General features: G+C 48.3%; 1 protein-coding gene across 1 annotated transcript; it reads left to right on the plus strand.

Moving 5' to 3' along the window:
* Positions 1 to 18917: 18917 nt before the first annotated feature.
* KY (kyphoscoliosis peptidase) lies at positions 18918 to 60366 on the plus strand. The gene is made up of 10 exons (XM_007521792.3): positions 18918 to 19201; positions 23333 to 23398; positions 42275 to 42349; positions 43269 to 43331; positions 43673 to 43755; positions 48344 to 48452; positions 50090 to 50207; positions 54515 to 54703; positions 55651 to 55841; positions 59063 to 60366. The coding sequence occupies exons 1-10, from the start codon at positions 19072 to 19074 to the stop codon at positions 59956 to 59958; spliced, it is 1920 nt and encodes a 639-aa protein (XP_007521854.1). The 5' UTR covers positions 18918 to 19071; the 3' UTR covers positions 59959 to 60366.
* Positions 60367 to 60948: the final 582 nt, after the last annotated feature.

Consider the following 60948-nt stretch of genomic DNA (forward strand, 5'->3'; position numbering starts at 1 on the left):
GGAAAGAAAGAAAGAAAGAAAGAAAGAAAGAAAGAAAGAAAGAAAGAAAGAATAGGAACACACTGCTGATCTTACTTGTGGGTCTTCATTTCTTTGACTACACCAGGACTTCTATGCTTAGTGGCCATGTTTCTTTGAAGGCTGGAGGGTTTCTGAGACATCAGATAAAACCTTTAGGTAGTGAGGGTAGGAGTGAAGGGGTAGAGGGGGTGGAACAGTGACACTAGTGGTGGAGGAAGAGAGAGTTGGGGTGGCAGAAATGACATTGTCAGAGGTGAGAGAACAGCTGGGGTGGTGGAGGTGACAGATGTGAAAGTGGTGGATGAGGTGGAGCTGGCAGAGACTGGCAGAGGTGGTACAGATGAAGGGCAAGGTGACCTCGTGGAGCCGGAAGTAGAGATAGTGGTGAGTGTGGAAGTGAAGGTGATGGAATGGTAGAGAGTGACAGGAAAGAAGATGAAGGAAGTGATGATCATGGTGGAGGTGTGGACATTAAGATGAAAAAGTGACAATGGCCAGGTTACCCCCAGAGTTATCAGGGTGCTTACGTGGATCTTCACATTTCACAGCTCTCCCAAAGCCTTTTCCCAGGGTGACATTACAGGGAGCGCCTCCTTACAACTTCTACTTCCAGCGGGAGGGTCTGGGCAGAGGCCTAAGGCCCAATGTGAGGTTACTCTCCATGAGTCCATCCTCAGTGACTGGAGGGTAAAGTCATGTGATCACCACATTTGGAGCCAGGAAGCCCCCATCCAGAACATGTCACTAAGCAGCAGTGTCTATGATTAGACACATGGGTGTTGTCAGGTCATAAAACTAAAAGTCTAGAATAGAAGATAGTTGATAATTGATATGATTACATACAATGGGCTAGTAGTAGATCATATCACATATGTGCTGGTTCAGTTCTGATGCTCACTGATATTTGGCCCCTGAGCCTACTTCCAGTACTGCAGCGTACATTCCTCTCTTTAACTGTCTCCAGGAAGTTTTGGACCGCTCACTTTGTTTTTTTTTTGTCTCCAGGGTTATTGCTGGGGCTCAGTACCTGCACTATGAATCCACTGCTCCTGGAGGCTTTTTCCCTTTTGTTGCCCTTGTTGTTTATCATTGTGCTGTTATTATTGTTGTTATTGCTATTGTTGTTGCTAGATAGGACAGAGAGAAATGAAGAGGAGGGAAGACAGAGAGGGGGAGAGAAAGATAGACACCTGCAGACCTGCTTCACCACCTGTGAAGCGACCCCACACACACACACAGGGGGGGAGCCGAAGGACTCGAACTGGGATCTTATGTCAGTCCCTGCACTTTGTGCCATGTGTGCTTAACCCACTGTGGCACTGCCTAGCCCCCAGACCTCTCACTTTCTAATAGCCTCTCTGTGTTCTTCTCCTATGTCTCCAATTCTGCTTCTATTATTTCCCTGTCTCTCTCTTTTTAAAAATAAAGTCAGAAGGAGAGAGAGAGAGAGATCACAAAGCCAAAGCTTCCTCTAATACAGTAGCAGCCATGCTTGAGCCTGGGGGTTACACACATGGCAAAGCAATGCACTATCCAAGTGAGCTATTTTTCCAGAACCCCTATCTGTCTTTCTGTCTCCTTCTCTGCTCATGACTCTACATTGTATCAATGTCTCTCTGTCTCTTTCACTTTGTGTGTACCTTAATGGTACCTTTGCTTATCTGTTCATTTCTCTCTACCTACCTTCCTTCCTTCTTTCCTTCCTTCTTTCTTTCCTTCCTTCCTAAGCACTGTTAAATTCTGGTTTTTGGTGGTGCCAAATGTGGAGCCTGGGACCTCAAAGCATCAGTCATGAAAGTCTGTTGCATAAACCACTGTGCTGTCTCCTCAGCTCACTCTAGTTTCTATTATCTCCTTTTCCCTCTTTCTATTTCTTTACCTGTGTTGCTTGTTTTTCTGTCCCTCTGTTTCTCTCATTCTCTTTTTTCCTGTCTCTCGCTGCTGTTCTGTGGCTCTCTGCACCCTGCTTGTCTCCCTGTTTCTCTCTGTGTCTTCCTCTCTGGAGGCCTCCAGGCTGGTGACCCAGAGCAGATGGCTGTCAGGCATTGGCCCCAAGCTCTCCTCATCACAGAGGCTGCTCCTCCCTCAGTGGCAGCTTCTCAGAGACCACCTGGGGAGTGCAAACTGTTCTGCTTCAAACAGGTCCCTGTCATCACTGACATCAGGACCTGGCCAGCCTGGGGTACAGCTGGCCCTTAAGTAACCCTGGGTGAGGTCAACCTCCCAGCTTGCCTTGACAGCCTCTCCATGGGCCAGAGGCCTGGTCTCAAGGGAACTTGGTGGGGGCACTCTTCCTGGGCCCATGCCAGCCCTGACCTCTCTAAGAGGTGGTTCTTTGCCCCCTCCCATACCAAGAACTGGTGAAGGAAGCCTGCCTAGTTGGGGTGCCCTAAATTCCTGACAGATTGCTCACACACCTATAGGACAGGGCTGGAAGTAGTCTCAGGCAGCTGCCCAGAAGTCAGCCCTGCCCAGACAGCCCACCCCCCCCCCAGTTCACAGAGGGCATCTGGCTTTGGTGAGAAGCCAGGGCCCCCCATGTCCTGTGTCCCTCCATTGCTCAGACCCCAAGGCAGGCTGAAGCACATCTTCACACTGGAAGGGAGTGAGTGGGGATCTGTGACTCCTTCCCATCCTAGTTGGTCCATGCAGCAGGCCAGCTAAGGGCTCAAAGCCCTCACATGGGATGGCTCAAACATGGGACACCTACTCCAACTGTTACTTCAGTGATCGAAAATGTGGAAATAGCTGACATGCCCATTGTTAGATGAATAGATAATAAGGTGTACAAAGGGGACTGGGTAGGGGTGTGTGTACGAGAAGAGCTCACATACTACTGTGTGTAAGAATCTGAGTTCAAGTCCTCTGCATCCACCTGCAGGAGTAGGCTTCAAGAGTGGTGAACCGTGCTGCTGGCATCTCTCCATCAATCTCTCTTTCCTCCTCCCACCTCTCTCTCTACCTCTCTCTCTTCTTCCCTTTCCTTCTCTATTTCTCTTTTTTCTCTCAGTACACAACACACACACACACACACACACACACACACACACACACACACACACAGCAGGAATGGGGGAAGCTATACAGGCACCCAGTCCCAGTGATGACCCTAGTAACAAAAATAAATGCATAAATAAATACATAAATAAATACATAAATAAATACATAAATAAATAAATATTTGGTGTATATACACACAGCAGGGCTTGTTCTTAGATGGTGGCATTTTGCAATTTTCAGCAAAACAGAAGGAACTCAAGCAGATTATGGGGATCAAAAATAAGTCAGAAAGAAAGAGACAAATCCTGGCTGACAGTGCCTCTGTATACAATTCAAGAAAGGGGGCAGGCAGTGGCTCACCAGGGTAAGCACACATAGTAGAATACAAGAAAATAAAACTGGCAAGTGAATAGGACAAAATAAAAATAAGTGAACAGGCCTAGAGAAGATAGATTAGCAGAGGCAGAAAGTGGGAGAAAGTATGGAGGGGTAGGGGTCCTTGCACCAGCCCCTGCACAGTGTGCCCCTTCCAGGACTGTTGCCACCTGATGGCCTGAGGTTCCCCCCAGTGTCAGCCTGGCACTCCTGCTGAGGCCACTTTATGCACTACTTCCTATTGCCCCCACTGAGGCAGTGGGCATGTTGCTGCTGGGCCTCACAGCAGCCAACTGCTGCTCTGGCTTGCCTGTTAAGACCTGAACTCCAGGCTGGGAAGAAAGCATGATAGTTCAGCAAAAGATTTTCCTGCCTGAGGCTCCGAGGTCCCAGTTTCAATTCCCAGCACCACCATCAGCCAGAGCTGAGCTCTGTTCTCTTGGTCCTCTCTCTCTTTCTGGCTCTCTGTCTCCTCCTTCTCATTAAAAGCAAACAAATAAATAAATAATATATTTTTTAAAAATTCTGAACTCCCTGGGCAACCTTTGGGGATGGTCATAATGCCCTCAACATGCTTCCCTTGCCCCCAACTCCAAGACCATGGGAAGGCATGGGAAAGGCAAGGCTCCAGGGAGGCCTGAGAGAAGCTCAGCTGCACTGAGCAGGCAATGACTGGTGTGCTAGTGCACAAGGAGAGGGGGCAGGCTGTGTGTGTAGATCCAAACTACAGGCCTCAGGAGGGGGGGTTCTTAAGCACGCAGCAGCCCACAGTGCAGCCCAGAGGACACTGAGCTTGGACAGTCTCCCAGACCCTGCCCTTCCTTGTCCCTGGCCCCCTCTCTTGTCCTCCCACTGGAGTGAGGACAGGAGGGCAGGATGCAGTGGGAGAGAGCCCAGCTCAGGTTTCCCCCCTCTTCCTGGCAGGGATTACATGCAGCACAGCTGAGCTGGCAGGTGAGAGCCCTGGCCTCAACAGCAGGGGGAGAGCTGAAGTGGAAGGACAGCCAAGGTAACAGGGGCCTAGAGCAGCCCCTCTCCTCTCACAGGGCTCTTTTATCCACCCTGAGGTCCTGCCAGGGGAGACCCACTGCTCCCAGCACCAAGACTGCTATACTCCCCAGCACCTGTACCTCCATTCCTCTGGATAGGCGAGGCCTAGGCCAAAGGGTTTCTCAGTAGAGAATAGGGATAAACGTGGCTATGAGGAAGAGCAGGGCTCACTTGAATGGGAGCTGTGTGCTTCTAGAATCTCTAATCAGCCACCACCCACACCAGCCAGTCTCCTACCCCCTTGCCCAACAAAAATCTGCCTGGTGGACTGTAGATTTATTTTACTTTTTATTTGAGAGAGAGGAGAGAGGGAGTGAAGGAGGGAGGGAAGAAGGGAGAGAAAGAGAGAGAGAAGGAAAATAGGGCTAGAGCATCACTTTGGACATTTGATTCTGGGAATGGAATGGGGACCTCATGCTTGAGAGTCCAACACATTATTCACTGCACTGCATCGTGCTAAGTCATCCCTGGAACCCTTGGTCACTCAGGCCACACCTGTAGCCATTTGAGAACAGCCCAGCTAGGGGACAAGAAGTGTGAGCCAATGGTCCTCATAGATATATCACCATCAGGCAAGAGTTTGGTGCCTTCCGACAGTGAGAGTTGCCTGTGGATGCAGAAGGTTCTAGGGGTGATGTGTCAGCAGAATGCTAGATGTGTTTTTGGGGTAGGCAGTGCAGAAAGGTCTGGGCCCCAGCCTCTTGGATCTCTGGCTGACTAAGTTCTCCTCCCAAGAGCTCGACTGTGTCTTCACAAGCCACAGTGATAGTCTTAAAATAAAAACGCAATGCTGAGGGTGCCAGGTGGTGCGCACCTGGTTGAATGCATATGTTACAGTGCTTAAGGACCCAGGTTCAAGCCACCATTCCTCAGGTGCAGGGGGAAAGTTTTGCAAGTGGCAAAGCAGTGCTGCAGGTGTCTCTCTTTCTCTCTCCCTCTCTATCTCCAATATCATCTTGATTTCTGGCTATCTCTACTCAATAAATAAAGATAATTAAAAAAATTTTTTAAAGAGTATCATCAAGAAAAATGAAAAATAAAAGCAATGCCAGTCATTGTACAGAGTGGTGGGATGCCAGTGTGTTTGGCCAGGGTGTTTGGTTCATCTTGGACCCAAAGTCCAGGACCAGGAGTCTTCTAGGAGACCTTTGTGTCTGGTGTGGCCACAAAGGGGTGCCCCCATTTCAGCACCAACATCTGTGACCTGGCATTGGGCCTCTAGAAGCCGTGTAGGACCCATGACCTCCCCCTCCCCAGGCACCACAGATGCCCACCTGCTCTATGGCTGCTGTGCACACAGTCTTTCAGGCCATGCAGTTGGGATTAGACAGCAGTGTGGTTAGCCAGCAGCTGTGCTGCTGTATTTCCACACCTGTTGGCTTCAGGCCTTTGTTCTCTAGCATATTAATACTCCACCTTTCTCAAAGTATTTGATGATAACCACCCACTAAGAGCCCTTTCTACAAGTACAGTCACTTCAGAAAGTAAGATTTCATCATATATAGTGGGGAGCCTATGATGCAATCCATCTTAGCTATCCTATTAGCTCTCTTTCTTTATTTACCTTTTATTGATTTAATAATGATCCACTAGACCATAGGAAAAGAGGGATACAATTTCACAGACTACCTATCATCAGAGTTCCTCATCACCGCCCCACCACCACCGCAGACAGCAAAAACATTAATAAGGAAAAGAGGAGAAATGATGTGGTATGGAGGGATGGTTTGAAAAAGTGGGATACATTGGGATGGTTTGGTCTTTGTGGAGATGTGGTGTTGAAATTGAAGAAAGAGGGGCAGAGTGAGAGAGAGAAAGGACAACATCTGAAAGCTGTGATTGGAAGCTGGAAGTGGGTGTCTACAGGTTTTCATGATTATGGCTAGAAGCTAAGATTACTAGAAACCTTCTCCCAGCATGGCTGGTGGCTGTGGATGAGAGGTTAAGTCAGTGGATATGAAGGTAGAGGCCTGTGATCAAATCCCTGGAGTCTGATGTCTCTACTCAAAGGCAAGTCAAGAAGGAGAAGGGGACAGGGACTGAGAAGAAGGCTTCTGGCCTCTCTCTCTCTCTCTCCCGCTCTCTCTCTCTCTCTCATATTTCTTTTAATAAGAGAGATACAGAAGAAAAGATACAGAGAGAGGGACCAGAGAATTGCTCAGCTCTGACTTATGGTGGCGCTGGGATTGAACTTGGGACTTCTTGCAGAACCATTATGCTATCTCCTCAGCCCACATCAATCCTTCTCTGTGAGTTATGAGAAGAGGGTTCTCTGAACAGAAGATGTGTGTGGCCACATCATCATGCTCCTGCCCCCCCCCCCCCCCCCGGCCCATCCACCATTTTATAGGGACCAGAGCTCATTAGCTGTTCGCAGCAGGTTTGCCTTGTCCTGGGCCTGCACACGTGAGGCTAAAAATACCCCAGCTCCTTTCAGCAGTTCTGCCCCAGGGACAGGCAAGCCTGGAGCCTGTGCTGACACTCCAGCCTGGCTCCTTGTAGCCCTAGGAGCTTGGCCACTGGCTTGTCCTGCTGGGGACAGAGGGACATCAGCCTCCCCCACCCCTTCCTATTCCCAAGAGCCCGCAGCCATAATGAGCCTTCATTCATCTCTCCTTGAGACCCTTCAAATCTTCTTCTGGAAGGGTCCTCTGGAGGTCTTCTCACCCCCTGATGAGTCAGGCAACCAAGAGAGAGCTCTAATGGGGACAGACACTGATCTCAGGCCCAACTCCCCTCTGTCCTAAAGCACGAAGGACAGCCTGTGTGTCCCACATGGCGGGTGCCCCTCCTCAAAGGCAATGAAGGCTCACTGGGTGGAACAGGTGAGCTGGCTTGCGATGCACTGTTTCCTATCAATAAAATGACCATGGGCCCAGCAGCTCGAGGAATATTCTAGGGGCATTTCCACCACCGGGCAGTACACACTTGGCCAGGCCACGGAGGGGATCCCTACATGGACTTCCATATGCCACTAGATACCGTGCTTGGCCAGGCCAGGTTGTTCTGGAAGGGGTGCTGAGAGACAAATTGATTTCCACTAGCCCCTCCCACTGCAAGAAGCCAAGCGTTCTTCTAGAGTATGGACTCCGGAATTCAGACTCCCTGGAATTTGGAGCTGAGTGCTTCTCACATTTGCACATCATGATATGCGGGGAGGGAGGGCGGCCATAAGTAACAAGTATGGCAGAAGTTAGTGTTGGGGTCTTGGGCAGACAGGGTGAAGCAGGGAGTGACTGCAGGGCAAAGCAGGGAGAGGCAGAATGAGCAGGCAGGCTAAGGAAGGAACCAGTGCTGGACAGAAGGAGCCTTGGCTTCTGGCTCCCTGTGGGGATGGCATGGGGGTGGCACTGCACCAAGCAGCACTGTCACAAACTAGCTGTCCCCAAATTTGTGCTCCAGATGGCCCTGTCAACATCAGGAAGAGTGCCTTCAGAGCTGAGTGTCCTCAGCTGACCTCCTTCGCCTCCATTCCCTGAAGGTGCCAGGGAAAGACAGAAGCACGGAGGCTACAAATCTCTGGAAAGTTCCTGTGCCTCCAGGCTAACAGGAGTCTTTGTTGGGACTATCAGTTCACTCTGACTTTTAAAAGATATATTAAATTTCTTTCTTTTTTCTTTTTTGAAAGGAGAGATTAACTCTTGTTTATGTTAATTCTAGGGATTGAACCTAGGATCTCTGATGACTCAAGCATGAACATGCTAGGCTCTGAGACAAGAAAGAGTTAACTTTTTAGTTAAAGAAAAATGCAGTTGGTGGCAATTTTCCTCCACCTCCCAACTTAGACAGGGTTTTCGACTGCTGTCATCTAAGTGACCTTAGAATCTGCTTTTTCTGCCCAAGACCAAGTCTGCTGATAACCCAAACAAAATGTATTCTCTGTATACACAAAAGGAAAAGGCACTTGTTAAGCTTGTTGCAATGAGTTACTGTGAGAAAGTTGATAACTGTGTAAAAAGGCCAGCACCTTGTGCCTGAGGCCCAGTCTCTTGTGGACATAGGTCCAGCCGACATAATCAACACTGCTTCCTGCACACAAGTCTACAGGGTGTCCTGTCTCTCTAGCTTAGGACCTGATAACATAACCATTGAGCTATTTCCTCAGCTTCTCTCCAACTTGGTTTGTTTTATTCATTTATTTATTTATTTTTATCAGAACACTACTAAATTCTGGCTTCTGGTAGTACTAGGGATTGCCTGAGACCTCTGGTGCTGGTGCCTCAGGCAGGAAAGCCTATTTGCATAACTGCTACAATCCTTCCCAAGCCCTCCAATTTGGTTCAAAGAGTAATCTTTGCATGCCACACACATTGGAAGTACGCTAGGGTGGGGCATGAGATGGAGGTCTTGGACAAGAGACCACCATCTGGTCTTTAAAGGGCTTTAGCAAGGTCTTGAGTACAGTACTGACTTTGGTACAGACATTTCTCTAGAGCAGAAAAACTCTGAGGAAGTTTTTTTGTTTGTTTGTTTTTGGTGGAGGGGGGACAGGCATCTACTTTTTATACTTTTAGTAGTAATATTTAAATAGCTACAACATTCCAGCAGGGAAAAAAGAATTCTACAGCCCCTTCTAAACACACATGCACACATACACACACAGTTAAAAAAAAATGCAATCTCAGACGTAATAAAAAAGTAAAAATTAGAGAAAAGTCATCCTCTATCGATTCTATTATGGCCAAGGGCTGCTTAATGAGGGTATTCAGTGTGTGTGTGTGTGTGTGTGTGTGTGTGTGTGTGTGTGTGTGTGAGAGAGAGAGAGAGAGAGAGAGAGAGAGAGAGAGAGATGGTGTGCGAGCAAGTTGATACACACTGCTAGCGAGGTTGTAATAGGCGCAATCTTTCTGGAAGGTAATTTGACATTTTATATATCGCCTGCCTTAAAATAGTTGCAACCTTTGACTCAGTAATTCCACTTCCAGGAATCTATTCTAAGGAAATCGCCAGAGAAGTGGTCAAAGGTATAAGCACACAGATACTTATCCCTGCATTATTTATAAAGGGGAAAATGCAAAAACAAACGATTAGTCCAGCCACAAGAAAATGGAAAAAACAAATCATGGCACATAAATATAACAGGTGGCGAGGCAGCCTTTTATATTGGGTTTGGACACATCTTCAGAAAACTATTCATTACTTGCGTTGAGCGGGAAGAATCAAGATACTGATATGTATTTGGTGTGATCCCAATTTTATTTAAATATATGCCTACATATATTGAAACACATTTATTATCTATACTGTCATATAAATGGAGGCAAATGCTCTAAAGCAGCGTATCTTAAAGTGAATAACTCTAGAGGGTGGGCTGTATGTGTCTTATTCTCTTTTCTAACTGTGGCTGCATTTTCTAAATGCTTGATAATGAGCAGGAGTTGGACCAGGTGGGTGGTGGTGGTTGTTGTTGTTATTGGGATCAAAGGCTAGGGGTATACTCTACCCTTAAAAAATGTACTCTTATTAGTGATTTAATATTGATTTACAAACCTATAAGATAACAGGGATATAATTCCCACATAGTTCCCACCAGAGAGATCTGTGTCACCATCCCCTCCATTGGAAACTGCTGTAGTTAGTTCTCCCAAGGTCAAATATGGGTTGACTTTATACCTACCACTATCTGTCTATGTCTATATATGTATATATTTGCACATTTTTCCTCTGGTCCTGCCTTCACTTCTTTTGTAAGTCACACCTACACCTATTGCTACTTCTGAGGATCCTCCCTTTTTCTTCCCTCTCTCTTCTCTCAGATAAGAGAAAGAGTATCTGACTTCCTCTAGTATTTTCCAGATTCACCTATCTTTCAGTGATGATATAAAAACAAGATTCCTGGTGACAGATACTTTGGGTCTTGGTAGAAATGGAGTTCAGAGCCCTTTGGTCATCTTTTCCTAACATTTCTCCCCCTCTGGGAGGATGGGCCAGAAAATGTGGGGGGGGGGGGCGGGGGGGTTGCGGAAGGTGGGAAATCTGGCGTCTATGATTGTTTCTCCACTGGACATGGGCACTGGCAGCTTAATCCTTACCAGGCCAGGGGGTTAACAATAACCCCTAGAGCAGGAGTTCTATGACCCTGCTCCCCTCAGCAACACCTGCCTTCTCCAAGGACTCTGGTTGGAAGGTAGTTCCATAGTGTCACCTGCCCTCTCTCTGAGCCCAATGCCCACATTAGCCAGGCACCTCAGGCACAGTCTTCATTCTCTTCTCCTTCCATCACGGTTTGCCGGGCCCCCTCTCCAGAGTGCAGTCTTGCAGGAAGTGGTTTTGACTGTGCCTGTGGTGACCATGATGGACCCACTCCTCAACCTCTGGCTCAGGTTGCTAGCAGGAGCCCCACTCATGGTTGTTCCCTTGTGGATATGCCTGGCTGCCCCACCCCCAGCTCTGCCCTAACCCTGTGGCTCTGAGGTCAGGCCTGTAAGAGAGTGATCTTGTGGTTCCTTGAGTTCCTCTGTGATGGCAGCACAGGGACACAGGAAGGAAAGTGACTTTTGGCTCAGATAAAGGCCCAGTCAGAACATCAGCAGGAGCTATAAGCTTGGAAGTGACTCAGATGTTCAACAACACAGGAGTGGCTAAGAAAGTCATGGTATAGATATACAACGGAATACTACTTGGGTATTAAAAATGATTGCCTTATCTACTTGACCTCACCATGGATGGAACTTGAAGACATCATGTTAAGTGAGATAAGCCAAAAAGAGAAGGGCAAATACCAGATAGTCTCAGTCACAGATGAAACTTGGGAAACAAAGAGAAAAAAGGGAAAACACAAACTGAAACCTGGACTGTGTTTGGGGATATGGCATCAAAGCAAAGGACTCTGGGGAAGGAGAGAAAGGGATGAAACTGTGGGATGTCTGGGTCCTGGTAGATGATGGTGGAAAAAGAACCTAAGTTATGCAGATACCTGTCATTAAGAGATAAGAGAATGAACCCATGTATCAGCAACTGTATTGAATTCCATAAAACATCCCTTGCCCCCAATAAAAATTTAAGAAGGAGGGGGAGTCACAGCCATCAATGAGCACTAACTTAAGGATTTACCCTGCTTAACCCTAGAAATACCAATTGGGCAGATTAAGAAAACTGAGGTTCAGAGAGGTGAGGTGCATTGCCAAGGTCCGCCTGCTTGGAGGTGAAGACTGGAGACATAAGCTTGACTGGAACACCTGCTTCCATGTGAACTAACAAGTTTTCTAGATTCAATCAATGCGGGGCCAGTACCGGGCCAACCATCAAATCCTGTGATCTATTTGTTTTAAATAAACACAGAGAAGCAGAGACAGAGTGAAAGAGATCATAGCAATGAAATTTCCTTCAACGTGGTGGAAGTCAGGCTTGAACCTGCATATAGTCAATGATCCAGGTGAGCTATTTCATGTATCTTCCCTATGAACTATTAGAATGGTCAAAAAAGTGATTCCACAGAGACATGGTATTCCCCCAGGGTATTCCAATACTAGGGTGGAAGTGAGGGCTGGTGTCAGGTCCTGAAGAGTGACTAGACTGGACTTTCCAGGCAGGTCCAAAGAGGTCTTCTAGAAAGAGTCAACAGCCATCAGAATGACTTGGAAGTGAGAGTGAGCCAGGGCTGGGCCACGAGATACCACAAGGAGTCTACACAGCTGTCAGCAAGGCTCCTGGAAAGGTTGTCTGATCCCCCAGGAACAATCTGTCACAGGAGGAAGAGACTGAGGCTGAGCTGTTAGCTGTCCCTAAGTAGCAGCATTCTCTGCCCCACTGCCCTCTGTACTGAGGAGGAAACACATGTGGTGGCTGCACATTCCCTACCTTTTGTGCATGACCTTGCCTACTTTGTCTCTGTAGCAAAGAGAGAATGTTGGGAACTGCCAGTCAAGACAGATAAGAGATTCATCTTTGGGGCCAGGTGGTCCCCACCTGCAGGGGGGACCTGAGTGGTGAAGTAGAGCTGCTGGTGTCTCTCTGTCTCTCTCCCTTTCTACCTCTCCCTCCTACCTCAATTTCTTTCTGTCTCTATTCAGTAATAATAAATAAAATGTAAAAAAGAGAGAGAGTTTCATCACTGGGGATCTCTGGTGATATCAATCAGAGGAGAAACAGTTTATGTGCATCAGAACATATCCCTCTATGCTGAGGCTTCCCCTGCAGGGGACATGCCTCCTCCTGCCCTCACCTCCAAGGTCAAGCCAGCTAAGGGCTCACAGTGTCTCGGCAGCTGCCAATTCCCGCCTCTGGACAAAGGAGTGATATGTGGGTGACAGCTGGGTATTACACATGATGGAGGGTCAAGGGGACCATTCCACCTTTGGACAATTCTTTGCCTTTTGATATCCTGAAATTTCCAACTCATTAGAATAAAGTGACAAAGATAGGGGATGGATGGTGATGCAACTGGTTGAGTGGGCATATTACAATGTGCAAGGAGCCAGGTTCAATCCCCTACTCCCCACCTGCAGTGGGAGAAACTCAACAAGCTGTAGAGCAGTGCTGCGGGTGTCTCCCTGTCTTTCTATCTCTTCCTTTTCTATGGTTTTCTCTCGTTTTGTCCCTAACCAATAAATAAATAAAATATCTCTTTAAAAGTGATGGAGATAATTCAAGTCTCCCTACAACACAGATTGCCTCTGATTTGTCAGCTTCTGAGTCAAGGATGGAGGTTAACTACAAGGGCGAAGTCAGGTGTCCTTGGATCTGTAGTGTCCGTGATGGCACCAGAACAGAGGGCTGACCTCAAAGCAGGAAGTTCTGCCTGTATTCTGAGAGTACCAGACATGCCAGTGGCAACATAAGAGGAAAATCACTGCCCCTGAGTGTGAATAATAGGCCCAGGGTCTTTTTTTTTTTTGGTCCCACTGACTGTGGGGACAGCAAAGAGAGTTGAGCAAGAAGGGCCAGACCCCTTGCATGCTATCTCCCTATCTTAGTCTTCTCTCCTGTTCCCTCCCCCTTCTAGAATCATCCATTTGCTCTCTGCCACACCCCACTCCACAGCTTGTATTCCCTTTCCATCCAAACTAAGCAGCAAGGATGAAGGGCTGGGCAAACAGTGAGCATGGGTAAGTGATAGAAGTGTCTCATCACCCACCCTACTAGGGAAAGAGAGAGGCAGACTGGGAGTATGGATTGACCAGTCAACACCCATGTTCAGCTGGGAAGCAATTACAGAAGCCAGACCTTCCACCTTCTGCAACCCACAATGACCTTGGGTGTTAGTATGTTTCTGGATTCTGCTTGTGAAGCCTTCTGTTTTTATCATCACATTGGGTTCGCTTGAGATGTGTTCTGTTTGCATGTCCACTGTTGGCTAGGCACCCCCCTGCCTCTGGGACATTTGGTTTAGTCCTCGCTGGTTCGGGCTTTTTCCTTCTCTCTATCATAGTATTTCCTTTGTTCCTGACTCTTCCGCCAGAGGACAGAGATGCAGGGCAGAATTGTGTTGTGATTAGAAGAGATTAGTTTTTTGAACTACATCCCTGTTCGTGAATAAAGATTGAACTGTGTTCTCAGCTCAGTTATGAGCTCTCTGTCTCCCACCCATGAAGCAAGTCCATACTCCCAGAGGGTAAAGAATGGGAAAGCTATCAGGGGAGGGCATGGGATACAGAGATCTGGTGGTGGGAATTGTGTGGAGTTGTACCTCTCCTATCCTACAGTTTTGTTAATGTCTCCTTTTTAAAATAAATAAATAAATAAATAAATAAATAAATAAATAAATAAATAAATGAAGTGTCTCATCACAGGGCTGGGAGTATGGATCGACCTGTCAACACCCATGTTCAGCGGGGAAGCAATTACAGAAGCCAGACCTCCCACCTTCTGTACCCCATAATGATTCTGGGTCCATGCTCCCAGAGGGATAAAGAGCAGGAAAAATGTCAAGGGAGGGGATGGGCTACAGAGTTCTGGTGGTGGGAATTGTGTGAAATTGTACCCCTCGTACCCTATGGTCTTGTAAATATTTTCATTTTATAAATAAATTAATTAAGTAAGTGTCTCAGCAAGGGACCAGGTTGTGGTGCACCTGGTTAAACATTCACATTACAAGGACGCGGGTTCAAGCCCCTGATCCCCACCTGCAGGGGGAAGCTTCATGAGTGGTGAAGCAGGGCTTCAGGTGTTTCTCTGTGTCTCTCCCACTTCCCTCTTAGTTTCTGTCTGTCTCTATGCAATAAATAAATAAAGATAATTTTAAAAGTTATATCAGTATATAAAAAATAAGTATCTCATCTTTGACAGGGAGCAGCTCTACAGGACCTCAGAAACCAGACACTGGGGTTTGGGCCAAGATGGGGAACCCTGAGGTGCGCCATCAGTTCCAAGAGCAGCAGAACTCTCCGGGGGTGTCTGGGAGACACAGTCCCCCTTACTGGGCTGTGCTGAAGCAATGTTCTTCTCCCTGTGGCAGGGCCCCCAGGAATCATATGTCAGCACCTTGAGATTCTGGGTTATTATAGCTGGGAGGCCAATGCTCTGTCACAAAGAAGGAGAATGCCCTTCTATGCATAGGTGTCGTTCTCCAGCAAAGAATTCTCTAGAGGTTCTTAGAGAGAGCTGTATCCTCCAAGGAATGAAGTCACCCTGTCCCAGATCAGATGGGGGTGGACAGAGTGTCTCTGGGAGTAGAGAGATGCCTGGACAATTTCCAGGACCCCAAGGACTTCCAATAATCGTGGTTCTTGAAGGCTGGGTGGTGGCACATCTGGTTAAATGCACATGTCACAATGTACAAGGACCCAGGTTCAAGCCCCCAGTCCCCACCTGCAAGGGGGGTTGCTTCATAGGCGGTGAAGCAGGTCTGCAGGTGTCTATCTTTCTCTCCTCCTCTCTGTCTTCCTCTCTGCTCTTGATTTCTCTCTGTCCTATTCAACAACAACAATAGCAACAACAACAACAACAACAAGGGAAACAAAATGGAAAAATGGCCTCCAGGAGCAATGAATTCATAGTGCAGGCACTGAGTCCCTAGTGATAACCCTGGAGCCACTGCAGAATACTGTGCCCCAGTATGGTTCCGTAGCCCCCATGGCCACTTGGGCGATTCCAAATTATATTCCTCCATGAGGATAATTTCTGGAACCATCCGTTCCACCCCGGTTCCATGGCTGCCAGTTCTTAGCAACATCGCCCGCCAGATATTCGTCGGGATGCGGCATCATCTAAGTTCATTTCCCACGTCTACGCTCGACCGGACCTACCAATATACGCGGATATCTTCGCCCACCCTGTCCAACGCTTGACGTCTCATCACCCAATCTGGTCCCCTACGCCTACACTGAACTTCTCTGTTCCAGTCTCTTGGAAACAGAGTTGGCAGTCAGCTGAGGTAAAGAACAAACACCTCATCACAGACCCCTGCAAGCGTCAACCCGGCTTTGACCTAGCACGTTATGATTGGGCCCTCCTCAATCGCTATCGAACAGGCCATGGCCGGTGCACCGCTATGTTCCACCGCTGGGGAGCCAGAGACGACCTGACCTACCCCTGCAGCCACAGACTATGACCCACATAGTCAATGACTGCCACCTCTCCAGATTCAAAGGAGGTCTCGAAACTTTACATCAGGCTCAACCTGACGCTGTTGACTGGCTACGGAAGAAGGGCAAACGCTAGAAGAAGAAACCCTGGAGCCAAAAAAAAAAAAAATACAACTATATATTTTTTAAAAAATCAAGAGGGAAGAGGGTGGCCTAGAATCTGGATCCTTGCACTGGTTTTTGCACTTCACACTATGTGAGCTTAACCTGCTGCGCTACCACCCACCCACCCCACCCCAGCCCTGTAGTTCTTTTTTTTTTTAATGATTTATTTATTAATGATAGACAGAGAAAGCAAGTCATGACTCTGCTACACTGGATGCTGGGAATTAAAAGAGAGACCTCATGCTTGCAAGTCCAACACTTTATCCACTGCGCCACCTCCCAGGCCACTATTTTATATCTTTCTTTTAAAAATAATCTATTTAGGGGGTTGGGTGGTAGCACAGTGGGTTAAGCGCACATGGCACAAAGTGCAAGGACCAGCATAAGAATGATATTTAATAGATAAATAGATAGATGATAGATAGATAGATAGATAGATAGATAAATAAATAGGTAGATAGATAGATAGACAGATAAGGAACCAGAGCATCACTATGGTACATGGGCTGCTGGGGACTGAAAGAAGGATTTTATGTTTCTGAGTTCAGTACCCTACTCAATCTGCCGCCTCCTAGATCCCCAATAATCTGTTCTCAGCCCAGCCATCTAAAGGATTTCAAGGGTGAGCCAGATTATGCGGCTGAGCAGAAGAATAAGACTCACTGTGGAAGGGGACCAGCCAACCCCTCTCAGCCCCAACCCCTACTGTCTGGGGACTGCAGCTCAGCACTGCTGGGAGCCAGTGACTTTGCCTTCCATCAGATGCCCAGTGGGCAAGGGGGCAGCAAGACACCATTAGCATGGAAAGGCCCTCAGAGCAAGAGGGTACGACAGCGTAACCTCCTGCCCCCCCACCTCCATCTCTGACTTATTACTTCACCTCTCCCTTTTCACCTTTCAAACAAGGTAGGGGGTGGGCTGAAGAGTTGATAGCCCAGTATAGTTCTGGGCACATACTTCAGCTTGTTTGTGGACCTAGGTTTGAGCCACCACATGAAAGCGTCACATAAAGGGAAAACTTCATGAGTGGTGAGGCAGCACTGTGCTGTCTCTCCTTCTCTGCCACTCTTTCCCTCTCTGTCTCTCACCTTCTGTCTGGGATTTAAAAAAAAAAAAAAAAAAGAGTCCACCAGGAGTGGTGGAATTGTACAGACCTGAAAATCACTGAAGTCCTGGTAGCAAAACAACAATAATAAAATGAATGAATGAATGAATGAATGAATGAATGAATGAATAGGTAGAGGTAAGAGGGCAGGTGGGCCTTGCAGAGTCCTTGCTATGCACCATGAGAAAGGGCAAATGGCTTGTGGGCATTCATGTGGGCAGTGCATAGCAGAGCCAGGATTGGAACCCAGTGGGCATTGGGGACTCTAAGACCCATGCAGGGAAATGGGGTCACTCCACTCCAAGTCCAGGAGGGGCCCAGAGCACAGGTGTCTGTTTGCTGGGCTTTCACCCTCCGTGGACACTGCAACCAGGATTCTGACTTTGGCTAGGTGGGCCCATTGTGCCCAGGACCACTGTGCAGATGTCTCTGTAAACACTCCTATCACCTCCAGCCAAAGGTCCCTCTGTTGATGGCCAGGCAGGCCAGGACCTGCTAAAAATAGCCAGGCTCTCCAGTCCAGTCCCTGCCTGGGCCCTAGCGTCCTCCTCCCCTCCCCCTTCCCTAGTGGCCACGAGCCAAACCTCTAGAAGAAACAAAGATGTCAACATGTCAGGCCAGGGTGGCTGTGGGTGGTTGAGTAGATCCCCAGCAAGCATGTTGCAGTCCATAAAAAGGTGTGTGTTGGGCAGGAGGGGGGAGACTCTGGTTTCAGCACCCCTCATCTCCCTCTTACAGGTAGAGCTGCCACCTCCAAAGGCAACCTGGGAAATAGGAGGTCAACCCCAAAAGTATAATCTCTCCCCACTTTGCAGTCCAGTGTGGACACCCTGTCCATGTGCCATGTGTCATGGTCCTTTCACCACTGAAAGCAGTGTACTAGCAGTGATTTTTGCAGGAGGGTTGGCTGAGGGTACCCCTAGGTCTCTGACCCTGGATATCTGGAGCTGATTAAGGGTCCTAGAGTTGAGTCAAGTGGAACCGGTTCTGGCCAGGTCGTACAGAGTTTGTATGAGGGGTGGGGATGGGGGTGGGGAGAGTGTCTGATTCTAATATCCCTCATCTGCCTCTTACAGGGGAAGCTACCTCTTTCCATTCACCTGGGAATGAGATAGGCCAACTCCAAAAATGCAGTCTCTCCTCATCTTGCAATTAAATGTGAACTCCCTGTCCATGTGCTAGTTGTCTTGTTCCTAATTTTCACTGCTGATAGCAGTGTGCTGGCTGTGACTTTGCAGAAGGACTTGCTCAGGGAGCCCCTGGGTCCCCCACCTCAGAGAGCCAGGGCTGAGAAGGGTCCTGGTCAGGCTCAGGGCCCCCCCCCCAGAATATCTGGGTCCTGTCCTGTTCCTGATTGTTACTGCTGATAGCAATGTACTGACATTGGCTTTTGCAGGAGGACCCATTCAGGGCACCCTTGGGTCCCCTATCCTGGAGATCCAGGGCTGAGAGAAGGGTCCTGGAGCAAGGTCCGGGGCAGGGGAGAGGGGTCCCCAGAATATCTGCGTCCTGTCTCTCATAGCAGTGAGCTGGCAGTAACTTTTGCACTCAGGGCACCCCCGGGTCCCCCACCCCGGAGATTCAGGGCTGAGAAGGTGTCCTGGAGCTAGGCCGAGTTCAGGGGTCTGGGGAAGAGCCGCGGTCTTGCAGGCGCGCAGGTCAGGGCTGGGCGGGGGATTTCCTTTCAAAGGTGACTTAGAGCCGCCCTGGGAGGGGAGCAGGCCCTAATGGCGTGTTTGGCAGAGTCAGCGAAACGCGGCCCGCTGCGGCCCGGGGTTGGGGAGCGCCCTCTCTCTCCCGCGCCGCCCGCCGCCCGCCGCGCCCCGGGCCATTCGCAGCGCAGGCAACCTCGCGAGCGGCCACGGCGCGCCCCGCCGGGAACCCGCAGCCATGGAGCTCCGCAAGGCCGACCCCGCCGTGGCCATCGACATGCTGCTCATCGTGCACTCGGAGAAGCGGCGCGCCGCGCATGGCTCGCACCCCGAGCGCCCGGCAGACGCGCCCGCGCCGCGCAGAGCAGGTAACCCGCAGCACCCCCAGATCCGGGCCGTCCGCAGGGGGGCGACCCCCTCGCCTCTCGCGCCCCTAGCGCCACTCGCAACCCCGGAGCCAGACAGCCTAGTCCCAGCAGCAACGCGCCGCCCCTGGGTGCAGGCCGGCCGCCGCTCCAAAGAACCTCGGGAGCCCTGGTTCCCCGACCGCCCCCGGGGCGCAGGACTGGCTGTGAGGAGGCCCATGGGGAAGGGTCCTGAGCCGCAGGCCAGCGCTCCCCCTCGCCGCCCCCCTGCAGGCCATCTTGCAGGCTAGCTACGTGCTGAGTCAGCTCTGACACAGGGAACTCCCTGGAGGGTGCCCTAATGTGGCTCAGGCAACTCCTAGCCTCAGTTTCCCCTATTGTTTTGTTGTTGTTGTTTGTTTGTTCTGTTTTGTTTTGAGCCCAGCCTCTCAGCATGGAAAGCATAAAAGGTGTGTGTGAGGGTGGGGATAGGGGGGAGTGGGGGGAGGGGGGAAGCATAATGGTTATGCAAAGAGACTCACATGCCTGAAGCTCCAAAGTCCCGGGTTCAATCTCCTGCAACACCATAAACCAGAGACAAGTAGTGCTCTGGTAGATAATAACAAATATTGGTGGGGGGGTGGTGGTAGGTAGCATAATAACTATGCAAAGAGACTTTCATGCGTGAAGCTACACGAAGTCCCAGGTTCAGTCCCCTATACCACCATAAGACAGAGGTGAGCAGTGCTCTGGTTAAAAAAAATTTTTTTTTAAATTATTGGGCTAGAGAAGACCGAATAATGGTTATGCAAAAGACTCATGCGCTAGGCTCCAAAGTACCAGGTTCAATGCCCACCCTACCCCACCACCACCACCACCATTAGCAATGCTGGGAAGGAAGGAAGGAAGGGAAAGGAAAGGAAAGGAAAGGAAAGGAAAGGAAAGGAAAGGAAAGGAAAGGAAAGGAAAGGAAAGGAAAGGAAAGGAAAGGAAAGGAAAGGAAAGGAAGGGAAGGGAGGAAGGAAGGGGGGAGGGAGGGAGGGAGGGAGGGAGGGAAGGAAGGAAGGAAGGAGGAGGGAGGGAGGGAAGGAAGGAAGGAAGGAAGGAGGAGGGAGGGAGTAAATGCACACGGGTTTGGAGGAGAGAGTTAGGCCTGCAATCTGCTTTGCAGACCAATTCATTCTTCTTGTTTAACTGATTTTCTAATTGAGAGTAGGTTGGAAAAACCAAGTGGTGTCTGTGCAAAGATTGTGGCAAGTGGTTCCCGGGCCTCTCTACTCTCCAGAGGACAGAGCAATACTAATAGGGAGTGAACAAGCCCCTCAGAAGACAGGGAACCTGGGGAGTCTGAGTTTATAGGTTAGCACTAAGGAGTCCTGGCTGAGGTTAGAGTGAGGGTGCCCCAGCTGAAAGTGCCCCAGTCTCTGAGCAGTCCTACTTGACAGCCCACACTGGAAGTTCTCTTAAAAAAAAAAAAAATTATTGTAGCCAGAGCACTGCTCCACTCTAATAATGGGGATTGAACCACCTCAGAACCTTGCATAATAAACCTTTTGCATTACCAATGTTGCAATTTCCCTGGCTTTGAAAATTATCTCTACTCCTGCTGGTTCCAGAGCTCTGTGGAGTCTGCTCCCTGGTCCTCTGAATTCCAGAACTGCTGTTAGTGCTAACCACTCACCTTCCACCTGCCAGGACATGGAAGGTTCTGGAGGGTTCAGCCTCCACCAGCCACTCAGGCTGAAGCTGCGTGCTAGCTTCTGGTGAACTCTTGGGGAGACAGGCAAAGGTGTTGAAAGAGATTCTGGAAAGTTTGAAACATTGGCCCTTTCCATCTAGGGAAGAGTGGGGAGCCAGCAATTATCAAGGTTCATCAACCTTATTTATTTATTTTCCCACCAGGATTGTTGCTGAGGCTCCACACCTGTACTTGACAGCCATTGTTCCTAGTGAACTCTCTCTCTCTCTCTCTCTTTTTTTTGTCTAAAGCTAGAGGCTGAGAGATAGAGAGATGAGAGATACCACAGAACTACTCTACCCCTCACAAAGCTTCCCCCATTAGCTGCTCCCATATTGTGGCCAGGAACTCAAACCCAGCTCCTCAAGCGTGGAAAATGTGTGTTTTCCTGGGTGAGCCATCTCTCTCCCCTGGGGTCTGTCCCAGGAGAAGGTGCACCCCTTCAGCTGTAATGAAGAAATCAGCAGAAACTACTGGGCCCTTGATAGAATGAGACAACGTGGACCAGCAAAATAGCTCACTTGGCTAGTGCATTGCTTTGCCATGTACACAGCCCAAGTTTGAAACTGGCCCCTACCACATTAATGGAAGCTTTGGTGCTGTGGTCTCTCTCTCTCCTCTGTTTCTCTCTCTCTCTCTCTCTCTCTCTCTCTCTCTCTCTCTCTCTCTCTCCTCTTTCTCTAAGAAAGAAAGAAGGAAAGAAATGAGAAAAAGAAAGAACTGTGCTACCACATGTTGTGGTCTGCAAGACCACTCCCCACCCCCGGCCATCCAGGGGCCTGAAGTCCTCATCACACACACACACACACACACACACACACACACACACACACACACACACCCTATCACATCTCTCCTAAAGCCTCTGACTCCAGAGAGAGCAAGAAGCCTCAGAAGTGACAGTGACAGCATGGGGGGAGGGCCCTCAACACCCAGCACAAGCCCCCCTTATCACATGCTCTGCAACTCAGGAAAGGGGGGCCTTGCTTGCTGACAGCTCTCCCCAAATACTTTATTCATGCTTGAGAGTCCAATGCCCTCCTCCTCTTCTTCTCTTCTTCCTCCTCCTTCTCCTCCTCCTCTGCCTCCTTTCCAAATACTTTCCTGACAGGGCATTCACCCAGAACCCATGACAGGAGAGGCCTGTGACATCTGTTCCCAACCTATTAGCTCTGCCCCCAAGCACAGGCAAGGGGCTTCGGGAGGTGAGGCAGGGGTACTTGACCATCAGGACTGCCAGGGGACCCCAGGATCACAGCCTCAACAAGGGAGAGACTGAGTGAAACCACCTTGTTCCAGGCCCCCTACTGATGCACCTGCCCTGGGCATACCCTACCACTTCAAACCCCTCTTCCTGTTTCTCCCTGCAGAGGGGTTGAGGGAGGACTCTTCCCTGGTTCAGCAAAGTCTGGCCTGAGTGTCAGAGCAGATAACAGGAAACACAGTTCCCATCACAGTGCAGGAGGGCTGGCTCTTCTGCTGTGGCAGAAGACAGTCAAAAGGATAAGGAGGCAAGGAGCATGTGTTCATGCTAGGCCACCAGGACTTGGGCTGCACAGGTTGTCCTCTCCCACTTTCCTCTCAAGTATTTCCTGAGCTCTTGCATTGGAACAGTGCTTTCCATGGACCTGCCTAGAAGTGCTGGGCTTCTGTCATGTGTCCTTCTGGCCCTGGAGGAGGTGGCTTCAATCTGCCTGCCTTGAGTCTCAGAAAACATCCCCAAAGTCAATGTGACATGCGTGCCCCACTTCATACATGCATCAGTAATGGTTCTGAGTGCTAAGTCCCCAGCACTGGCCATAGACAACTCTGCAGAAAAGAAGGGGTATCAGGAAGGAGTTGGGAGGGGGTCTTCTGGGGGCTTGAAAGGACCAGAGAACCAGGCTCAGGGCTGGGCTTCCAGAAACTGCACCACAGGCTGCAGAGCAGATAGGGAGAGCCAGTGCGGGGTGAACTCTCCACTGCAACCAAGGAGGTCGAGATGCTCCTTCCCCTCCAGCAACTAGAATTTATTGCAGCTCCTGGCACTGCCAGGGTGGATGCCAGTCCTGGGCCAGAAACTTGACCTTGCAGTACCACTTCCAGACTCTGCCAAAGAGAGAGAGAGAGAGAGAGAGAACCAGCCTCCATTCGCTTCCTCTTTGCATCACCATGTCCCCAAACAGAAGAGAACACAGATACCTTTGACTGGCCCTGTTTAGGCCACACAGAGCCAAGTCCTAGCTTCAGGCAGCACTCACTGCCACTCCACCCAAGAGATCATCGAGCTTTGTGCCCCCCCCAAGGTTCAAGACTCTAAGTGGGAGGCTTTAAACGCTGCAGCCCACCAGCCAGCTTTTAACCTAGACACATTGACAGTGGCTCAGTGGTCACTTGGTATCCACCGCACAGAGCTTCACACCACCCTTGTTTTACAGGACTCCAAGGCGTGGTCGGAAACGGGATCCGGAGATGGCAGAAATTTGAAGGCGACGAGCTGCATGGTAAATTTGCTTTTAAATATTTGTTTTTTCCCCAATCTCTAGAATTCGGTGCATTAACTGGGTTCCAATAGTTCAAAAGCTAGATTTTAGCTGGCCGTTCAGAACATGTCTGCTCTGACCTCAAATAGGTGACCCTGAATGTGGTAGAAGGGGAGCAGTATCTTGAGCTGGTGTATCCTCCTGCTCACGGGCTTGAGCACTCTCCCAGCTGTGGGAGGGTTTGGTATTGTTTGGACGATGAGATCTGCATGTCCCCACAGCATTATTAGAGACTTAATATTTATTTATAGAATTGTATAATTCCACACAGTTCCCACCATTCCCTGAGTTCTGTGTCCCCATTCCCTGCATTGGAAACTTGCAGTAGTTCACCCAAGGTCACCGATATGAGTTGATTCTATAACTGTCTATCTATATATCTATAGCTATATATTTTTTTTTCAATGGTCCTGTCTTCACTTCCTTTCTAGTTTACCCCCTACACCTATTACTACTTCCGGGTGTCTTTCTTTTTTTCCTCATTCCCTCAGAGAAGCAAAACCATGCCTGGCTTCCTCTGGTGTTTTCCTGCTTCATTTATCTTTCACTGATGATATAAAAACATGATTCTTGATCACCAACACTTCCAGTCCTGGTGGAATAGGGGTACACAGCCCTCTGGTTTACTTCCCCTATCATTCACCTCTCTGGGAGTATGAACCAAAATTCTTTTTGGGGTGCAGAAAGTGGGAGTTCTGACTTCTGTAATTGCTTCTCCACTGGACATGGGTGTTGGTAGGTCGATCCATACCCCAGCCTGTTTCTATCTTCCCCTAGTGAGGTAGGACTCTGGAGAGGTGAGATTCCAGGAGGTATTGGTGAGGTCATCTAGCGGATGGAACTTCTCTTGCCATGTAAGACATCTATCATTTGAAAATTTTTTTCCAGAGAGGATAAGACCTTTCTGCGCCCACTGGTCAAAATCCCAGCATAGGGCTGGCATCTGGTATCAGGGGCTAGGGAGATAGCACAGAGAAAGCACACTAGCCTTGCATGCCTGAGGCCACAGAGGACCAAAGTTCAGTCCCTGCAATCTGAAAAATTGAGCAGTGCTCTGTTTCTCTCTCTCATTGAAAATAAATTAAGGGAACAGGAGACAGCTCACCTGGCTGAGTGCACAGTTTGTGTTGCTTAAGGATCCAGGTTCCAGCCCCCAGCTACCATATGGGAGTACCTGCAGATGGGAAGCTTCACAAGCACTGGAGCAGTGCTATGATCCACCCTCTCTTTCCCTCTTTTTCCCCTTGTCTTTCTCTCTTTCTCCATACATGTGTGTATATGTATATGTGTATATACATATGTGTATATATGTATCAGTATATATGTGTTTGCATATATATATATATATATATATATATATATATATATATATATATATATATGTATATATATCCTTCTCTGTCTCTCACCCTACCTTTTCAGATAGGAGAGAGAGAGAGAGACCATAGCACCCAAGTTTCCTTCAGTGTACCGGAGGCCAGGTTTGAACCTGGGTCATACATGTGGCAAAGCAGCACACTGTCCAAGTGAGCTATTTCACTGGCCCTCTCACCTTCTTTCTTAAAAGTTCACTGAGGTGAGCGGTGGGCCAGGCGGTGGCACACTTGGTTAAAGCACATATCACCATATGCAGGGACCTAGATTCAAGCCACCAGTCCCCATCTGCAGGGGGACACTTCGTGAGTGGTAAAGCAGGGCTGCGGTGTCTTTCTTTCTCTCTCCCCCTTATCTCCCCTTCCTCTCTCAATTTCTGTCTGTCCTAGCCAGTAAAATGAAAAAAAAAAAGAATAGTCACCACTAGTGGATTCATAATGTCAGCACCAGGTTTCAGTGATAACCCTTGTGGCAATAAAAAGGGGGGAGGGGGACGCTGGGTTGAGCACAGATATTACCAAACACAAGGACCTGGGTTCGAGCCCCTGTTCCCCGCCTGCAGGGGGTCTGCTTCACAAGCAGTGAAGCAGGTCTGTAGATGTCTGTCTTTCTCTCCTTCTCTCTGTTTCTTTGTCCTCTCTCGATTCTCTCTGTCCTATCTAATAAAAATTAGAAAGAAAAAAAAAAGGAAAAAATGGGCACTGGGAGTAGTGAATTTGTAGTGCCAGCACCGAGCCCCAGTGATAACCCTGGAGACAAAAAAAAATAAAGATCAACAGTCCACTGGGAGCAGAGGAATTGTGTGCAGGGAAGGAGCCCCACTGATAACTCTGGTGGTAAGGCATAAAAAAAAAAAAGAAAGAAAAAATAGGGAGTCGGGCTGTAGCGCAGCGGGTTAAGCGCAGGTGGCGCAAAGCACAAGGACCGGCATAAGGATCCCGGTTCGAACCCCGGCTCCCCACCTGCAGGGGAGTCGCTTCACAGGCGGTGAAGCAGGTCTGCAGGTGTCTATCTTTCTCTCCCCCTCTCTGTCTTCCCCTCCTCTCTCCATTTCTCTCTGTCCTATCCAACAACGACAACAACAATAATAACTACAACAATAAAGAAAACAACAACAAGGGCAACAAAAGGGAATAAATAAATAAAATAAATAAAATTAAAAAAAAAGAAAAATATAAATAAAGATAAATAAAAAGGAGCCTGGCTGCAGAAAAGAGTTCTTTTCCCCCTCTTCTTCCACCATCCTACCTGCTGGAGAGGACAGTCACCTGCCTGGGGACTGTGTTTCTCAAGGCCTAGGGTGGGGTGCTGCCAGTCTAAAGATATGTGACTTCCTGCTGAGGTGGGACCCTGAATGATACCCGAGAGAAGTTCACTGGTGCTGCCTCCCCTCTCAGACACCTGTTGCTAGGGCCTCTCTGGAATGCTATGTATGAGCTGCCTGGCCTGGGCCTGCTCCTGTGCCCTGCTGGGATTCACTAGCCCAGCCCGAAGGGATAGGCACCAAAAAAATGACACAGTGGACTGGTGGACATTCTCAGGAGAATCTAATCTCACTCCCGGAAAACCATTGTGAGACCCACCCATACCCCAGGTGTGAACCCCAGAATCAGAGGACTGGCATCAGGCACCAGTGTGAATAATCATTTAGGGACCACACATACATACACACACACACACACACACACACACACACACGGAGAAACAGAATTGCAGTCAAACAATAATCAGCACCCTTATTTTGCCTTTGTGATAGTAATGGCAGGGAAGCACATTGTAAAGGTAAATTTATTTACTTGTCCCCCAGAAAATACCCACAGAAGTGCCAGCTCTGTGCCAAGCAAACTCCTGTTTGTCAGGGGTGAAGCAGAGAATGACACAGGCTGGCCAAATAGCTCACTTGGATAGTGCACTGCTTTGCCATGTGTACGACCCAGGTTTAGCCCAGTGTCCATCATACTGATGGGAACCTTCAATGCTATGGTTTCTTTCTCTCTCTTGCTGTCTCTGCATGTGTATCTTGGGGAAAAAAGTTGACTGTAGCAGTGAAGCCCTGGTAATGACAAAATAACAACAACAACAACAATTAGCAAAAGACATGGTGTGGATCAGATCTCACTATTGGGTTATTGTGTTTTTCTATGCAAAAAAATGTGTTATGGCTTTTCTGACAACCAATACAATGTGTTGTTACGATCAATAAAGATGTTCTTGCAAATTTTGGTCCATACTCCCCAGATGGGGAGAGATGCTAGGGGAAGATGGTCAGAAAGCTGAGAAGTCCAGTTCTATCAGGGCCTGGAAAGTGAAGAGAGGAAAAAGGAAGGACATTCAAAAGTAGTATGAGTTGTAGGTGTGACTTAGAAAGGAAGAGAAGGCAGGACCATTAAAAATGGGAAAATATACATAAATATAGACAGATAGTTCTAGAAATAATAGTCAACCCATATCTGTGACCTTGGGAGAATTACTGCAGTTTCCAATGGAGGGAATGGGAGTACAGAACTCTGGTGGTGGGAATGATGTGCAATTATACCCAGTTATCTCATAATTTTGTAAATCAATATTAAATCACTAATAAAATTAAAAAGGAGAAGGAAGAGGAGGAGGAGAAGGAGAAGGAGAAGGAGAAGTTCTTACAAAACTACCCCAAGAGAAGAGTCTCAGATCATACAGGGCTGAAGAGAAGATTCCAGAGCCCAGGAAAGATAATGCCTCCACCAATACATGTCATTTTGCTTCCTCAGAGGGCACACCAGAATGCATGAGGAAATGAAAAATGAGCTTCTCCCCTATGTTTGCTGATGGTGAGAATCTGGGTCTGACCTTGTCTCACGAATGCCAGGGCAACCCAGTCCCAGTAGCCTGCAGCTCCCTCCCCACCCCTACTCTCCCTCCCAGCTCCAGACACTAGATGTTTTTCAGACATCTGAGGCAGAGGCAGCCTAGGACTGAGGATGGTGGCTTGTGCACACAAGTGGCAGAACACGGGGTTAATCCGAAAGGGCACATTTGCCCCTGCTTCACCGCCTCTTGCTCCCTAGGCTGGAGCCTTGGCAGGGCGGGGCGGGAGTGCTCCAAACTTTTCCAAGCAGCAGGTGCCCAGTGGAGACACCTCTAGCTTGCCCAGCAACAGGCTCCCCTGCTGTGATTGGCTGCTTTCCTGGGTGCTGGCCTAAGTCTGCCCAGCAGCACAAGGACAGGGAAACCGACAGTGCGGCCTATAAATACCCCAGCGGCTCTGCAGCCAATCACCCTCCTGGAGGATTCCCTTCCCAGATTCGGTTTCAGTTCCTCAGCCGGCCAGGCAGAGATGAGACCAGCTGTTCCCATGGGAGGTGGCCTCCTGTCCTCATTGAGCCTTGTCCGGGCCTCCAGCATAACTGAGTCACCCTGTGTTGGCACATACACGGGCCCTGGCCCTTGCAGACCAACTTATTAGGATGGTGGAGGAGAGAAGTAAGAGGCAGAGTTTCATGTATAAAAAGAGACAGGGAGTCAGGCGGTAGTGCAGCGGGTTAAGCGCACGTGGTGCAAAGTGCAAGGACCAGTGTAAGCAGGTCTGCAGGTGTCTCTCTTTCTCTTCTCCTCTCTGCCTTCCCCTCCTCGCTCAATTTCTCTCTGTCCTATCCAACAATGATGACACCAATAACAATAATAACTATAACAATTACACAAGGGCAACAAAAGGGAATAAATAAATAAATAAATAAATAAATAAATAAATAAATAGAAAAGGTTAACTTAAGGACTGGTGTGTGGATGGGAGGGCAGGGAGAAATGACTAGTGATTAAAGAAGCCACAATGGGGCAGATAGATACACTAAAAATCCATGGGGAATGGCTCTGTCCAGATGTCCAAGCCATAGGTGTCATTGGTCTGATAAGAGGGCTGGGAGATGCCAGGAACCTCCATTCTTTGTCTATATCATTCAACTTGGGCCAGTGGGGAGGATGTGTGTGGAGTTGGTACCCATGTGCAGCTAGCCCTGCAGCCCTTCTGCTCTCTGCTGATGCTCAAAGACTTACCTTCTGGTCATTGGGAATATGGCTACTAGTGTCTTGACCCAACTGTCTCCATGTTGGATAACTACATTCTTATAACCTACAGAGGTCTGGGAGTAAGGGTAGGAGTGGGGGGGGGGGGGGGCAACATGGCCTGACTGGGCCCACACATAAAAGAAAGGTCTCCAGGGCCAGACCCTGGGATGGATCACAAGCCTAGCCCAACCCAAAGCCCTATACACCCCTCTTGCTGGCTTCTAAATGGGCCCAGGCAGGGGACATACAGAGTGGCAGGCCAAGCTGGATGCACAAAGAATACCGTTAGAATGGGAACTGGTGATCCCTCCCAGTGGTAGGTCCCAGAGTCTTTCTGTAGGCCAGCAGGATAGTGAGTGGATGGCTGGGTGGGTACGTCCTCCTCTGCATCCCTTTCCTGCTCTTTCCTGTCTCCACCCTGCTAAATCAGAGAGCCAGAGGCAGCTTGAACATGGCTGGGTCACCGTGGCAGCTATAAAGGGAGGGGTGTTGGGAAGCGAACCCTTCTACTGGGGTTCAGAAATTAGTGTGGGCTCCCACTTTAAGGCCTGCGGCAGGAACTGGGCATCTATCCAATTGTTCCTAATTCTGTGGACCCTACCCTAAGTCTCATTGTAGTTGTCTACACATGCTTGCAAAACAACCAAACACCACATTACCCCAACTCCTAGGCCCAAAGAAGGAGACAGGCTCCTCCTTTCTTTTCCCAGGAAGGCAGAAGGCTGAGAATTGGGGTTCTGGACCTGAGGCTCCCCACTCCAGACCAAGGAGTCTATGGTAAAAAGTTAAGCCATTGGGGGCCAGGAGGTAGTGTACATAGTACAAAGCACAAGGACCCCAGGTCAGACCCCCAGCTCCCCAACTGCAGGGGGGGTCTCCTCACCTCTACAGGTTTCTTTCTCTATCCCTATCTCCCCTTTCCTTGTTAATTTCTCTCCATCCTATCCAAAAAAGAAAAAAGAAAATTGAAAGAGATGACTGCAGGAGCAGTGGATTCATGGTGCAGGCACCAAGCCCCAGTAATAACCCTGGAGGCAAAAAATGAAATGAAATGAAATGAAATAGAATAAAATGTTAAGCCATTCAGGCTGTTTGGGTGGGTGTCAGTTCAAAACAAGTCCCCTCTGGCCTGCTCCAGGGAAAGGTGGAGGGATTGTGTGAGCATCTCGTGTGCTGTGGGGACTGTACCAGGCAGCACCATTATGATTATCAGCTGGGGACCAGGGTGTGCTGGCACCCACTGAGAAGGGTGAAGGTTTGTGTATGTGGGCACCTTTGCTTCTGCTGGGTGTGGGGGTACACATAGTCAAGCCTGGTGGGGAGCACAGCCTGGTGGGGAGCACAGTTATCTGCTCTACCTGGGTAACTCCACTTGCCCCCCAGTGGTCCGCACAAGCATGTCTGTCTTCCTTAACCAGGACACTCCAGGGAGAAGCAGTACCCCCAGCAGACCCATGTCATCACATCCTGTGCCCCCCCCCAGTGACTTCTCCCCCAGACACTGGGTGTCCACAACTGCTGCCCCAGCCAGAGAAAGTGGGGTGCCTTGCTCAGATTGGAGGAGCAGGGTCCTCCAGTCCTCTGCCTCTCCCCATGGCCTGGGGGAAGCAATGGGAGGCAGTATTGGCATTGGGCCACAAAACCTCCTGGCATCATCGTCATTATGGCCCTGGCTTTCATCACTGGGGCTGATATTTATTGAATGCCAACACTGAGCCAGGCCCCCTGCCAAGCTATAGTGACTAGTTCCCTGGTAACTCTGCTTCCTCAGTCCAATCCACCCGGGTCTCAACTGACTGACAGACTGACATGGAAAAGGGGTCATGTGTCCTGCCACATGACTCCCTACCACAACTCTTCATGAGTCTGCCTGGGGGGCAGGGCAGGCTAGCACCCCAAGCCTCAGCTTCCTATGCTGTGGTAGAGACTGGGATTGGTTTAAGAGTCCCCATGGGCCCAGACTAGAGTGACTTGGCCATCATTGCTCACCCGGCCCAGGTACCAACCTGTAAGGAAATTGATCATGTTCAGGGGGTTCTTGGTGGCTCCTTGAAATAGGAGGGCCCCGGAGGCCTGGGGAGGACTCAAAGCCTCTTAGAAAGGAGCTTTCTGAAAGGCAGGCAAGCCCCACATCCCACCTGCTCATGTAGAGGCGCTGCCAGGTGGTAAAGAACTGACCAGAACCCCACAAACTCCAAGCCAGTAGCCCTTGAAGCCAGAATTCCTGGGACTGCAGCTCCATGACTATCCCCAGAGTTCCTCCTACAGTGGGCCCACAGTGATCTGCCACCTACCCCAAGCAGCATGGGACAAGCCCTGGCTCTCTGTCATCTCTCAAAAGGACTGGCAGCACACAGCTCCCCACAAAACCAGAATAGTCTCAGCCCACTGGAATGAAAGTGGGTTAGTGGCCACTTGTCTCAGGGTCACAGTGTTGTCCCTGCTCACACACAAGAAATCTAGAGGCTAGTGGTGGCATACTCAGTAGAGCACACACCTGTTTGAAAAAAAAAAAAAAGCTGACTTGGAGCATTGGAATCCAGTGATAATAAAAAATTAATTTATTAAATAAATACATTGAGAGTTTTGTTTGGGGGGCAGGAAAGACAGCTCACCCAGTGGGACCTGAGCCCAGGTTAAAGTCCCAGCCCTACACAGGAGATGCTATGGCAATGGAGCTTCCGTGCTGTGTAGTCTCTCCTTATCTCTGTCTCTCTATCTCTGAATGAGAAAGCATCCTGGAGCAGTGGCACTGTTCATGCATGACACCTTGTCTCTTCATGCACAAGAAAAAGTGCTTGATACAGGAATGTTGTAGTCAGCAGACTCACCACATCACACCTGTAGGAAGCGCAAGGCTATGCTGTGAATGTGCTCACCTGGGGCCCAGCCCAGTGATGGGAACAGAGAAACCTAAGTACCCATGCGCACCTGAACAGAGAGTAGGACTCCAAGACCAGTGCTAGGAAGGAGACTGTTACTTTGTCCTCCAGGGAGCACCGATCCACAGCTCAGCTTTTGGCTCCAGCAGGAAGTAGGTGATGAGGAAGTTGGTTTGACCTGACCAGGGGCTTGAGCCCAAATCCTTGCTCATGGTGATGTGTGTGTGTGTTGAACCTGGTACATCACCACCTAGCCCCAAAAGAGAAGATTTTGTCGTTTCCTACAACTGAGGTTCTGAAGTCCTACATTCAATCCCTAGCACTACCATAAGCCAGAGCTGAGCAACAATCTGTAAAAACAACAAGAATAATAACAGTAATAATAATGAATTAAAATAAAAATAAAGAAGCTTGTGAAAAGTGACAGTGAGATGCTATTAGTTACTGATAAAATGAAAACCAGGTTCTGGTAGAATAGGGGTACAGAGTCCTCTGGTTTACTTCCCCTATTGCTTACCCCTTTGGGAGTATGAACCAAAATTATTTTGGGGTTGCAGAAGATAGAAGATATGCCTTCTGTAATTGCTTCTCTGCTGGACATGGGCATTGGCAGATTGATCCATACCTCCAGCCTGTTTCTATCTTTCCCAAGTGGGGTAGGACTCTGGAGAAGTGAGGTTCCAGAAAGCCTTGGTGAAACATTTGTCACCAGGAGTCTTGTTTTTTTTTTTTTTTTTAATTTAAGAAAGGATTAATTGACAAAACCATAGGGTAGGAGGGGTACAACTCCACACAATTCCCACCATCCAATCTCCATATCCCACCCCCTCCCCTGATAGCTTTCCCATTCTCTATCCCTCTGGGAGCATGGACCCAGGGTCATTGTGGGTTGCAGAAGGTAGAAGGTCTGGCTTCTGTAATTGCTTCCCTGCTGAACATGGGCGTTGACTGGTTGGTCCATACTCCCAGTCTGCCTCTCTCTTTCCCTAGAAGGGTGTGTCTCTGGGGAAGCTGAGCTCCAGGACACATTGGTGGGGTCTTCAATCCAGGGAAGCCTGGCCAGCATCCTGATGACATCTGGAACCTGGTGACTGAAAAGAGAGTTAAAATACAAAGCCAAACAAACTGTTGAGCAATCATGGACCCAAAGCTTGGAATAGTGGAGAGGAAGTGTTAGGGAGGTACTCACTGCAAACTCTAGTGTACTTCTGCTTTCAGGTATATATTTTGCAGTAGTTTATGGATACGTGTGAACATATGCTCTCTCTCACAGAAACTGGTGTATATCTAGGTTTTGGGACTTTGTTAGAAAGTGAACCACCTGAGATGAAATTAGAGTATACTATGAAAGGAAAGGTCTCACCCGAGTAATGAAGCTGAAGGGTTGTCATTCCACACGTGAAGTCTCTGGACACAGTCTGAAGTGAAGCATGTTGAGGTGGCAATCATTGCGTTGAAGAGTCTTGTTTTTATACCATTAATGAAAAGGAAGTGAATCTGAAAAACACCAGAAGAAGCCAGGCACGGTTTTGCTTATCCAAGAGGGAGGGGGGAAAAAAGGACAGACACTTGGAGGTAGTAATAGGTATAGGGGTGAACTAGAAAGGAAGTGAAGCAGGATCATTGAAAAAATGGAAGAATACAGATATAGATATAGATATAGATATATAGTTATAGAATCAACCCATATAGGTGACCCTGAGAGTACTAATGCAGTTTCCAGTGGAGGGGATGGGACACAGAACTCTGGTGGTGGGAACTGTATGGAATTATACCCATACTTTAAAATTTTGTAAATCAGCATTAAATCACTAATAAAAAAAAATGAAAATCAGTAAATGACCTAATTATCTAGTTTTACAATGACCCCCATCTTTCCCCACCCCCCCCCAAAAAAAAAACCTTAGTGGCTTAAAACAAGAAGCACTGGCTAGCTCTTGAGTCTGAGGTGCCTCCTTGGCAGCCCCTCTGCCTCAGCCAATCTCAGGTCACGACGAGACATGCTCACAGGTCTGGTCCATTGGTGAGCTGGTTAGAGACCTGATGATCCCTGACAGTCTCACCTGAGAAAACTGCTCTGCTCCCTGTGGTCTGTCCTTCAGCAGGTTGGTCACAGGCATGGAGGTTGTAGCTGGAAGCCACTAAGTCTTTGCAGTCTAACCTCAGAGCTTACTCGACATCACTGCCACCCCATGTCCCATCATCAGTCCATATCTGAGCAGTAAAAGACCTCTCACTGACAAAGAATCTTGTCCATACTCCCAGAGAGGGAGAAATGTTAGAGAAAGATGACCAGAGGGCTCTGAACCCCAATTCCAACAGGACCCTGAAAGAGAAGAAGAAGGAGGAGGAGAAGGAGAAAAGGAAGGACACTCAGAAGTAATAGGAGGTGTAACTTAGAAAAGAAGAGAAGGCAAGATCATAGAAAGATGGGCAAATATATGTATTAAACATAAATAGTTATGGAACTAATAGCCCATACCTATGATCTTGGGAGAATTACTACAGTTTCCAATGGAGGAAATTAGGTGGTGGAATTCTGGTGGTAGGAAAAGTGTGGACTTATACTCCTGCTATGTTATAATTTTGTAATCAATCTTAAATCACTAATAATAAAAAAGAAAAATTATAAACTGCTGTGGTCACTTTTGCAGTCAAATAAACCAAGAATAAACAAAGTAGATCTGGTAAGATAGCTCACTTAGATAGTGTGCTTGTTTTGTTATGTTCATGACCCCAGCTGGAATCTTTGGTGCTATGGTATATTTCTGTCTGCCTCTGTCTTTCTATCCAAAAAAGTCAGCCAGGAGCAGAGATGCCCCAATGACAAAAACAACAAAAGTACGAAATAGACATTCTCTTGTACTTTTATGTGATCATAGACTGATAGCTGCCATTCATGGCAAAAAAATGCCAATATCTAAGGAAAGTCTTAAGAACCTCTTATCAACCTCTGTACCTGGGCCAGGGAGATTTTACCATGGTTTCTACAAGAGACTTTTATACCTACAGCTCAAGGTCCCAGGTTCAATCCCTGATACAACCAGAAACCAGACCTGAGTAGTGCTCTGGTCAAATAAATAAATATACAAATAAAGCCTTAAAATAAAGAACATCTATTTATTTATTTATTTATTTATTTATTTATTTAAGAAAGGAGACATTAACAAAACCGTAGGATAGGAGGGGTACAACTCCACACAATGCCCACCACCCGATCTCCATATCCATCTACATCTTTTGATAGAACAAATTTACAAGAGTTTTGTGTGGAGTGGAGTGAAGCTGAATAAGCACTGGTGTGTATTTCTTATTCAATATATCAATATATGTGGGCATAGATCTGGCGAAATAGCTCACTTGAATAGTGTGTTGTCTTGCAGTGGGCACAACACAGATTCAGGCCCCGCCCCCACTGCATTGCAGCAAGATGTGATGTTGTGGGGTCTCTCTCTCTCTCTCTCTCTGAAAACAAAAAAACAAACAAGCAAAAATACACATGAGCATGAAAAGCAATTTACACCTGTAATTATGTCATTTCGGATTTTATTTTGAAAATTACCACACACAACACAAGAATGTTTGGCTGTGTTTATTTCATATCTTACTTGATTAAATGTTTCAGTAAATTCTAAGTTGTTTAAGTGATTGATTATATCTTTATATTTTTAAGAATTGATTCAAAGAACTCATCTGAAGGGCCAGGAGGTAGCTCACCCAGCAGAGCCTGCACCTCACTGCTGCATGAGGTCCCAAGCTAGAGCTTGGAAGCCCCACAGATTCCACTGGAGACTTCATGAGCCATGGAACTCACTTTAAAAAAAAAAATGAAAAAACTGGGTGTGAGAGACTGCCCAGCAGATCCAAGCATGTAGAAAGCCCCGATTTCATTCCCTGATGCCACACTTAAGAATAAGAATTTGTCTTCTGGGAGTCGGGTAGTAGCACAGCGGTTTAAGCACATGTGACACGATGCTCAAGGACTGGCATAAGGATGCCAGTTCGAGCCCCCTGGCTCGCCACCTGCAGGGGAGTCGCTTCACAGGTGGTGAAGCAGGTCTGCAGGTGTCTTTCTGTTCCCCTCTCTGTCTTTCCCTCCTTTCTCCATTTCTCTCTGTCTTATCCAACAGTAACAAGATCAATAATAACAACAATAATAACTACAACAATAAAAAGCAAGGGCAACAAAAGGGAAAATAAATAAAATTTTAAAAAATAATTTGCCTTCTTTGATTTTTCTATCATATTTCATAATTGTCATCATATGGTCCCTGTACAGTTCTTACATGAATACGTAAGTATTTCCCTTTTTGAGCTACATATATTTCATCTCTGGAACTAATTTAAAATTTTGATTTTCTGAAACACATGAACTTACAAACAAACCAAAAAAAATGTTTCCAAATCATCTCTGAGTCTCTGAGAACTCTAGTGTTTATCACTGGGGTGTGGGGTGGGTGAGGAAAGGGGAGTCACACAGAACCTTTGTGGTGGGTCTGGTATGAAACTATTTCCCTTGTTATGCATGTACAAACTATTGTATTTACTGTCAAATGTAAAACATTAATTCCCCAATAAATAAATAAAACTATTTCCATGCGACTTTAGAATCTTAGAAACCATGATTAAATCACTAATAAAATATAGATTACATAAAAAGTTCAATTTTCAATAACATATTGCCAATATAAATATAATTGATTTTAGGGTATCGATCTTGTGTTGTATGAGTATAAAAAACTTATTAGTTCTAATAACATTTTTTTTTTGTAGATCACTTGGGATTTTCTATGTAGACAGACTTGTCTTTGAATAGGGAGAATTTTATTTCTCCTTTTGCAGTTTCTGTGCATTTTATTTCTTCTCTTATTGTATGGAGTATATTCCAGTATGGTTTTTATTAGAAACAGTGAGAACAGCTGCTGTTATGCCTTTTGCCCAATAGTACAAAGAAAACATCACACTTCTACCGTTAAATATGCCCTTAGTTGTAACTTTTTAATAGCTGTCTTTTTCATATTAAGAAAGTTTCCTCCTATTCCCAGTTTCTTGGGAAGTTTTTATGATAGATATAAAATTTTTCCAAGTGCTTTTTAGGAAAGACTGGACTAGACAACATGGCATTTCTTCTTCATCCTGATAATATGAGGAATATCATTTAATGATTTTCAAATACTGAACCAGTCTTGCATTCCAAAAAAAAAAAAAATGGTGGGGTCTTCTCCTTTTACTATATTGCTATATTTAATTTACTAACATTTTGTTGAGAATTTTTATGTTTATAAGGGATGTTAGTTTGTAGTGTTCTCATACTGTTTTCTCTAGTGTTTAATACCAGACTGATACTGACATCATGAAATGAGCTATGAGACACAATTCTCCTTTCTTCTGAAGAATCTTGTGTCATTTCATGGTATTTATTTATTTATTTATTTATTTATTTGGCCTACGGGGTTATTGCTGGGACTCTGTGCCTGCACTATGAATCTACTGCTCCTAGAGGCCATTTTTCCCATTTTGTTGCCCTTATTGTTAATCTTGTTATTATTATTGTTGTTGTTATTGATGTCATTGTTGTTGGATAGGACAGAGAGAAATGGAGAGGGGAGGGGAAGACAGAGAGGGGGAGAGAAAGATAGACACCTGCAGACTTGCTTCACCGCCTGTGAAGCGACCCTCCTGCAGGTGGGGAGCTGGGGGCTTGAACTGGGATCCTTAAGTGGGTCCTTGCACTTCACACCATGTGTGCTCAACCTGCTGCGCTCCCACCGGACCCCCTTCATGGTATTTCTTTTTTAATGCTTATTAGAACCACCTGGGCCTGGTTGTTGATTACTTCTTTGTGTGTTTGGCCTTTTCTTTCTGAAAGAAAACAAACCTAGTTCTTAAAATAGATGTAGGAATGCTGGGATTATATACTTCTTGGGCAAGTTTTGGTAGTCTGCAATTTCCCAGTAGCTGGTCCATTTGATCTAAACTATGTGCATGAGTCACCTGTAGTATTTCCTTTTTGTTCTTCTAATGTACATGTGGTCTCTAGAGATAGGTTTTATTTTGTTCCTGATATTGGTGTCATGATTCTTTTGTATTTAACCAGAGCACCACTTTGCTATGGCTCATGCCTTGTTGGGAATGAGCACCTCATATGTGCAAGTCCTGCACTCAGCCACTGAGCCACCTCCCTGGCTGCATGTGTCTTGATTCTTGTTTCAATATTCATGTATTTATTTACAAGAAGTGGGGAAAAAGAGAAGTAGAGCATCATTCTTCTACATGTAACACCCAGGAAAGAGCTCAGCACCTCATACTTCCAAGTCCTATGTTCTTCCTCTGTACCACGTCCCCAGGACTTTGTGCTTTGATTTTTCATTTCTCTCAGTATCTTTTTTTCTTTAAATATTTATTTATTTATTTATTTATTATTCCCTTTTTGTTGCCCTTGTTTTTTTATTATTGTAGTTATTATTGTTAGGTAGGACGGAGAGAAATGGAGAGAGGAGGGGAAGACAGAGAGGGGGAGAGAAAGACAGACACCTGCAGACCTGCTTCACCGCCTGTGAAGCGACTCCCCTGCAGGTGGGGAGCCAGGGGCTCGAACCGGGATCATTCCACCGGCCCTTGCACTTTGCACCAAGTGCGCTTAACCCGCTGTGCTACCACCCGGCTTCCTAGTATCATTTTTTCTTTCTTGGTCATGCTGCTTCAAGTTTATCACTGTTAGTAATCCCTTCAAATATCTAGCTTTCAGCTTCACTGAGCATTCTCATTATTTCTCCAAATGTATTTTCTGCATGACACTCTTTCTTCAGTCCTTCTGGGACGTCCATGACATGAGTGTTAGACCTTGAGGTATTGTTCCATGGGTCCTTGTGACTCTGCTCACTCTTCCTTCCTGCTGAGTATAATAAATAATTTCTATTGACCTATCTTCAAGTTCACTAACTCCTTTCTTTATTGTCTCTGTTCAGCTGTTAATATTTCCAAGAATTTGAATTATAGTTTTCAGGTCTAAAACTCCCACACTCTTCTTTATGCCTTCTAATTTTTTTGATGGCTTTTAGTAGCTTTCTACCTGAGGACTGTTTACCCTCACTGTTTAGAGCAGGGTGGCTGCTTTGAAGTCTTTAGTTGCAAATTCCAAAATGTGCATTACCCTGGGATTAGAATCTGTTGACTACCTTCATATCTCTCTATCTCTATCTCTATCTATCTCTCTTTTCACGTTGAGATTTTCCTGGGTCTTTCTATGCTGAATACTTTTGGGTTGTAGTTTTGGCATCATTACTCTAATCTGCCTTGCATGTACACCACCCAGAGGTCTATCTGGGCATTTGTTTACCCCATATATTAATTCTTCCTTGGTTTTACCCATCTGTTTATGGTTTAGGTTATTAACCAGCAGGTAGTGCTGGGTTCTGCTTTATGTATGTGAGTGATAGGGAAGGGGATGAGTTTTGTAGAAGTGACATAGGAAAGGAGATAGTGGGACCCCAGATCCCCTTCTCAACCGATTGAGTCCTGAAAATGGGAATTCTGCCATAAGGTTAAATCCACTTTTCTCACCTGTGCAGCAGTATGATCCCACTCCCCCGGGTGTCTGTGGCAGCTGGGATACCTTAGAGGGTTGTTTTTTTTTTTTTTTTTTTGCCTCCAGGGTTATTGCTGGGGCTCAGTGCCTGCACCATGAATCCACTGCTCCTGGAGGCCATTTTTCCCCGTTTTGTTGCCCTTGTTGTTGTAGTCTTGTTGTGCTTATTATTTTTGTTGTTTGATAGGACAGAGAGAAATGGAGAGAGGAGGGGAAGACAGAGAGGGGGAGAGAAAGATAGACACCTGAAGACCTGCTTCACCACCTGTGAAGCAACTCCCCCGCAGGTGGGGAGCCTGGGGCTCGAACCGGGATCCTTATGCCAGTCCTTGCACTTTGCGCCACGTGTCCTTAACCCAATGCACTACCACCAGACTCCCTGATACCTTAGAGTTTGATAGCTTGCCTGTTACCACAAGGTCACAGTGTTCAGTTCCCTGGTGCCACTGGATGGGTCTCTGGGGTTCACTCAAGAGCCTGCGGCTTCTTGAGCACCTTTTCTCAAGCCACTGGGCCACTGAGTGATTCCACTGACCCTTTAAATCCACCATGTGGACTTGAAACCATTGTAAATATGGTTCCAGCTGGCAGTGCAGTGCCCATTTCTACTTAAATCCTTCTCTCCCTCCCCTCCTGCTCCTGCTGACTATGTGCCATCACCAGCCTTCAAATATTGATGCTCCTGTCTTTTTCAGAAATCTCAGCTGCTCTCATGTAATTTGTTGAGTTATTTTGCTGTAATATTTGTTTTCTGGGGAAGAGCTGACTTCCCGAGACCAGATCTCCATAGCTCCTCCCATGCATTAATTTTTTTAATATTTATTTTATTTATTTATTCCCTTTTGTTGCCCTTGTTGTTTTATTGTTGTAGTTATTATTGTTGTCATCGTTGTTGGATAGGACAGAGAGAAATGGAGAGAGGAGGGGAAGACAGAGAGGGATAGAGAAAGACCTGCAGACCTGCTTCATCACCTGTGAAGGGACTCCCCTGCAGGTAGGGAGCTAGGGCTTGAACCGGGATCCCTGCGCCGGTCCTTGCACTTTGCGCCACATGCACTTAACCCACTGTGCTATAGCCCGACTCCCCATGCATTAATTCTTTAAGCCTGGGCTGTGAAGTTTAAGATAATGAGACTCAGGCATGTACAACTTTGAACCGACCACCGATAACTATTTTTTATAGAGAGACAGAGAAGCAGAAACAGAGAGAGTGGAAGAGACTATAGCACTGAAGCCTCCCTCCTTCAGTGCAAGGGGGCTTGAACCTAGGTCAAGCACATAGCAAAGCAGTGCAGTATCCCAGGGAGCTATTTTTGCCAGCCCTTCATCTGTGACTTTATGAAACTGTTGACTTGAGCCCCATTCTCCTCACAACCCATATCCTGTCTTTCTGGCCCATAGCTGAAGCCCTTCTCACTAGTATATCTACAATAGGGGTCAATCAGTGAGAATATGCAGGGAAAAATCAGTGGGTGGGTTCCCCACATTCTCAGGATCATGGTTTCCCTGGTTTCTTTCCTCAAAGATGTGGATGCCTACCTGGTCCGCAACACCACTGCTGCAAGGCTTCCAATGGAATCTCTGGGGGCAGAATCAGGAGATAACCCAAGATATGTTAACTGACAATGGGATTTCTCTCTCTCTCTCTCCCTCTCTCTCTCTCTCTCTCCCTCTCCCTCTCCCTCTCCCTCCCCCCTCCCCTCTCCCTCCCCCTCCCCTCTCCCTCCCCCTCCCCTCTCCCTCCCCCTCCCCCTCCCCTCCCTTCTCCCTCCCCCTCCCCCTCCAACTCTTCCTCTCCCCCTCCCCCTCTCCCTCTCCCTCCCCCTCCCCTTCCAACTCTTCCTCTCCCTCTTCCTCTCCCTCACTCCCTCCTCCCCTCTCTCTCCTAGTTTCCCCTTTTTACAAGTTACAAGAAAGGGCTTCTCTGGGAGCACATTTTCTCCACATCTGCTATGATTCTGGGTCAGTCTAGTTAATGCTATAGGGTGGGGGTGGGAGGATGGTAAGGTCATCGCCAACATGGTGATGCTTTAAATTCTCAACTTCCTCTAGTTGCTCCCTTTGGTGTATTTTGCAGAGTCCTCTAAATAGTTGCCCCATGTGTCCAGTCGAAGCTTTATAGTTACATTCAGTGGGAGAAACAAGAGGGACCATATTCACTCCATCTTGCCTGCATCTAGAGACAGGTTTGGCTTTAAAATGATTTGTTCTGAGGCCAGATGGTAGTGCACCTGGTTAAGCATACATGTTACAGTATACAAGGACCCAGTTTTGAGCCTGCCAAGGGGAAGTTTTGCGAGTGGTGAAGCAGTGCTGCAGGTGTCTGTTTCTCTCTCCTTCTGTCTCCCCCTACCCTCGTGGGTCTGGCTGTCTCTATCCAGTCTCCACCTGCAGGGGGAGAAGGCTCGTAAGTGATGAAGCAGGGCTACAGGTGTCTCTCTCTCCCTCTCTACTTCTCCTCCCCTCTCAATTTATTTCTGTACTATCAAATGAAATAAAGAAAAAAATGGACTCTGGTGGACTGACCATATAGGCACTGAGCTCAGTGATACTGATAAACCCTGGTGGCAAAAAGAAAGTAAGAAAAATATCACTCCAGTCCCCGGAGGTGGAACTGGAGTGTATAAAGCATCATACTCATCAATACAAGATCTTGAGTTCAATCCCCAGCATTGCACATACCAGAGTGATGCTCTGGTTCTTTCTTTCTTTCCTTTCCCCCCACCCTCTCTCTCTCACACACGCATAAGAAATCATACATGTGCACAGCGCGTGCGCGCGCGCGCACACACACACACACACACACACACACACACACACACATCCCTGTATTCAAAATAAAGTTCCCCTAAAATCAACCGTGTCTCACTGTTTAAGCACCTGCTGTGGGGCCCCCACAGCCTCTCCTGGCAGTATCTGGCTACCAGTGTTACCAGTTTATCCCTTTTTCAGGAACACAGCTGACTGTGGAGGTCCACCCTCGAGACACTATGCCTCAGCTGCTCAAGAAGTTCTCCTTGGCTAAACGTATGTACATACAGGGCCTCTCGGGTGGAGGACTGAAGGAAGAACTAAAGAGGCAGTTAAGGGAGCAGAACCTGGCCTGGGTCCCTGCCAGGAGGAAGAGAGAAGTAAGCAGGACCCATCCCCAGGAGAGAGGAGTGAAATTGCATCTGCTTCTCTGTGCACACTAACTCCCATTCTTTAGGCTGATGTACAGTGTCCATGTCGGGACATCCTGCCTCCGCTCACAGGCAACACCTCTCTTTCTTTTATTATTTTACTTTTTATTAGTGATCAAGTATTGTTTTACAGAATTACAAGATAATGGGTACAGTTACACAATGTCACCACCAGAGTTCTGTGGCTCCATTTCCTCCACTGGAAATTGCAGTGGTTCTCCCAAGGTCACAGATACAGGTTTACTATTATTTCTATAAACTACCTGTCTATATTTATATGTATTTGCCCATTTTTTTCCCATGGCCCTACCTTCTCCTGCTATCTATGTCACACCTACACCTATTACTACTTACAAATGTCCTTCCCTTTTTCCTTTTCTATCTCTGGGATTTGATGGAATTGGGTTTCAGAGACCTCTAGTCCAAAATTCTTTATGGGTTACAGAAGGCGGAAGGTCTGACTTCTGTAATTGCTTCTCCACTGGACATGGACATTGGCAGGTCGATCCATCTCCCTAGCCTGTTTCCGTCTTTCCCTAGTGCGGTCGGGCTCTGGAAATACACCTCTCTTTCTTGTCTTCATCTCTGTGGGCCACACATGAAGGGAAGGTCATTCCTGAAGCTCGCTGTCCAATGGTGGGAGGGGTGGGAACAAGAGGGCTGAGCAGAGGAGGGATCCCAGGCAAGGACCACCACACAGACTCACCTGGGTTTGCCTGTGCCTTTCTTCTGAGCTCTCTTCTCTGGTCTCCTGGGTCTTGCAGGTTTGCAAGGTGACAAAAATGGCAACACAAGACCTCGGCAGCCTGGAGGGAAAGACGCCCTGGGTAAGTGGTGGGCCTTCTCAGCTCTTTTCTGAGCCACAGCCAGGGGTAGCCACCTGGGCCAGGCCCCAAACAGTAGAAATGCCTGCCTGGGGCACCATGAAGAGGGTCTGAGGCCATCTGCAGACTGTGCCAGAAGCTTCAAGATTGATTGCCTACTTCTGCTGTGGACAGTCAGAGAAGTGAAGAGCTGATCCCGAAGTTCAAGCATTAACCCCACCAAGGACAAGGAGTGTGTGTGTGTGTGTGTGTGTGTGTGTGTGTGTGTGTGTGTGTGTGTGTGTGTGTGTGTGTGTGTGTTGGTGGGGGTCAGTTGCTGACACCCCTCTCCTTCTGTGTTCCAGCCTATCCCTGGGACAGGTCCAGCCTGAAGTCCATGGCGCTAGACCTGCAGCAGTTTGAGAAACTAGATACCTATGCCTCACAGGTAGGAACCAGCCCTCTGCTTAAGGGGGTGTGGAGGGCCCTGATCCAAGAGAGAAAAATCCTCCCTCCCCAGACCTCAGTATAGGCTCTGCCTGTGGGGTGGGTAGCTCCAAGGATCTTTTCATCATGTGGAAATGAGGGACAAAAAGCCCCAAGCAGCAAACCCCTGCCAGGACCCAGGGCCATCCCTGCCCCCTCCCCACCCCACCCCCCAGGTTACGCCACCCACAGGCAGGTCCACCGACCAGGCCTTTCCTATCCTCCCTGCTCATCTGGACCTGGCCAGCCTCCAGACCATGAAGGAAGGGAGTGAAGAGGGGAAGAAAGGACCCCTTGGTAGAGAGGGTCAGCCACCACACTCATCCCAAAGTATGTGAGCTCTTGCACTTCTGCTTGGCTGAAGTGCTAGGGAGATATGAAGTGTGTGCGGGCAAGGTAGGAGCCACATCCAGAGTCTAGTAGAAAGGACCAGGAAGCCAGAGTCATTGCTAAAGGGAGTGTGGGGGTCCCTGACTCAAGGGAGAAAAGTTTCCCCTCCCCAGACCTCTGCCTGTGGGGTGGGTAAAGTCACAGTGAACAGGCAGGCCAAGGGCCCAGCTTCCATCTGGGTAAGAACAACGGGGCAGGTGGCTGGCACCTAGAGACCTCGTCTGTTGAATCTGTGTGTGAGTGCACAAGAGTATGCACCTAGAGCACCTCTGGATTAGAAGCAGGGACCAATGGCTATCCCTTCAGGGATCTGTGAACTGGATTCTGTGTGAGGTGGCAGACCGACAGGGCCAGAGGTAGATGGGAGGGGCTGTGTGGCCAGCTTCTGGGGGGATCAGGTCAGACTGGGGAGGGCAGTTGTTGACCACCAGGGGCACAGGAAAAGGGCGAGGGAGGAGGCTATTCACTCACCTGCGGCTTGTGCAGTGGACATGGCTCTTAGACCTCGGACTAGCGGGACCTGGGACTGTAGACAGGTGTGGGAGCCATCGGCTGAGAGCGGACACCTCAGATCTCCAAGCTTTCTCTGTGAACTTGTCTGTTCTGGATAGTTCGCATAAGACACGTCCCCTTGGTGTCTTAGCTTACCCCGCATTATGATGCCCAGGTTCCTCTTGGGCAGAACAGGTCTCAGAGCTCTGTCCCTCTTTGTGGAGAAGTCACACCCCACTGTGTGGATGAATCATACTTTTATCCCCTATCTGGCATGTGGGCTGCTTTGATCCAGGTGGCACAGAGCACTGGGGGACAAGTAACTGTTGGAGTCCCTACTGTAAGTTCTTAGGGGTAGAATCCCCCTAGACGTGGAGTCCACGCCTCCACTGGAGACTGTATCTGGCTTTCTGAGGAACCACCACGCTGCACTTCACAGCAGCTGCATGATCACATTGCCACCAGCACTACAGGCCGATTCCAATTTGCCCACATCCGTGCCAATAATTTTGTTCTTATTGCAGGGTTATCTCTGGAACATGGTGGCCCCTTGACAAATCCACCACTCCAGCTGGCCTTTTCACTCTTTTATTTATTTATTTATTTATTTATTTATTTTATTTTTTTTTCAATTTGGTAAGGCAGAGAGAATGTGAGAGGGAAAGGGGAGATAATGAAGGGGGGAGAGAGAGAGAGAGATCCCTGCAGCACTACTTCACTGCTCATAAAGCTTCCCCCTGTAGGTGGGGAGCAGGAGTTTGAACCTGGGTCTTTGCACATGTTACCATGTGCACTCAACCAGGTGTGCCACTGTCTGTCCCTTGTGCCAACACGTTACTATCCATCTCTATCACCAGCCTCTGGGTGGGAAGCGCTGATTGGCACGGCCCTAGTGATGAATGATGCTCACCATCTGTTGATGGGCTTATGGGCCGGCGAGGCTGAGTTTGACTCAGAAAGGAGCCTGGCAGTAGCAGCTCCAGTTACTGGATGATGGAGCCAGGGCTCTCCCTTTGTTCATGGTAAGACCTGCCCCCTACCACCACTGCTCACATCTGTGGTTATCTTTGGAAACAAGGATGTTCAAATCCTCTGGCTATTTTTATTTGATTTTTTATTTTTTTAATATTTTTGTTCATTTGAATGAGAAAAAGAGAGAAAGAGAGACCCTCACCCCAACCAAAGCACTGCTCAACTCTGGATTATGGTGGTGTTGAAAGCTGAATCTGGGACCTTAGAGCCTCAGGCATGGAAGTCTTTTTGCAGAACCATTATGCTGTCTCCTGAGTTCCTTTGGCCATTTTAAACTGGGTTGTTCGCATATGTGTCATTGGATTGCACGAGTTCTTCTTATATTCTGTATATTAAAACCCTGTCACATATATGATATTAAGATATTTTCTTCCATTTTATTGGGTGTCTTTTCATTTTCATAACCATGTCCTTCAGTGGGTACAGTTTCTTTTATTTTTTATTATCTTTCTTTATTTATTGGATAGAGAGAGCCAGAAATCGAGGGGGAAGGGGGAGATAGAGAGGGAGAGACACCTGCAGGCCTGCTTCACCACTCGTGAAGCTTTCCCTCTGCAGGTGGGGACCAGGGGCTCGAACCTGGGTCTTTGTGCACTGTAACATGTACATCCAACCTGATGCGCCACTACCCGGGCCCCATAAGTGCAGTTTTTTATTCCTTTTGTTAATGTTGTCACCAGGTCTTCACTGTCCCGAGTCAACTTTGTCAGCTAGAAAGAGACAGAAACAGAGGCAGAGACAGAAAAAGGAGGACACCACAACACTGAAGCTTCCTCCAGTGCAGAGGGGCCTGGGCTCTGAAACCTGCAGAGCAAAACAAAACTCACGACCCAAGTGAAACATCTTGGTAGCTCAGAAGTTTTATATTTTTATTATATCCCAATTCATCTATTTTTACATTAATTTATTTATTTTTGCCACCAAGGCTATCACTGGGGTTCACTGCCTGCATGACAAATCCATTGTTCCCAGTGGTCACCTTTTCCATTTCCCCCCCCCTCTTATTTGATAGCACAGAGAAATATTGAGAGGAGGAGAGAGAGAGGGAAGGAAGCGGAAGACGCCTGTAGCACTGCTTCATTGCTTGTGAACTCAGCCCCTCTGTTCCCCGCAGGTGGGGACCTGAACCAGGGTCCCTGCACATGGTGTCGCTCTCATCTGGATTTGCTCACCGCAAGTCTCCCCCTTCCTTTGTGTTTTTAATGTAGCTGCGGTCCTATTGGCAAGGCCAAGGTCACGCAACTTGTCTGTGCTTTCTTCCAGGAGTCTTGTGGTTTAGGTGTTTCTGTGTAGGCCATTGATCCTTTCGGAGTCAATCTTTGTATGTGGTGTGAGGTAGGTGCCCAGTTTTAGTTCCCTGCTTGTGAACAACCAGTTGTTCAGCACAATGTGTTAGTTTTTTAATTTTTATCATTGATCTAATAATGGGTTGTAAGGTCATAAGATTATAGGATCTAGTGGTCCGGGAGGTGGCGGCAGTGAATAAAGCATTGGATTCTCAACCATGAGTTCAATCCCCGGCAGCACATGTACCAGAGTGATGTCTGGTTCTTTCTCTCCTCCTATCTTTCTCATAAATAAATAAATAAATTCTTTAAAAAAAAAAAAAGATTACAGGATCTAGTGCCATATTATACCCACTACCAAAGTTCTGTGTCCCTTTCCCACTCACCCCCCACCCCCATGATAACAACCATAGTTCTCACAAAGTTTTAGAGTCAGGCTATTCCATTTTTTTTTCTTGCACATTCATGTGTTTCTGTTCTCTAGATTCCACATATGAGTGAAACCATCTGATAGTTGTATTTCACCTCGTTACTTACTTCACTAGCATAATCACCTCCAGCTCTGTCTGTTTTGTCCCAAAGGACACAATATCATCTTCTCTTCCTCCTCCCCCTCCTTCTTCTTTGCAGAGTAATTATTTTTCTCAATTTTTACACTAATGACCTCACATTGGTTTGCAGAATTATATAGTTCCGTGTGTGTGTGTGTGTGTGTGTATGTGTGTGTGTGTGTGTGTGTGTGTGTGTGTGTGTGTGTGCACGTTCATGCACGCAACTCCCTATACCCACCACAAAAGTTTGTGTCTGGCACTACTTGTCAAAGAGACTCTTCTTGTCACATTGGATGGAGGGAGGACCCTTGTGAAAAGTCAGTTGGCTGCAGATGCAAAGATTTGTTCTGGGCTCTCTGGTCCTTTCCACAAGTCTGTGTGCCCTGTATGTTTACATCACACTGCCATCCCTATGGAACTTGCGTGAGGAATTTTGTAACCAGGAAGTATGACTCCTCCAACATTGCTCTTTCTTTTCAAAATGTGTTCAGTTGATTCAGGGTCCCTTGCAGTTCCATCTGAATTTGAGGACAGGCTTTAACATCACTACAAAAAAAAAAAAAAAAAAAGACTGTAGAATTTTCCTAGGACTTGTATAAAGCTGACAGATTGCTTTCGATGGTCTTCTTCATGTCCAGGGGTTCAGTAGGTCAGCACGCCTGCCCTGTCCAGCCCTGTGGGGTTGTTCGCATATGTGCCCAGTCCATTTCCCCTGGGTTACTTCCTCTGCCAGTGGCAGGGCCCTATGCTCCCCACACCCTCCTCCAGGCCTGATTCAGCATGCCCATCCCTCCCCCAGGTGGCAGTCAAGAGTGGCCTGGACGAACTAGTAAGCGACCTGCTCCAGGAGGCCCACAGTGACCTGGAGAGAGTCCGAGCTATCTGGATCTGGATCTGTCACCACATAGGTAGGCCCACATGTGTCACTGCTGGTTCTGGGACTGCTGAGAACGCCCCTCCCCCTCCCAGTCCCAAGGGAAGCTCATGGAGCAATTGCTGAACTGAATGAACTACAAGCAATGGAGATGAGTGAGACTAACTCTGTGATGACAGCTTCTGCCAGGATCCCCTGCTGGGGGACCTTATGTGGCCCTCCGCCCAAAGTGGATGACCAGGGCTGAGGTACTCTACCTGGTGGGCTCCCATTGGTCCTGGCTTGCTGGTAAAACAGCTTCTCAGAGATGAGAACCCAGGAGAGATAGCCACCCTCAGGAAGCACAGCCACTGTTTGGGGAGGAGGCGTCACAGCTAAAGCAGCTGTGTCAGGATGGGAAGGGCGCCCTGTCTCTACTCCCTGATGCTGCCAGCCTTAGACAACCCCAGACAGCTCTGCATGCCTCCATAGGTGGCTTCTGGGAGTACTCTGACCCTCAAAGGAAACAGAGGCTCAGGAGGCAGATGAATCCTTGCTACCATGGCCTGGCAGCTCTCCCTGCTTCTGCCACACACTTTTGCTTTGTCTTCCCAAAGAGATGCAGCCTAGAGAATGAACTCACTTAGGCTGGCAGGGAAGCTTACCTGGGTAGTGCGCTTGCTTTGCTGCATATGCTGTGTGTATTTCCTCTCTCCTTCTGTTTCCTTATCTGTCTACATCTGAAAAAGTCAGCACAGAGCAGGAAGCCCCAGTGACAACAAAGAGAGAAAGACTGAGCTCACCTGGCCCCGTGGGGTCTGGTCATAGGGTCTGAGTGTCTCCCTGGACATTAAGGAGGCAGAATAAGAGCTTCTGTAGGCTGGGCAGTTTCACACCTGGTAGAGTGCACACATTACCACTCATGCACAAGGACCCAGGTTTAAGCCCCTGGTCCCCACTTGCAGAGGGGAAGGTTCAGGAGCAGAGAAGCAGTCCTGCAGGTCGGTCTGTCTGTCTATCTATCTATCTATCTATCTATCTCCCTTTCCCTCTCAATTTGTCTCTATCAATAAAAAAGAAGGATTTTTTTTAAAGCCAATAGAAGAAATGTATTCATTGTGCAGGCACTGAACCCCTAGTAATAACACTAGTGGCAATAAAAAAAAATTTTTTTAAGCATAAGAGTATTGGTGGGAACTTTGTTGACTTCTCTCTCTCCCCCTATCCCTTCAGTGGCCATAGTGATCTCAGCCTTGGGGGTGGGGGAATCGGGGGTCACTCACTGCAGGCCTCAGGTCTTCTCATTAGTGAAGGCTGCAGGAGAGCATTCTTCTCTATTGGGGGTGTTTCTCTCATATCCCACTGTACACCCCCTTGTAGATCAGTGTGAGGTCACAGTCTGGAAGGCTATCCAGGACCCAGGTCTTCAGACCCACTGGCAGAGCCCCCATCCCTGGCCCTGCCATGCCCCCCCTCCTCAACCCCTCCTCAGAGGCCTGAAGAGCCAGGCAACTTTGCTATACTTCTCGATCTGCACAAAGGTGCCACCTCTGGGCCTGACGGGCAGGTCTCCTGTCCTAGCCACATCCTGCAACCTGGGGATGCTGGGCACCAGCTCATCGTCCCTCCTGCCTTTCCTTGAGCCCAGATCCTCACACTCCCCACTTCTCTTATCCCCCCAACCCTACCCAGAATACGATGTCCAAGCAGTACAAGAAAAGGACCGCCAAGCCTTCAAACCCACTGAAATCCTGCGGACCCAGAAGACCAACTGTGACGGTTATGCTGGGCTCTTTGAGAAGATGTGCAGGTAAGTTGGTGGGGGGAGGCATGTGACCCAGCTCTCCTTCCTCACCCCTGCATCTCTATCCCCACCCACACACCAGGCCTGACACCGGAGCCCACAGCCCCTGCTCTGGAATCCAAGTGAATCCCAGAAAAGGTCAGCCTCTCTGTTTTTAGCACCAGCGTGATTGACTGTGCGCCATCTGCCAGGCCCCATGGTGCCTCCGCAGAACAGCAAAGGAGGACTGTGAAATAGCTCACTTGGGTCATTCACTACTTTACCATGTGCACAACCCAGGTTCGAGCCCAGCCCCCACTGCATTGAAGGAAGCTTTTGTGCTGTTGTCTCTTTCACTGTCTTCCTGTCTCTTGTCTCTTTTGGTCTGAAAAAGTCAGCCCAAAGCAATGACATTCCATCGACAGGGAAAAAATAGCTAAGGATAATACAGGATGCAATTGGCCTCATTCTTTTTAAATAGTGACATCTGTTTTCAGCTCTAGTAGTACCCAGCACATTCCAAAACAGAATCATGTCTTTCTTACTCACACATATGAAAACACTCAAGAGTCAGTCAGTCCCAGACAATGTCCTTCTTTCCTAGTAGAAGCTTTTTACTGTGAGGCAGCAGAAGTCCCTGATTTAACACTTGTACACCAGTCCTTAGTTTATGAGCCTTCATTTTGCTTCCTTAATTCTCCACCTACTTGCTTTTGCTCCTTGTATAGAGACACCAGACCTCTAGGAGCCTCAGTTTCCCCATCTGCCTTTGTTGCCTGCTGGCAGCGCCGTGGAACTAAATGGGAACATCTGGTCCTGGGTGTGTTCTCCTAGCTTAGGACCTGCTTTTCCTGACCTTCTCTTCCCTCCCTGCTTTTTGAGGTGATCTTGCTCTCTGGGTCTCACCTACAGACCCAAATAGACTCAGAAAGCTGTCACTTGCCTCGAGTGGAACTGTCAGCCTGTGACCTGACCCAGATGGTGACCGATAATCCTTTTTCTAGCCTGCAAGTGATCATGGCAAAGCAGCTCAACATTCTGCATCATTTCCCGTTAGTGTCCAAGCAGGCAGCTCACACACGCTGCCCAAGGTGCTTAACTATTCACAGCCCCCACCTCAACCCCTCTGGCTTTTGCTTTAAAGATCAGTAATCTCGTCTGCCATGTTCCTAAGGCCCCTTTACCTCTTAAAACAGCTGCCAATGTTCTGGTACATTCATTAGCTGATTCCTTTTTACCCAGAGACATGGCATTCACACCTGCTGATTTATCCCTGCCCAGTTGTCAGTCAGGGTGGCCTCTTAGCCAGAGCTGTCACCAAATAGCTGTCATTGCTTCCACTTTACCTTTCCACCTCCAGGCCGCGGCCTCATTAAACACTGATTGAATCAAGACATTTGGTGGGGAGTTTGGATATTTTCACAGCCTTCTTCATTTCCTCATCATCCCTCCCAAGCAGTCTGTGTGAGAGTTTTGGATTGGCCCTCCTCCTGTACTCCCTATCTCTTTCCGATTTTCTCTCATCAAGCATGAATGCCTCTCTTTTTTATCTAGACTGTCCACAGTTTTAGCAAATTCAATTTTGTTTATGTGCTGGGATCAAACTCCCTAGTTTCCTCTTACTGAACCCCACTCCAGGTCACACCCTTCTGTTATCAAGACTCCAGCACCACCAACTATTGGGTCTTCGAGCGACTTCTATTTTTTAGTATTTATTTATTTTTTTTATTTGATAAGATCAAGAATAAAGAGGGGAAGAGAGAAAGAGAGAGAGAGAGACCTGCAGACCAGCATCACCACATGTGAAACTTCCTGCCTGCAGGTAGGGGTGTAAGGGCTTGAACTCAGGTCCTTGTGCATGGATCTCAACCACTGTCCTTTTTCTAAAAACTTTTGATAAAGCTATGAGCTTCTTTCTAGTTGGAGGGTTGATGCTGTGGGAACTACCATTAATCTAACATCATTTTTTTATCTGTCCTTCAGCAGTCACAGAGAGCAAGAGCTGCACCATGCTTCCATTTAGCGTGACGTCCCAAACCATTGCACATCCACACTTTTGAGCTCCAAAGCCCCAGAGGCTGAGGATACGTAAATGATGACTGATCACTTTCCAAAGAGCCTAGGACAGTGTCTTGCAGATAGCTTTGAAATATTCTTCAAAATAAATGTTTTTATAAGAGAAAGAGCAAGACAAGAGCACTGTTCAGCTAGGGCTTATGGTTTTGCCAGGGATTGAACCTGGGCTCTCTGGGGCCTCTGGCCTACAAGCTGGTGCTCTGACACTCTGAGCTATCTCCCCAAGTCAGCCCGGCAATCTCTTGGTGCCATTTAGTGGTGACAAAGCATTCAACAGCAACCATCTGTTGAAATGAGTGGTTGAATAACTTTGCAGAATAACTGTATCCACAGCAATGTGGCTTTACATGTGACTTCTTGGTCTACTCCACCTTGCACATGGCCACCAGGTAACAAAGTGCATCCCATCATAGCCAAGCCCAACATGGGCTTGCAGCTGAGTTTCTCTTCTCATCTTCACTCTGTTCTGGGCTCTCCCCACAGCCCTTGGATGGCTCAGTTTATCAGAGCAGAATTGGCCCTGGACATTATTTTTTCCCATTTTTTTATTTGACTTTAATCATGGATTATAAGTTTACAGGGTAGAGTACTACACCACACCCACCACAAGAGTTCTATGTTCTTATTCCCTACCCATAACCACCACAGTTCTCACAAGGTCTTAGAAACAGTTTGCTTGCTTCTGGGTTTATTTTTTGGTTTGTTGGTTTGTTTGCTTGTTATTATTATTAATGCTAGCCTTGCCTTTTGCCTAGGGTGAGGCTAGCAAGGTCACACTGCAAGTGGCCTCTAGAGCTGGGGGTGGCTGGGTTTGAGGACCATCCATCCACTCCAGATGCATGTCCTGCTCTCACTTCTCCTCTGTCAGCCCTTGGCAGGCTGGGTAAGGGGCTGTCACTCCTGCTCCCCCACCTGGGTCTCATATCCTTCTCCTTCACCTCACCCTCTTGGCAGAGAAGCTCACCCCTACCCCTTGGCATGCTTCCCAGGGACACAGTTTTCCCCAGCAGCCTGTGCGGCACTCTAGATACCCACCTAAGTACCCCTCCTACACATCCTGACTATCAGACTGCCCTGCCACCCTTCCACAAATGGGAGGACAGCGTCCTGAGGGAAGGATGCTTTGTTCTTTTTAGAGGTGAGGTGGGGGGAGAATCCACAACACCAAAACTTCCTTCATTATGCTGGGGGCCACACATAAACCTGGATAGTTTACATGGTGACAGATGTGTTTTTCTAATTCCCATACAGACCCAAGAAGCTCTACAATGAGGTCCCCACCACCACTCTGTCTGATTAGCCATCCACCTGCTCAAGCATCACATGGGGGACAGTGTCAAAAGAAGACCAAAATCTCAGGGTGCTGACTTTGGTCTTGGGGTGGTGCCCACAGGTCTAGGCCTTGGAGTATCAGCTCCAAATGCCCAAACTATAGCTTCTCTGTTGAAATTTCTGTGGTTCCCAGAGATGACCAGCACCCCCAGCCTACACACAGACACACTGCCCCAGGCTGTAGAAAGTATCCACTGGTGTGTGGGCAGAGGGAGTGCAGTGTCAAAAAACCCTCAAGCTGAGGTCCATTGGTCACTATTTCTACTCTCTGAAGAGCAGCTACCAGCTGTGACCAGGTCAGCCACTCATCACAGGACCTTGCTGTGGCCTGGGGACCATGGCTGTCAGACCTGAGCAAGCCTCTCCAGCTGGGTAACTGCAATCACCTAAGTGCTGCCCCAACCGGGGTCCCCACGCCAGGGGTCTCTTTGCAGCAAGTAGCTGGGAATTGAGGCTCAGCTTTCTTGCACCCTCACGTCCACTCAGCACCCTCACATCTACCCAGCACCCTCTCTAGTGCCTCACCTGTGATACTTGGGCCTTGCACCCCAGTCATGAGTTCAGAGCCACTCTGATCACTGCAGAACATACTCATCCCTGGTCTCTACTTTGTGACCATCCCTGTAGTGTCCATGCCCTCCTGAGGAGCTGCCTGGAGCACAGGAGCAGATTCTGGGGAGAGACATGTCCCAGAAGTGACCTGTGCAGGCCTGGGGAGAAGCAGACTGCAGAGTCTACAGTCAGCCCTATTCCTCTGTCCCCGGCCCCAGACAGAGACACAAGGCTGTGTGCGCCTGGCTCTCAGAAGCAGAGGAGAGGAGAGACCCAGGAGGACTGAGGGATAGTAGATATGCTGTAAACATGAGGTAGTAGGGAGCTAGCACCAGTGGGAGCTGCTTCTCAGACCCCTGTGTCACTTTCCTTAGGATCGCTGGAGTGCAGTGCATGACCGTGCCCGGCTACTCCAAGGGCTTTGGCTACCAGGTGGGGCAGAGCTTCTCAGGAGAGTTTGACCATGCCTGGAATGCTGTCTTCCTGGACGGGCGGTGGCACTTGGTGGACAGCACCTGGGGCAGTGGCCTGGTGGACTCTGCCACCTCCAAATTCACCTTTCTGTAAGTGCCAGTCTCCATGCTGCTAGGTACCAGGGTGGAATGGCTGAGAAAATAAAATACACACACATATGGATGTATATATGCATATTCCCTGCCAGGATTATTGCTGGAGCTTGGTGCCAGCACTAATCCACTGCTCTCGGCAGCCATTTTTTTTTTCTATTTATTTGACAGGGCAGAGAGAAATTGAGAGGACTGGGGGAGAGAAGGAAGAAAAGAGAAAGAGAGACACTTGCAGACCTGCTTCACTGTTCTTGAAGTATCGCCCCTGCAGGTGGGGAGTGGGTCCTCCAACCTGGGTCCTAGCACATGGTAGCATGTGGGCTTAACCGGGCTGCCACTCCCCACACACACCTATAGATGTTCATAAAAAACTGTTAGAGGGGCCAGTTGGTGGCACATGTTACCATGTGCAAGGATCCAAGTTCAAACTTCACAAGTGGTGAAGCAGGTCTACAAGTGTCTCTCTTTCCCTCTATCTCCTTCCCCCTTTCTTTTTTTTTTTAAATTTCTTTATTGGGGAATTACTGTTTTACATTCGACAGTAAATACAATAGTTTGTACATACATAACATTTCTCAGTTTTCCATATAACAATACAACCCCCACTAGGTCCTCTGTCATCCTTTTTGGACCTGTATTCTCCCCCTACCCCCACCCCAGAATCTTTTACTTTGGTGCAATACGCCAATTCCTCCTTCCCCTTTCTTCTCAATTTCTCTCTGTCTTTATTCAAAATAAATAAATATTTTTTAAAATGTTAGAATTGGAAATGGTACCTCTTCCTATTAGGAGTGGCCGGCAGGACCACTCCAGCCGGTGACAAGTGATCCTGCAGGGCCCCCTGTGAGTCCCCTCCCTTGCAGAGCCAGGCCCTCGCTCCCCATGAACTACTGACCAGCCCCTCAATCCCCATGAACTACTGACCAGCCCCTCCTCCCCGTCAGCTACAATGAATTCTACTTCCTCACCCACCCGGCGCTGTTCATCGAGGACCACTTCCCCGACAACAAGAACTGGCAGCTGCTCAAGCCTCCTCAGTCCCTGAGGCAGTTTGAGGACAACATGTACCACAAGAGCGAGTTCTACAACAAGGGCATGCTGAGTGCCCACCCGGACGTGGCCATGATCAGGACAGGTGAGCCCAGGGCAGGAGGCCGGTGCCCATACCTGTAGCAGGAGGGAGTCAGTTTGGGTCTGTGGGAGTCTGGTCCATAGGGACCAACGTCAGGATCCCTGGCAGGGCCTGGGAGCTTGGTGAGTGGGGCAGAAATAAGGGCAACCTGGGTGACTGAGGGGAGCAGGGAAGACAGGACGGCTGCTGAGTTGGATGTGGCAGCTGGAGGAAAAGTAGCACGTTTGGGGAAGGGAGCCTCCCCTTGCTGCCTCTGCCTGCTGCTGAGGCTCCCTGCTCCTAGAGGCAGGTCCCGGCTGCATCCCTGAGGCAGGGCAGTGCTGAGCTGTCCCCAAAGCAGCCTGGGCTGACACTCCCACCCCCCACCCCCTGACCCCCATGCCACCACCCAGGTTCATGGGTTGCTAGCTAGCTGGGTGTATTTATGCTCTGTGAGAACTGTTGGCGGGACCTCCCAGGGTAACCTCCAGAGAACTGTGTCTTGTGTGTCTGCATTCCTGGCTGCCTGCTCTGGGGTTGGCCACAGAGCCTGGACACACTGCAGGGCCCCTGAGACTAGACCCCCACACATCAGTACAAGCCAATCTGTCCACATCATCTGGGCCACCAAGGACCTATGCTTCCAGGAGGCCACTGGCTATTTGCACAAACTGAGGGAGAAAGGAAGAGACAGAGACTGTGAGATCCCACCCTGAACTGCCAGTGAGGGGTTCCAGGAGCACAGGGCACCCCCGTTAGTCACAGCCTCCCTGTTCCTGTTTACTAGATGCTGAGCTCTTGCATCCTTCCAAAAACCAGGGAGACCTGGAAACTCCCACCACTAAAATCCCAGCATAAGGCAGCTCTCTCCAAGAAGCTGTTTCCTGCACTTGTGCTGGGTGGGGAACCTGTCCCACTGGCCATGGGCTATGGTATGGGGTCTTGGAAGAATGAGCCAGCCCCACATAGCCTTGTGCCAGTACCACCAAGAGAAAGAAGGACGTAAACACTGGGATTCTTTCTTTCTTCCTTTCTTTCTTTCTTTCTTTCTTTCTTTCTTTCTTTCAATCGCTGCTTAAGGAAAGTTAATGGATTTCAGTTGTAATGGAGTTCATGGAGTTCAGCTGTTGACACACAGGTATAGTTTCTCATCTCATCCCCAACTTAGGTCCTTTTCCACCACCTGCACCAGAACGCAACACCCCCTCTCCCTCTTCCAAGGCTCCCTCTAGCCCAGAATTCTTCGCTTTGGTGCAATACATTACACCCAGTTCAAGTTTCACTTTGTGTTTTCCTTTTCTGTCCTTTCCCTACCTATGAGTGAAATCATCTGGTGTACGCCCTTCTCTTTCTTGGCTTATCTCATTTAGTTTAGCATGATTCCTTCAAGTTCCTGCCAACATGAGGCAAAGGAGATGACTCCATCATTTTTTTACAGTTCAGTAGTAGTACTCCATTGTGTATGTAACTCATAACTTTCTTTTTTAATATTTACTGATTGGAGAGAGACAGAGAGAAATTGATAGAGAAGGATAAGATAGAGAAAGAGAGACACCTGCAGCCTTGCTTCACGGCTCCTGAATCATTCCACCCTGCAGGTGGAGACCAGGTGCGTAAACCTGGGTCCTTGTGCATGGCAACATGTTTGCTCATGTGTGCTGCCACCTAGCCCCCCACTACTTTCTTAGCCATTCATCTGAGTTGCTTCCAAGTTTGGTCTATTGTGAATTATGCTGCAACGAACATAGGTGTGCGGGTCTCTGTTTTGGTGTTTTTGCTTCCTTTGGATAAACCCCCAGGAGAGGAATTGCTGGATCATAGGGTAGGCCCATTTCTAGTGTTCTGAGAAATCTCCAGAGATTGGAAATCTACATCTCCACAGCAGGAGATACTGCATTGTCTTACTATACAGTCATCTAAATTTTCATTCTATACTGTGGTGCATATTGTAAAGACATGTCTTGGCTGGGGATTGTCAGGTTAAGAGTGGGGATGAGAAAGAATCTGGAGAGAGAAACTGAAACAGCAAAAAAGCAGGGAATGGGGTTGGGCAGTGGCTTTACCTAGTAGAGTGCTCATGTTACTGTGCATAAGGACATAGGTTCAAGCCCTTGGTCTCACTTGCAGAAGGAAAGCTATACAAGTGGTGGAACAGTGCCGCAGGATCGATCTCTCTCTCTCTCTCTCTCTCTCTCTCTCTTTCTCTCTTCCCTCCCCCTCAATTTCTGGCTTTCCAAAATAAAAATTTAAAAAGTTAAATAATTGTAAAAGGTCATGTCCAGTGGAGAAGCAATTACAGAAAGCAGAACTCCCACTTTCTGCACCCCAAAAAGAATTTTGATCCATACTCCCAGAGGGGGATAAATGTTAGAGGAAAATGACCAGAGAGCTCTGAACTCCAATTCCATCAGCACCTAAAGAAAAAAGAGGGGCAAAGGAAGGACGTTCCATGTGGTCCGGGAGGTGGCGCTGTGGATAAAGCACTGGACTCTCAAGCATGAGGTTCTGAGTTCGATCCCAGGCAGTACATATACCAGTACATATACCTCCTGTCTTTCTCATAAATAGATAAAGTCTTAAAAAAAAAAAAAAGGAAGGACATTCAAAAGTTGTAGTAGTGATTGTAGGTATTACTTAGAAAGGAAGAGAATGCAGGACTATATAAAAAATGGACAAATATATAGAGAGTTATAGAAATAATAGTTAAGTGGCTGGGTAGTTGTGCACTGGATTAAGTGCATATAGTACAAAGCACAAGGATCTGAGCAAGGACCTCTGTTCCAGCCCCTGGCTCTTCACCTGCAGAGGGGTTGCTTCACAAGTAGTGAAGCAGGTCTATAGGTGTCCATCTTTCTCCCCCTTCTCTATCTTCCCCTCCTCTCTTTATCTCTCTCCATTGAATGGGGGGGTGGCTGCTAGGAGCAGTGGATTTGTAGTGCTGGCACTGAGCCCCAGCAATAACGCTAGAGGCAAAAAAAAAAAAAGAAAAGAAAGAATAGTCAACCCATACTTTTGATCTTGGGAGAACTACTACAGTTTTCAGTGGAGGGGATGGGGACACAGAACTCTAGTGGTGGAAACAGTGTGGAATTATACCCCCGTTAAACATCTAATGTTGTAAATCAATATTAAAGCACTAATAGAATAAAATAAAATAATTTTTTAAAGTAAAGAAGTTTAAAATGCAGGGAAAGGAGACCTCCCTGGCAGGCAGTCACTATGCTGACTCGGCTTTCTGTCCGCAGTGAACGGGAAGACCACCATCACCCTGGAGAGCTGCGCCCCCACGCTGTTCATGTTCATGCTTAACGGCAAGCAGGAACACGGGCTGCTGAGCCTCAAGAAGAACGGGATGAAGCTGGACGTGTTCCCCCCAGCCGTGGGCACCCACAAACTGCAGATCTTCGCCAAAGGTGACTCGGATGTCTACAGCTCGGTGCTGGAGTACACGCTCAAGTGCAACTACGCCGATCTGGGGGCCCGGCTGCCCTCCGAGCTGCACCAGCCTGTGGGCCCCAGCTGGTTCTCGGAGAAGATGGGCATCGTGAAGCCCTCGCACCCCGACCCCGTCATCCACACCACCGACGGGCGCTGCTGCGTCAGCTTCGGGGTGGAGGAAGGCGTGAGCGTACTGGCGTCCCTGCACGGGGACGATGGCCCAGTGACCGAGGAGACCCAGCGGCGCTACATCTTCCAGCTGCAGCGGGAGAAGCGGACGGAGCTGAAGGTGCAGCTGCCCCACGCCGGCAAGTTCGCCCTCAAGATCTTTGTCAAGAAGCAGCAGGAGCCGGGCAATTATGTCTTTGTCTTCAACTACCTCGTGTGCTGCAGCAACACCAAGGTCAGCTGGCCCGTGTTCCCTGAGAGCTTCGGCAACTGGGGACAGGGCAATGAACTGCTGGAGCCCCTGTCCGGGGTGCTCCCGGCCAACCGCGACGTCCCCTTCAAGCTCAAGCTGCACGGTGTGGCCAAGGCCCTGGTGAAGGGGCAGGACACGTGGCCCCTGACCCTCAACCGCGACGGCTACTGGGAGGGCAGCTGCAGCACTGAGGGCTGCCAGGAGGTGTACGTCATGGTGCTGGAAAATGCCAACCACAACTTCTACTCCTACATCCTCAAGTACCAAGTCAACGGCCAGTGAGGGCCTGGCCTAGCCATGCCCCGCTGGGACCCCTGGGGCCCCCTGCTCTGCTGTGGGCCCCTCTCAGTGGTGGGCCAGGGGCAAAGGCCATTGAGAAGGAAACGGTGCTATGTAAACCCAAGGAATTATGAACTGGACCCCAGGCCCGGGTACCCCCACTCTGCATACTGTTGATGATGTTGTCGCCTTAAAGGATGATGGGAGAGGCCTGCCAGGGACGAGAGTCGCAGAGCCCCTGTCCAGTCACACCCTGGTGTTGCTCACCAGCTACTGTGCAACTCGGGGGAGTCTGGAGCCTCCTTATCCCACAGGCCCGACCAGCTTCCGCATTCCTGCCACCTCCTCATGAGTCTCAGGAGAAGAGGCCAACAGCTGCCATGCTCCCCCATGCAACAGGGATGGGGCTTGCTCTGCCAGAGCCCAGCAAAAGCCTAGGTCTGAAAGGTGTGAAAACATCCAGCCCTGTCCTTAAAGGGGTCCTCAGGGCAGGCAGCTCAGTCTAGACCATGGAGGAGAGGTGGCTATGCATGGCCTCCAGGCCTCTCAGAGCTTGGGTCTCAGGCCCAAGCTTGACCACCCCAGGAAGCCTTAAGAGGCCCATGGAGAGGGCTGGCAATATAGCTCACCTGGATAGTGTGCTGCTCTGCTACATGCATAAGCCAGGTTCGAGCCTGGGTCCCACCACATTGAAGGAAGTTTCAGTGCTGTGGTCTCTTTCATTCTCTCTCTGTCTCTCTGTCACTATCTGAAATAAAAGGGGGGAGGCCTTGGGGAACTTTGTCAATTAGCAACCCCTACATAAAGTTACTGGCAAGAAGGTCAAGTCAAAAGTGGTGTAAATGCCACAGTTGCTGGAGACTCCCACAATAATAGGGCTCTGCTGTCCCTCCTCCCAGAGTCTCCACACAAACACACACACAACAAAGCCTGCCTGGGATTCATGTTTGTGCTCCTCATTATTTCACCCTTCTTGCCTTTCTCTGAAACCAG

The sequence above is a fragment of the Erinaceus europaeus genome, chromosome 1 (assembly GCF_950295315.1).
Source record: "Erinaceus europaeus chromosome 1, mEriEur2.1, whole genome shotgun sequence".
In the NCBI taxonomy this organism is placed as follows: domain Eukaryota; kingdom Metazoa; phylum Chordata; class Mammalia; order Eulipotyphla; family Erinaceidae; genus Erinaceus; species Erinaceus europaeus.

Bases quoted from the DNA above. Each gene is read 5' to 3' on its own strand.
- KY (XM_007521792.3), top strand. From the start codon at position 19,072: ATGGAGCTCCGCAAGGCCGACCCCGCCGTGGCCATCGACATGCTGCTC. The intron at 43,756-48,343 runs GTAGGAACCAGC...TCCCTCCCCCAG, and splicing joins TAGATACCTATGCCTCACAG to GTGGCAGTCAAGAGTGGCCT. The intron at 50,208-54,514 runs GTAAGTTGGTGG...CACTTTCCTTAG, and splicing joins CTCTTTGAGAAGATGTGCAG to GATCGCTGGAGTGCAGTGCA.